Source organism: Leptidea sinapis, chromosome 41 (assembly GCF_905404315.1).
Source record: "Leptidea sinapis chromosome 41, ilLepSina1.1, whole genome shotgun sequence".
NCBI lineage: Eukaryota > Metazoa > Arthropoda > Insecta > Lepidoptera > Pieridae > Leptidea > Leptidea sinapis.
The window spans coordinates 5383764-5455852 of NC_066305.1; the positions used below are offsets into that span (position 1 = coordinate 5383764).

Consider the following 72089-nt stretch of genomic DNA (forward strand, 5'->3'; position numbering starts at 1 on the left):
TTAACCGTTTTTAATAAAGCAGAACAAAATTATTTGTCATTGTTTCTGTTTTACACAAATTCAAATGAAATTTTTACCGAACTTATAAACAATGCGGAAATATCACTCGTGTCTGGAGATTGATTACGCATCCATTGCTTTAATCCAGTGTTTCCCAACGTGGGACAATTTCATAGTTAAGGGGGCAAATTAAAAATGGACTAGACACGTCTTAATCTTTTCGCTTTGGGTTATTTAAATGCAATGCTAGATATCGGTGACAAAATTAACAAAAAAGGCAAATTCCAGCAATGTGCAATAAAACTTTTACTACTGTTTCCATCTTCATATTAAGCTGAATGTGGATTTATTGCTGTAAATGATTTACTGATAAAAAGAACAAATGGACTTGATATAAAACAACGCGGCGACTTAAGAAAGCTAAGTGAAAAGGAACCTAATATAAAATCTCTGTGCAGCAAGCATCAAGCATAAGGTGTGCACTAAATGAATATAGTTAGAAACATCAATATTAAAAATATTTTAAATTTTAGTTCTTCATAATATCTTTTGAAATTTTACTTACGATGTTAGGATAACAATTTTATAGTGATTTCTTCCTAAAATTTATCATTTATCTTTCTTATGGGACGAAAACAATTTATAATGGTTAAAATATATGTATTAGGGGGCATAGAAATGATAAGGTGGGGCATAGAAATGATAACATGGCCTAAAAAAGGCTGGGAAACACTGCAGTTTTATCGCTATGCTTAACGTCCGAATGAATATTGAACGTCTGAACTTTAGTTCCAATTAATAAATAATAAAAATGGATTGACGTAGAATTAACAATAAGACTCTAAATCAGACAATTTTTGAGTGTGATTGTGAGTCTAGTTCAGGAGTCGGCAAGTAGTTTAAGGTGGAGTCACACGACACTATGGGAAAATTTTAAGAGGACAAAAAGACAACTAATAATATTTAAGTGCCACCTATTTATTGTATCGTTTCAAATCTAATTCAGAATTATAAAACACAAGGCCTAAAATTAACGTTAGAAACTGCACCGACGGTCTTGAGCCAGTTTTTTATAGTTTGGTTCTCGAAAAGAATAGCAAATTCGAAGATATTTGGCGGTCCCTAGTAGGTAGCTTTAGGTTCGTCTACCTACCGTCCGCCTGTTGCCGACCCTTGGTCTATTTTTTCATTGTATGTTTCTTCATGTCAATGTTAAAAATGTAAATTTTCTGTCCCATTATCGTACGTACTTATGAGTCAGATTATTTTTTTTCATTTCTCATACTCGGAAAGTAATGTTGTTTTGATCTGATTATTGGGTGGAAAATGCTGCTTCCCTCCATAGAGAGGGAAAAACTCATACAAATTACTTCCCACCTAAGGACCGGAATGAACTTTAAAAATAGAACTGCTGTCAGCTATGAAGAGTTTTAAGTTACAGAAAAAACATAATAACTTTCTAAACAGCCAGTGTGAACTTAGCGCAAACTTCTTTGAGCGGAATAAGCCGTAACAATTACGCGGTGAGTTCCATATTTAAAATTTAAAAAGTCGACATTATTTGGCGGGATACTGATTTATGTTCAGTTATGTATCTGTGGCGGAATTAAATTAATTGTCGGAGTATTTGCCATGAATCTATCGTCTGATTATATTTACCAGAGTCTTACAGATATCCAGAACAGCCAAATTTGTCATAATATATCAAAGAGCATAAACATTCCGAACAAAAATGTAACTTTTAATTTCACGAATTGTCCTAATTTGACAATTAATTTTAAATAGGTACTACTAATATTATTATATATTATGACTAAATAGTTTAGATAAACAACTAGTTTTTATTTTCCTCATGTTTGAAATGAAAATTAGAGTGTTTAACACGGGTAAAATAATCAATTCCTACTCGGACTATAGCCACCCTCGCTGCGCTCGGTTAACAATCTACTCGTAGGTACTATTCTTAAACCGAGTGGAGTTAAAGAAGGGAATGAAAGTGACGGAATTGGTTGACCGGGGTATACCTAATTATCACGATCTGCTTGGCTCAGGATTAACTTCGGGTAGGTACTTACTCAGAATTAAAGAACTTGGATTTTCATCCAAGTAGTAGGTATGTCATGACCGTGGCATATAAAGGTCCTTAGCCCCTGTCCATCTCCCTAGAAGACAAATGAGTTAGTATACTGGTGAGTTTATTCTTTCATATTACCGATTTCATATTGTTCACAATTAGTAACATAGGTTCATACACATTTCACTTAAATATTTTACACCTATTGTTTAATTGGGACTAAGTTATTAACAATTATTTTGAATTTCGTAACACATTTTATTCAGTTTCTGGGATCATATTGTAAAAGCATATTCATCGATAGTTGGTGATCTTAACTTAAGTTCTTTCATTTTTCAGCTATGGGCACCAAGTCATTAAAATCCGATCATGGACAGAAATAAATTACTTAAGTATTTTTTATCCTGCTCATCTTCGCCACATCGTGGTTCCGTTACCGCTTGCTTTTTTCACTTTGTATTTACGGATTACCTATTTCAAAGCCGATTTTCTAATTTCCTAAAGTCTCGCGTCTTCCACATTTGCAAAGAAATTTAAGAAGAATGCTCATCTGCACTTAGTAAAGAACATTCTCCTGGCCGTATGCTATCCCCAGTTGATGTACGAATATTTCTTATCGTTAGGTTTGAGGATGGCACGGATATTGGCGTCAGCGTTTTGCAGTTCTTTGCGTTTCTCTCTTTCCATTTGTATGAGTTGGAGGCCGCGTTTCGCTGCACAATGGTATCTTTGGCTTAGCGAAGCTTCGGAGCCCTTAATCCGCGGGATGTGTCCCGTGTAGCCGGCTATTGGTGGAAATTCCGCTGATATTGCATTATCTGTAAGGGGTGAATGATAAATTAGATATTACGTTGCAGTTAGGTCGTAAATTTTCGTTTTGCCTGTCATTAAATGTTCCTAATATTCTCTTATTCAGTGATAATTCACTAGTGATAATATGTAACAAATAAGTATGTTGGTATGCATCAAAGAGGATGCAAAAACTACATAATAAGAGTCGGGACTGCCTAAGTAAAAATTGAAATTTAGTTTAGTATGAAACGTGCAGTGATGTCACTGCATGATTTGATATAAGTACCTAAGTTTGAATTATTAATTACAATATAATCCGGCTAAGTTTAAAAGCGAACAGTTGCTTAAAACGTAGTGGATTTCGGCTGTCTCCGTTTTTTACAAGATTATAGCCATCATCTGTCAATCTATCAATGACTGCACGTTTAATCGCGAATTAATTAAGAAAAAATCTTAGAGAGTTTCGCTAGGCTGGTATGCATAGTTAGGTAAGCCAGCATATTTTTGTTGTCTGAAAATACATGTTGCTTTAATTATTAGCTATATTATTATTGTTTTCATTTACACCTTTTTAAAACAATATAACTCGTGAACACTTTCTATATTCGTCATGTATATAACCGACACTGTCTAACTGTTCTATATTCAGAAAATATTTAAATATTTTCTAAATATATAACAGTTCAAACGTCGATAAAAGTATTCGGGAATAGAACGTCAACAACATTATGTTAATAGATATCAACTATTACCCTTATATTTGTTGATCTCCACGAATCTGCTTAAATCCCTTCTGATCTCGTCTCTTGAATGTACGGTCTCCATTTTGGGAGCACTTCTTGATCTCACGTAGCTTTTGTTGAAGTTTGCTTTTCGTTTTAGTTGACGTTGATTTTCTACGAAGTTAGTCATGCAGTCGTCGGCAGTTCTGCCATACGATTTTCCGTAGCTGTTTTGAAAATTATCACAAAAATATTTCAATAATCAAATTTCATATTATTTATATTTTTATTATTTTTAAAGTAATCCGTTATAATACTATGGAACCCCTTGAAACATCGTATCGAAATGGTCATTATCATATGTAATTATGATCATAATAATGCAGGTATTTTGTATTTAAGATATACGTAGGTGCTCGTATGAGACTTTCCATTTTTTTTTATGAAATTCATGAGACGAGCATGACGAACAAATGATGTTAATTATACGCCCTGTCCATAACAATGCAATGTCGAAAACTCCCAAAAATTCTGAGCGGCACTACAACTGCGCTCGTCACCTTGAGACATATTTGCCCAGTTATTTCAATAGCTACGGCGCCCTTCAGATCGTAACACAGTAATGCTTACACATTACTGCTTCAAGGCAGATTTAGGCGCCGTAGTGGTACCCAAAATCTAGCCGGCATCCTGTGCAAAGGAGCCCCCACTGCTATATAAAACAAAATTAAAAATAATTACGTGAAATTCATTCCGGGTACATATCCTGTGTATCCAGTCATGTAAGTAGATTCTCGGTTGTGCATTCCGTCGTACACGTCCTTGATAGGCCCCTTCCGCACCACGTTGTCTAGTTCATAGTTGTCTCCTGGCCTATATTGTAAGGGTTTGCTGAAACAATATTTTCATTGACATTGATATATCATTCATTATTGAAATAGGTTTGCTAAGAATTGAATGTATCGACAACAAGTTACTGGAAGGGTAACACTGAAAGTTTTTAGAACTGGGATAAAAAAATGAAAGCTGAATGAAAAAAAATATAAGAACTTTTGGTGACCTGCGGGCCTACCATGAACTTTTATTGCGATTCAATTGACAACCTAAAATGAACTGCTTTGCTATTTCATACCACGACATGATTAGAGCTATCTAATTTAGGTTGACGTTAAATCATCTGATTAAATCGCAATGATGTCTATTGAATGTCAAAAATAATATCAATTGAATAGCAAACTGATTGAGTTCATTCATTCGTACCATGAGGTAATATTTCAACCTAAACTGGATAGTTTATGTGTCAAAGTGAGCGATTCGAAAAAAGTTGCTACTTCCTTAGAGGAAAGTGAATCGTGTTGAAAAAAACTTTTAAAAAATAATGAAAACATACAGAAAAGGAAAATTTAATTGATGAAAGATGAGATGAGAATACTTTATTGTACTTTTTTGTAAAACAAAATACTGAAAATAAATACCAAAATGAAAATACTAATTGCCTGTTCGCAAGAACGAATTAAAAAAAATGTACTCTGTGGTCCTATCAAATCAAACATCAATGGAGGTGCGTTCATAACTTGTCATTTTTACGAAAACACATAAGCAAACATTTAATTTGTAATTCAAAGAACAATATTTATTTATATTACTATTATTTAATAAGTACAAAAAAGGGCTTAATGGTTTATAATTTGAAGCTATAAAGAGCAATTTTAATATTTTTAGTATTTTCTACGCAAAAAAACCGCCTAAATCATATCATTTTAGGTTTCGAAACGCAACGCATATGGTTCCGGTAAGAGAGACAAACTTATGCAGCTGTAGAGCATCATCTCTTTCTCTCACCGCGGACCACAGACAAATTTATTTCGTTCATTCTTCATAAGCGATCCAAGCGCCATTCAGTAAAAGGCAGTTCATGGTACGAATTTTAGTGATTTAGTTTAGGTACCCCAACTGAACTGCATCTTATTAAAAGTTGATGGTAGGCTCTCTGGTGATGTTTAATGAATTTATCAGACACATGTCAATGGCTCAGACAGTGAACGAAGATGAATACCTATAACGAGAGAAAAAAATCGGTCTACATCTTATGACGTTTTTTTATGGAAGCGAGGACAAACGAGCGTACGGGTCACCTGGTGTTAAGTGATCACCGCCGCACACATTCTCTTGCAACATCAGAGATCTCGCAATAGTGTTGGATGCCCTTTAAAAAAGTTAACAATTTGCTTTGTTATCTTACGGCCGTTTTCAATAACGTATCTCTAGTTACGGATATATTATTATCAACGTTTAATGACAAGATCTGATCTATCCTTGGTGATAGCTTAACTGCATTCGAAGTGCGCTCTAAAGAAGAATTGGCCCACTGCTTTTCTCAGCGGTTCAATTGAATGCGACGTTGCTTAGAAAGGAATGGAGAATATTTTAAAAATAAGCGAAGGCAAATTTCATGTATCATTCATTCATTTTTTAATTTCGAAGTACTTTCAGTGTGACCCACCTATATCTGATTCATAATTAGCTGTCCAAAACTTAAACAATCATGATTAATTGAACTTGAGTCATATTTTTTTTTATGGAATAAGAGGACAAACGAGCGTACGGGTCACCTGCTGTTAAGTGATCACCGCCGCCCACAATCTCTTGCAACACCAGAGGAATCACAGGAGCGTTGCTGGTCTTTAAGGAAGGTGTACGCGCTTTTACGTACATTACGATACATACATTGCTGATTTTAGTAGCAAAGTTGTAGCGCTTGTTTTATAAAACGCGCAATAAAAGTGATACATTCGCCCATCGCGAAGCCATCACTATTCTCATTATGGCTGTCGTAACATCATTGATGTAGTCATCAGTAGATAAACAGTAACAAACTTTTTTTGAAGGTACCCATATCGTATCGTCCCGGAAACACCGCACAAGGAAGTTCATTCAATAGCTTTGTAGTATGTGGAAGAAAGCTCCTTGGAAACCGCACTGTGGAGGACCGCCACACATCCAGATGATGGGGACGGGGGTGTTCACAGAGCACTGGGTATCCGACAATTCCAGCTGCTCTACGTTGCACGCGGTCAAATGTATCGAGCTGATACTGGGGTGCGCCAGACCAGAGATGACAGCAATACTCCATGTGTGGCCGGACCTGCGCTTTGTAGAGCGCTAGAATGTGGGCCGGCTTGAAGTATTGCCGTGCTCAAGGTTCAATTTAACCTATTCCACGACTATCTCAAGAGAGGACTCGAGACACAAGTATCTCCCGACACTGGTCGACGATTTTCCGAGAAAGACCTGCATGGCCCGTGTATACGGCATCACCAGTGCGGTCGTCTGCATAGCAATGTATGTTGGAGGTGTCCAACATATCATTGATATACAGAAGAAACAGCGTGGGAGATAGCACACAGCCTTGGGGCACTCCTTCCCCCTTGCTTTCAATAGCCGCCGCCCATCTATGTGTTAGGTATACCAGAAGATCACCTGCCGAGCGACCATGGCGAAGGACGTACTGTCGGTCCTTGATCAACTGGTGACCCTCTAGGTATACCAAGAGCTGGCGGTTGATTATGCTCTCCATGATTTTGGAGAGCAGGGAGGTAATAGCAATAGGCATGTAGTTTGCCGGATCCGAATTGTCTCCTTTTTTTTTGGAGCGGATGGACAAGGGCTGACTTTCATGAACCAGGGACTACGCCTTTTGAATAAGAGTGCCAGAATAAACGCGTTAGCACCGGCGTCAACTCGGACACACGTTCTAAGCACGATTGGAGAAATGCCATCCGGCCCACTCGACTTCCTGACGTCAGATAACGAAAACAGAGCTCGCCTAACAGTTTTCTGTCTGAACTGTACTTCAGGCATAGTGCTCGGACACCGCGGGATGGTCGGCGGTATTTTTCCGTTGTCGTCAAGAGTCGAGTTGGAGGCAAAAAGAGCACACAGGAGATCGGCTTTCACTTTTGTCGTATGGGCCAGGGTGTCATTCCTCATGTGCAACGGCGGCAGGGACGGCTGGTTGATGTTACCAAGAGCAGTTGTCGAAACAAGTACCAAAACTTGCGTGATCCATTCGGGTAACTGGAAAGCTGCTCGCCGATTTTGACGAAGTGCTTCGATTTCGCCCGGGCGATTTGCCGCTTAAAAAATCTGGAGGCACGGTTATATTTCCTCTTAAGAACTTTGCAGTTCGGATCCTTTGTGCCCAGCGCCGCAACCCAAGTTCGATACGCCTGTTTTTTGCAGTCAGAGGCTGCTTCAACTGACGCATTGAACCAGGGCTGTGATCTGCCACCGATCGGTATTAAGGAGCTTGGTATAAAAATATCCAAGCCCTGTAGTATCACATCGGCTACTGCAACGGCGCAGGCACTAGGGTCATCCGAAGGGAAACAAACCTTGCCCCAAGGGTAGGGTGCAAAAAAGGAACGCATCCTATCCCAATCTGCTGACTTGTAGTGCCAAACGCGGCGGTTTGCTGGTGGTCTGCGACATTGGCGTCGGATAGGTACTACACTCGACCAGGCAATGGTCGGACGTTCCGAGAGAGGTATCGACAAAGACCTCGTCACCATCGGGATGTGTAATCAGCAGAAGATCTAATAAGGACGGTATGTGGCTATCCACATCCGGGAGCCGCGTTGGCGACTCAACCAATTGGGACAGACCAGATCGGCATGCGTAGTCTGTGGTACGAGATCCAAGCCATTCGGCACTGTGCCCGTTGAAATCACCCAAGACTACGATTTCAGCGGAGGGGATCTGTGCAAGCACGCCGTCAATTGCCGCCTGAACGCAGCCCATGAGATGATCGGTTTAGACACACGCATAGATGCGGACGCGGTCCTATAAATCTACGCGGAGCCAGAGAGTAGACAGGTCCCTACCCTCAAAATTGCCGAGACAGCGACAACATATATCCTCCCTAACGTACACAGAAACCCCGGCATGAGGCAAAAATTGTGCTCAATTTTGTACCCGGGGTACGTTAAATATGACGCATCGCTAGATCGAGATATATGTGTCTCCGTAAGGAAACACAAGGCCGGCTGCGCCGTCTCAAGGTGGTGGTGGACGGTGTTTAAATTGGAGTGAATTCCCCTGATGTTACGAAAGTCCACATTAAGCGTGGAGCGGGGTGCCGTGATGTTGCTGCCCTGTTTGTCCTTTGACATGTGCGCGGTACTGTGCCCTCCCCAGAATACGAGGGGCAGCCCGAGCGAGAATGCTCGGGGAGGGATTCTCCGGCTCTTGTAGAGCCGGTACCCTCCTGGGGTACTATCTTTTTTAGGAACTCTTTCATAATCTTGTTGAGGGGAAGTGGGGGGGGGGGGGGGGAATGGCCTCCAGTCCTCGAAAGTAACCTATGCGAAACATAGCGGCACTAGGCCGCTACTTCACGCCGGTATTCTGTGGGAGCGTGGTTATCAACCCGGACGAGTCTGGCCCGATTGTGCTGATGTCATAAGACGGCAGCGTGACTCTTAAAAGCCCTTAGTCGCCTCTTACGACACCCATGGGCCTGGGACTCCCCTTTTCTTTTTACGCCCCGGGGAAAGTACAGGGCCAAAATTAACATAAGTTATTAAATATTCTTCAATAAGTTTTATTATTACACAATAATATACTTATTGACTTTTAGTTTCGTCATAAACAAATATAAATGTGTGTTTAAAAACCTTATTTTGAACGTTTTAGTTTTGATAATAATAATTATAGGTAATTTCAATAAAAAAGACGACGAAGTCTCTATATCTTTATCTAGGTACAAGGACTATTGTATGTAAAAATACAAAATTATCTAGATATCTAGAGAAGCTCATGTTGAGCGGCTAAAATTAACTGTTTTTCGGAGTCTACTCATAAAATAATATGATGGGATTATAAACATGTGAAATACTATTTTCTATTCTTACTCAAACAGCCCCTTCGTCCGTATTTCTCGCAGGATTTGCCTTGTGTTATCGCCGTAGCACTTGCCGTATCGAAACTTCAGCAACGGGCAGTGGCCAGTGTATCTACAAGTTACAGACAATTTAGTTCCATTAGACTGCTTATTTTTTAATTTTTCTTCGGATTGTGTCATGGTCTGCATGACATCAGTAGGCAGCTGTGAGAATGCAAACGATACTTTTATTTATTTATTTATTCATTTGGTAATCTTACAGCGATACAGTTGAATTAAAATTTAAAAACGTTGTTGAAAATATAGCCAAAAGTGGATTACACACTTTTTTTAAATAAAATAAGGGAAGAGACGTGCAGGACGTTCAGCTGATGGTAATTGATACGCCCTGCCCATTACAATGCAGTTCCACTCAAGATTTTTGAAAAATCCAAAAATTCTGAGCGGCACTACAAATTGCGTCAATTACTTGTCACCTTGACACATGAGATAAGTCTCATTTGCCCAGTAATTTCACTAGCTACTGCGCCCTTCAGACCGAAACACAGTAATGTTTACAGATTACAGCTTTACAGCAGAAATAGGCACCCTTATAGTACCCATAATCTAGCCGGCATTCTGAAAAAATCATAACAGAACACTTAAAATTACAATAGAAGGTCAAAGTGTTCCTATGATGTGTTGTGATGTGTGTGTGTTCATGTCGTGTGTGTGTTTATTTTGTTTTGGGCATTTTTTCTTATTTCAGATTTAGGTTTATAATTCGACAAATGAAATAGATCTAAGTTCGAATAATCATTGTTACATCCTTGTGCAATACGGCATAGAGATATAGATTGATTAGTGATTTTTAATGTGTGTTCATATTCTCTTTGCTCAGGAAATATACTCAGACATTTATAATGATAAAGTTAGGATATCATCCCCATCATCTGGATGTGTGGCGGTCCTCCACAGTGCGGTTTACAAGGAGCTTTCTTCCACGTACTACAAAGCTGTGGAATGAACTTCCTTGTGCGGTATTTCCGGGACGATACGACATGGGTACCTTCAAAAAAAGTGCGTACACCTTCCTTAAAGGCCGGCAACGCTCCTGTGATTCCTCTGGTGTTGCAAGAGAGTGTGGGCGGCGGTGATCACTTAACAACAGGTGACCCGTACGCTCGTTTGTCCTCCTATTCCATAAAAAAAATATTATAATGCAACCTAGAAATAAACAATATTCAAAAAGTAAACAAGACTTAAGAACAGTATATATTCAAAAGCTTAGTGCCTCTTTTTCTTCTTCGCGTGCCTCTCCCAATAGCGAAGGTTGGCGGTCAGCTATGTAAATTTAACATTTTGTTTGGCGTAATAGTTCTGCCGTACTCCTGTCCACTCTCGGATATTGCGCAGCCAAGACTTTTTTCTGCGACCTACGCCTCTTCTTCCGGCAACTTTTCCCATCATGGCGAGTTGTAGGAGTATATCGTACCTCTCGTGTCTAAGCACGTGCTCTACTTTCCTCATCTTGATGGTTTGCATGAGTTCGCGTATTTTATTGACGCGGCGCAAAACTTCCACATTCGTGAACTTGTGAGTCCAACTAATGGCCAACATACGTCTATATGCCCACATTTCGAAAGCTACTATACGTTTCCTGAGGTCTTCTTTAATAGTCCACGCCTCCGTATAGAAGTATGGGCCAGATGTAACAGCGCACTAATAAAATAAAATAAATTTATAAATAGGTGTATGGTCGGCTCGGTTCGCTTCAAAATATTGAACTCTGCTTCTATTACGGAGGTTTGGTTTTGCCAAAATGATGCCATGTGCTTTTAGCGTAATAATATCCTTTTCATACTGCTTCTCGAGTCCAATTCGCTATTAGCAAAGTAACCGACACCGCCGATAAGACCAAGCCGCCACCTGGTCAGTCGCGTTTCAAAGTGTTGAGTGCTGACTGAATAACTTCTGATTGCGAAGGATTAGTCGTCGCAGCGCTCCAACTAGATACCGTACTACCTAAAAGCAATAGCTTTTTTATTACATATTTATATTGTAGTGTGTAGTTAGTTAACATTCTTGGGTGGCATCTTGACACTCAATGGCATATTTCAAATTTTGTAATTTATACGCTTCGTGTTATTTTACATTGAAATTGATCATGCATCAGCATCGATCCATCACCCATATTTGTTAAATACGGCCCTGCATACTCATTGAGCATATCTTTGCCTAGTGAGGGTGCCATTTTCTATGGCTACTAGCTCTGTGCGACCTTCTGAAGATATGCCAGCCCATACATGTACACTGCCTCCACCGTATTGGACTCTTTCTGAGATGCAGGCTTAAAGGTATCGCTCAATAGGTCGCCTGTAAACACTTCGCCTTCCATCAGAAGTGTAAAGGGAGAATCGAGACTCATCTGTAAACAAAATTCTTGACCATTCTTCTTCATCCCACTGCATGTGTTCACGGGCGTATCGCAGTCTCGCTACTCGATGCTGTCTCTCGAGTTTTGGGCCACTTGCTGGTGTTCGGGGTTTCAAATTTGCTTCAGCAAGTCTTCTTCTCACTGTACTGTCACTAATGTAGTCCCTCCGGGTCTGAAGTAGCTGTTGCTGGACTTCAACTGCATTTTGGTGGCGATTTCTTAACACAGTGGAAATAATATAACGATCTTCTCGGGCATTGGTACACCTGGGTCTGCCATTACAAGGTCTCCTCAGATGGTGTCCAGTCTCTTCGTACCTTCGCTTTACCTTCTGGACCGTAAGTACCGTCACACCCACCATTCTTGCAGTGCGACGCATACTGACGCCTAGTTCCAGAAAAGCCATGATCCTAGCACATTCTTCAACTGAAAGAGGCATGATAAATAAATGTTATGTGCTTTTTAGCATAAATTTTTAAAACAAGACCCATCGATCTCGAAAAAAATTTAAAGCAGAAAGAATAATGTGAATGGTAAAATTGTAATTCGGAAACGTCCACTTTGAAAAGGAATGGTTTTGTTTTTGAAGTTTTTTTTCAGCCAATTCTTAAAAGAAGGTTACCGACTATAAAATTTTTATGTACAAAATTAATTTCTCTTTGGAGTCCTTTTTATTTTGAAAGTATATCTTGTGAATTTAAAACGTTATCCCAATTTTAAAAGTGTGATACTTACTTTTGAAGGCCAGTGTAGTTATAAGATTTGTTTTGATTAAATAAGAATTGCACTATTCAATGTACTTTATAATTTTATTTAGAGCCGTAATACATTCAGAATAAGGTTCCATTTGTAGTATATAATTAATTTCCAATCATCCCTTATATTTAGCATTTGTTAGTCTGTCAAAGTAGAGCTGTTGATTACCTACTTCTAAATTTTGTGATATTAAGTGCGCATTGGGAAGTTGGGAATTATATTTTGTACCCTTAATTTACTACAATCTGTCTTCTTTCTGGAACATTCAGCAGTATGTTGGTTGGTGCTATCGCTGGCGCGCTTGGTATGTGACCTGTGTCACATCCTCAATGTTAAAACAGTAGCTGTGTTGACTGTGTATGAGGTGATCGTATTAAATCTTGAGGTATTTTGCGTTTTAGGCGTCGCGCTTTGTTGTGGTTTTCCATAAGTGGCCGAGCCAGAGTGTTTGGGTGTATTTCGATGCGCTCTTTGTAAATTCTGGTATTTTTTTTTTTTATGGAATAGGAGGACAAACGAGCGTACGGGTCACCTGGTGTTAAGTGATCACCGCCGCCCACACTCTCCTGCAACACCAGAGGAATCACAAGAGCGTTGCCGGCCTTTAAGGAAGGTGTACGCGCTTTTCTTGAAGGTACCCATGTCGTATCGTCCCGGAAACACCGCACAAGGAAGCTCATTCCACAGCTTCGTGGTACGAGGAAGAAAGCTCCTTGAAAACCGCACTGTGGAGGACCGCCACACATCCAGATGGTGGGGATGATATCGTAACTTGTGGCGTGTCGTGCGAAGGTGAAATTCGGCGGCAGGAATCAGGTTGAACAGCTCTTCGGAACACTCCCCGTGATAAATGCGGTAGAAGACACACAATGAATGAATGGTATGGCGTATAATTTCTTCTCTTACGGTTAGCAGGCGTAGGTCGTGGTGTAATTATTCGTTGGGTACGAACCTGGAACATTGGTTATCATGCGGAGTACTTTATTTTGAAACCTTTGTATAATTTGAATATTTGAATGGGAAGCAGTACCCCATAGTTGGATTCCGTACGTCCAGACGGGCTTCAGTATTGCCTTGTAATATGAGTATTTTGTTTTGCAGAGACAATTGAGACTTTCGTCCAAATTTCGTAAAGTTTTCGCGTTTGGATACCAAGTTGCTTTCGCTTAGTGAAAATATGTTTTTGCCAGGTAAGTCTTTTATCTAAGTGCAATCCAAGGTATCTCACATGATCTGCCTGTGGGACTAAATGTTGTTAACTATAACTGCAGGACAAGAGTCTCTTCTTAAAGTGAATGTTACGTTACCAGATTTTGTTTCATTTGCTTTTATTCGCCACTTTTTGAGCCATAGGGATATGTCATTTAACCCTTGTTGAAGTATTTGTGAGGTTGTTTTTGGGTCGCTTTGTGTAGCTAGCATAGCGGTATCGTCAGCAAAGGTTCCCGTTATTAAGGATTCAGATGTAACGACACGAACTCAGACGTTTGTCCCGGGATGTAACTATGTGATTCTGCCCATCAACCATTGTCCTGGTGGAAGATTCTCGTCTATCGTATCATGCCTCGTATCGTATAGCGTTTTTTTACGCCCAAGGCCTTAAGCCTCAACTAGACTTGGTGAAGGAGTTCGCTCACGAACATCAATTAGACATATTCTTTATCGCTAATTATAACTTAGTCAGGAATGATCGCACCACCCGTATGCGTGGTACCCTCATTTATTTTAAAAGGTCTCTACACTGTATACCTATCGATCCTCCGGTCCTCACTAACATCGAGGCCTCTGCCATCCGAGTGAGTATGGCGAATCACCAGCCGATCACTGTTATATCAGCTTATCTTCCGCCTAAAAAACAAATATTAGACACAGATATCAATGCATTACTCGGCCACGGGGCCGCAGTCATAGTGGGCGGCGATCTTAACGCCAAACACTACAGCTGGAACAGTAGAGCCACAAATAGAAACAGAATTTTATTAGATTCCCTTACAGACACGCTGAACTTTTCAGTAATAGCACCTGACGAACCAACACGATATCCGGATATCGTCGCGCACCGACCCGACATACTATTATTCACGAATTAGAGTCAGACCACCGGCCTGTCGTCCTAAATCTAGGCCCACCGGTTAACTTTCAACCACCGACGAAAACAGTGATCGACTGGCAACGGCTGGAAAAGGATCTCGAGACTATCAAGTCCGACGACCTTGATCTTATACCGGACGTCATCGACTAGGTTGACACGGCTCACAGTGCTATTTCTCATGTGACGTCACACATCCAGAACAGGATCAAGGCCTGCTCCAGGTAGGTCCCGACGATGCAACCGCATCGCCTAAACCTGCCACCAGAGGTCAGGGACTTACTCACGCAGAAGCACAGAGCTACTAGATAGATAGGTATCCGTCGGTCGAGAATAGGCGCCACCTCCGCTACCTACAGCGGGTGGTACGGGAACGTATCGCGGAACTCCGCGGCGAACGTTGGGACCGCTTGCTCGGCAACCTTAAGCCATCACATGTGGCTTTCTGGAAGCTGCCTCGCGCGTTCAAACAGGAGCCGCCCACTGTCATGCCTCCTTTGGATAGACCGGGACTGTAGCCGGCGCTCGATGACGATGAGAAGGCTGAATGCCTCGCCGATAGTCTCGAGAGTCAGTGCTCTCCAAATGCAGCAGCCGACCCGACACACGTTGACGAAGTTGATCTTGAAGTTGAACGTCGCTCCGCTCTGAGCCCTTCAGGCGATGCAATAAAACCCTCCTCTTACGAAGAGGTGAAGCTAATTATTAAGGAGCTTCACTCCAAGAAGGCCTCGGGGCCCGACACTATAAACAATAGGGTTCTTAAAATCCTACCCTCGACTCTTATTACTTTATTGGTTACCATTTTCAATATTCTTTTGTCTAATAGCCCGTTCCACGAACAATGGAAGGATTACATTGTTATCGGTATCCCAAAACCCAATAAACCTAAAGCTAATCCGAGTAGCTTTAGGCCTATTAGCTTAATTAACTCGATCGGGAAACTTTACGAAAGATTAATTCTCGCGCGTCTTAATCATTACATCGCGGAGCTTAACCTGATACCCGACATACAGTTCGGATTCAGTCCGCTCACTCGTGTCCCCAGCAGGCTCACCGACTCGCCGAGTACATTCTCATACGCCGTCAATTTCACGCTACCACGGCAGCCGTGTTTTTCGATGTCGCGAAGGCCTTCGACAAGGTATAGCACAACGGCTTAGTATTCAACCTGTATCAACTGGGAGTGCCAGACAGGATCGTGCGCATCATACGAGCCTACCTTACGGATCGCTCCTTCCGATATCGAGTAGAGGGCTCCCTATCCTCACCCAGACCTATCAGGTCTGGCGTGCCACAGGGTTCAGTCCTCTCTCCCACTCTTTTCTCGCTCTTCACGAGCGACATTCCCAAGTTTCCGAGTGTCCAGCTCGCTCAGTACGCTGACGATACGGCACTCTACTTTGGTTCCGCTCTTTTGAAACGCTCAACCTTAAAGTGCTTCAAGCCGCCGTCGATGAAGTAATAGGCAACTGGTTCAGAAAATGGCGGATCGAAGTGAACCCCACCAAGAGTGCTGCGGTACTCTTCGGTAACGCGAATAACATCCGCGCTAAAAAACGACCGACCGACGTTATTAAATTGTATGAAACACCCATACCGTGGGTGAAGGATCACAAATACTTAGGAGTCACGTTCAACAGCAATATGAACTTCAAAAAACATATCGATACGGTATGCAATAGAGCCCGATTGGTCCTCAGTCGCCTTTATCCACTTGTGTGTGGGCGAAGCAAACTTCCGCTCAAACACAAAGTGACGCTGTACAAAACCACCGTACGGCCCATACTGTCATACGCAAGCGTCGTGTTCGCGCACACCCGACCGAGCTACTTACGTCGTTTGCAAGTAGTTCAAAATAAATTCACGCGCATGGCAACCGGAGCTCCGTGGTTCATCCGAAACGTAGATCTTCACCGCGACCTAGAGCTTCCGACGATAGCTCAACACTTTAAAGAGATCTCGCGACGCTTCTTTGACAAGGCGCCTAACCATCCCAACATCTTGGTTAGGAAGGCATGTGGGTACACCCCTCTTCACCATAGTCTCAACCCAATAAGACATCCCAGGCACGTCAGGGTAGACCCTGATGACGACATCACCATCGCGAACGCGGCACCTACACAAACACCGACACAGACACGCATACACCGCCTTCGCAGGCGTAGGCGCGGTCAACCACCGCAAACCACTGGCACTCGTCGCTCTGACGATGGCCAGCGGCCCGCACCCTAGATACACCACACATTGTTTTGATACCCGACGAGACGTTATTCCTCGTCCTGTAAGCGTTTCACTCCACTCACACTCACTCACGGACTGACTAACTGACTGACATTCACCACTTACAATATCACAAACACACTCCACAAACAGACCCAAACACGAACATACATGCACACAAACATGTACTCTACTTACATACATATAAACATACATACATATACTCATAAACACAAACATACACACTTACATACATTACACAAAACATCACCACACTCGCCGGCGAGTGTATTCTTTTCATCCTTCATCTTCATTTTCATTCTCTCTCCTTCCCACAAGCACACAGCCGGTCCGAGGTTCGAGTCTCCTTAGGAGACGCCCCGCGACTGTTGTTGCGTAGTCTTTGCGGCCTCCACGGCCCACGTCCTACTTCGCTGTAGAAGCCAGGGCTAACAGCATAGAGGAGGTTTTAATCGGTATGGGGTGTCCGCTTGCGCGGACACTCGAGTCCAACATATAACGCCCCGTTCCGGGGCGAATGTAAATGTAAAATGTATATGTATATGTATTTCCTCCTCTCTCAAAAAAAATAAATAAATCATAACTACATTGCCATGTTGAATGTTGTTTTTTTTTATTGTAACCACTTGCTTCTTACCGTTATTTATAGCAAATACTCATTTCTCCATCGTTTCCAGAGGTCTTGTGTCAGCTCCAAACGTGTCCTCAGATCTGTTTTTGTATCACATTAGTTGATGTTTGAATTGCCCGTGAGGTCATGAGCTGGTGTTAAGTATTCCAAATCGTCGGGATCTTCTGTTATTGGGCTTAACGGTCTCGCATCGAGACAGGCTTCTATTTGAGTATTGACGATGTAGAGCTCTTCGTACGTTAAAATTTGCTCTTCAATTACTCTCTTAAAATAGTACTTAAAACTTTTTACGGCTGCCTCCCAGAGACCACCTGCAGAAGGCCATGACGGAGCATTGAAATTCCATGTTATTTCCATGACTAGTACTTCTGATAATAGTTATTTGCTTTGAATAACAGGAAGTAGATCTTGATATTCTTCGTGCAAAACCTTGTTAACGCCCACAAAGTTCCGTCCATTGTCACTGTAAATTCGACTAGGCGTTCTTCTGCGAGCCCCCATCGTCTTCAATGCAGCGAAGAAGGCGGCCGTCACTAATGAGTTCAAGATGTTTGTGACCATGCACAGAGACAGAGACATATCCTTTTGTAGTTTTATACCTCGTTCTTTACTAGCTTTGACATAGATGTGATCAGCAAAATCTACGCCTGTATGCGTAAAATGTTGGTTCTTGCTTCGGGAAGATCCCCCATGACGTATTTTCTATAGTTTATTCTGTCAAGCGATCAATATGTGGTAGAATAATGGTATGTCAATACTAATGTTTACTTTTCTTAATCGCCCCCGACTCTCAAAGCATTTTGTTCACAAAGAAATGGATTTAGGCTTATAACTTGCTCCTACAAATAAATTTATTATTTAGATTCAAATCGCTCACTTCGCTTCCCAGATGGCATGTGTGTGACCACGTTGGGCGCCATCTGTGATGAGGGATGCTTGAGAATCCAGAACAAACTTTTAATAGTGCAGTTGATAACAGTATGTCAGAGATTTCATATTTTCTGGGCCACGTGAGTAATACCTTTTTGCTGATGATATAATTCGTGCAATAAAGTGTTGTGAAATTCATTGTATTCACGACAGCGCTTTTTCGACAAACATGTTTTTCTATTGTCATTCTAAATAAACAATTCTGACAGAAATTTCAGTTAGCAACACACTGCTTTTTCATAATTGGTGTCATTTCAGAAAATTGCTTACAAGAATATAATGCATGTGCGTTATTGTACACTGGGCAATAATGTGTATTCAATTGCAATTTCTGCTTTTAATAAAATTTGCTGTCATTTCTTGATTTCGAAATGACTATAAAGTCATTTAAATAATAATAATTGAATATGTTTGTTTGAAGTTACAATATAATTTTTGTTGATTTTAACTATCAGTTGCAGTCGATTTGTTAATAAAATAAAACGTTTCTGATTTTCAATTCTCCTGCTTCTCCTACTGACCTCCATGCTTGTAAATTTATTCTGTTAAAACGACAGAAATTCATGTATAGTTAACCTAAAAATGAAGAGTTTTGTGATTGTGTACAATGTCTAAATGTGTAAATGATTTCTTAAATTTAAATACCTATTGACATTTTTAATAATTATGATGTATTTATAAAAGACGTATTTTAGATAGCAATAAATCTCAAAACATATAGGATTATACTTACTATACTATATAATAAATAGGTAGTATATAGGCACTTACTTATAATACTGTTACAATTAAAAATAAACAAAATATTACATTTGAATTTGGAATCTGTCATTTTTATATGATTGTTCATTGAGTTTTCTCATTTTGGCGCCCATACATTGTACAATATTTTGCGATATTAAAATGTAGGGGGGTGATAAAGAGAACCGAATCGCTGTGATTGCATTACACAAAGATGGTATGGAGCCAAATGCAATTTTTAAAATTAGTATGGAGATACGCTTGGTATTAGTAAAATGTTTGTGTAAATAGCCCGGCTAAAATACGTGACTGATAATTTAAAAAAGAAGGATGGTAAAATCGAAACAACTATTGAAGCAGTACGCAAACGGAAGAATTTTGTTTACGGATGAGAATTTTTTACAATTGAGCAATATTTTACAAACAAAATGACAGTAGTTATGCTCAAAACTCTAAGGAAGCTTCCCAATTAGTCGGCAGTGTGGGCACTATCCGACTTCAGTGATGGTTGAAATTATGCATGAAAGATTTATACTTCTAAATTATAGTTCGGCTAGTTCAACTTCGCGCCCATACCATACCATTGGGCCAGTGGTTGAATCATTGTGATTGCGAAGCCGACACCGCGAGGTCGAAGGATCGAATCTCAGCCATGAAATATTTGTACAGTTTATTATGGAAGAAATTTGATTTTTCTCAAATATAAACATTTTGATGTAAAATAATTTGAATAGTTCTGAAGTGCTAAATTTTTTATCTAATATTAATAAATTTCTATATAAAACAATTCGTGCGTAATCATTCCCTTACTATTCAAAAATGTACAACGATATTGCTCAACTTTTCACTTCTGCCGGCACTCCCGGAGTGCAACCCGTTTTTATTAATGGGTACGACATAAAATAATGAACTTGAGGTAACAGTGATTGAGTGCTATCAATCAGAGCCTTTACTTTGGCAGGCCAAACAAAAAGACCATAAGATAAGATAATATTTTTTAAATAAACAATATAGTACGCTATAGCACAAAGCGTTTGAGTTTAGAGGGCGGTATGAATATACAGCAAGAATGGTGTGCCATAGAGCGCGCAGAACATTAGGAACTACAGAGAAAACATAATATTTTTAAAAAGTCTATCAAACATTCCTGAATATTAGGTAAGACTAGGATAAAAATGTGTTAACGTATTTGTCTAACTCGCTTTGGTGTACTGAAACAAATAATTTTAACATTTTCACATAAAAGTGTTTGAACCGCCATTCGCACAAATGTTTTCACTTTAAGCGTCACTCCCGGAGCTGAATGGAAGAAAACAATAACACAAGTATGATGATGATAGCCGCCAGCCCGCCACCGACACATTGTAAGTCAGGAAATACGAGAACAATGTCGACGAAAATTGTTCTGATTATACTTTCTATTCTGTATCCGGCAATGAGTGATAAACGGTGTTTACTTCATCGTGGAGCGTGTAAGTACCTACACCTAGCATATTATTTTCATCCAATTTAAAACAACGGGGACTAACGGCTCGAACACGTAAATTATTTATTTCAAACTTTTCAGCTGTAAGCAGAACGTCGCAAATAAAGAACCCTCAGCTTTTCGTCCCAGTTGAGAATACCTCTCATATAAGGAACAAAGTGTAAAAATTTCAATCGCAATTGTAATTTTACAATCACAAAAAAGTGTAGGTGTAACTGCATTAGCAAAAATACTTCTTTTGCCGCGTTAGGGAAAATGTATCACAGTGAACTTTTACGATGCGCGCGCACACCGTCACACAAATAAGACACCCTGACGTTAGTGGGTCGACCAGAACATTTGTATCATACTACCATAAGCCTCTTTGAACCACAACCAATGGACGAGAATTAAAGAAATTTCAATATGTTTTAAATTAGGTAATAAGTTTGTATGTAATTTAATATATCATTTTCTATACAAATATAGGAATATTTTTTTAAGGATTGTTCTTTTGTTACGTTAAAGAAAAATAAATTCTTGCGTGCGTATATAAAGTACACAGTACACACACCCTTTTTTATCCCCATTAATATAAAACAAGTGTGTTAAAGATTCATAAATACTTGAATTACCACTTTGATGGTAGTTACTATGGAGACTATATACAGTCCATAATAATGTATTGTTGAGAATGGTTACCATGATGTAGGAACCAACTTCACTATGTTATTTTTAGATGTCAGTGCACGCGCAACGTATAAATTCACACTTCTTACTGTCTTTCCCCAAACACGCCAAAAAAAAGTATAACTGACTTTGTAAAAATTTAGGTTGATAGCTAACCTCTATGTTGAACAACGCACGGAGACTAACACAAAGTCACATACAAATCGCGAGTGTAAGACGTATCTTTTCACGCACACTAAAGTAATAATCCTGGCCTTCTTTCATCGGTTGTCTAGCGGCCAGAGGCTCTATCTAGATTCTAGACATATAAATTTTCTAATCTGTCCTCTATCGCTATCCTGTAATTGCAGAAGCAGGATTTGTTTTTAATTTTAGAATTAACATGGTGTACCTATGTATCCTGGGTTAGTTGACCTTAAATCAATCAATTTACTGGCTAAAAGACCTACAAAAGCATGCAACAAGAACGTGATAGATTCACAAAACTCCTCAAATCTTGTGTTGATTTTTAAATATTGGTCTTGATTTTGTTAAAATCATAATTTTCTTACAGGTGTTACACATTGTCCGAGAGGAATGCATCCATACGAAACACGATGCAACGGCGAAACGTATTCGCAACAAACATGTGAATCACCGATACCATATCTAATAGGTATTTTTGTTATAACATTATTCATCCTCATCATTTCAGCCGGAAGATTTCCACTGCTGGACAAAGGCCTCCCCAAAAGATCGCAATGACGGTCGGTCCTGCGCTGCCCTAATCTAACCTATTAAGGCAGTCTTGACCAGATCTTCGGTCCATCTTGTGGGAGGCCTACCAACACTACGTCTTCCGGTACGTGGTCGCCATTTGAGGATTTTTCTGCCCCAACGGCCATCTGTCCGTCGACCTATGTGCCCTGCCTACTGCCACATCAGTTTCGCAACCATCTGGGCTATGTCGGTAACTTTGGTTCTCCTACAGATCTCCTCATTTCTGAAACGATCTCGAAGGGAAACTCCGAGCATAGCTCTCTCCATTCTGAGCACGCCCTATGAAATTATTATGTTCTATATATTTAAACCAGTTACGGTCTTTATATACATGTAAGGACATATCATTCGCAGTCTGATAGCTGAACGGCAAAAGTGTGCTTAAATACAACGTCAGCACCCTATTTTCCTTTCACTTGTCTTTCACGTGTCAACTGTCACTGTCAGAATAAAATCTTAACTAAATAAATGTTTTTCTGTGGCAATGTATTTAGATATAGCAATCGAAGCTAATTATGGTGTTATTTGTGGCATGTTTTGCTTTGTTTTTATACCACGTGAATTGTCTGTATGTACCTATAGCACGTCTTTGATTTAAACAATACTGAATTCAAAAAAGTACTTATATATTTAACAATATTTAAGTACCTTTACATAAATATTTTACTAGAAGGCGGGGCCAACATATAGGCTACATAATATTAGCACGCTAGATGCAGAATTCACCAACGCATTATAATAATTATAATTGGCGGTACGTAAGTCTAGCGCTGACCGTTATACCGCAAGTCAAAAGTGAGGTATCTGCGGGGGCTAGAGAGATGAAGAGCGAGTTTGCGTGGTGCCGATTGGCTCGCCAGCCGTATTCTGTCCCTCGTACCGTTACGGCACCCCGGGCACTTCCAGTGTACGTGGGTAACAATGAAAATGCTTAGAACTGGCCAGTTAGAAACATTGCTAATGATTTTTTTTTTAAATTTCAATTTTAGAACTATTGGCAACCTAATGTAGTAGGTATATTGCATTCATTTGTCATTCGTTTTTGTGAATTGGCGGCGTATCTAAAACTCTTGTTACACGTGAAAATGAACCTAACGCGAGAAAATTTTAGGTCAATGATTTATTATGACTTTCGTTGTGGGCTTACTCAACAACAAAGCTATGATAGGCTGCGATTAGCATTTCTTAATGAAGCCCCATCTCGTGCCACTATTTACAATTGGTTTAACAGGTTTAAGCGTGGACGTAGCAATCTCAATGATGATCCGCGTGAGGGACGTTCTTTAACGTGAGGAAGATAAGAGAGTGACCTATCAGCAGATATGGGCAAGCCTAGGCATTGGTATGATTCAAGTTCAAAAAATATTACACGAACATACGTCAGAAAGCTTTGTACCAGATGGATTCCCCATACTTTAACCGACGACCAGAAACACCTTCGCATGGACTGGTGTCGCCAAATGCTAGATAACTTCTACGGCGGAGACTCAAATGCTGTATTTGACATCGTCACAGGTGATGGAAGCTGGATATATTGCTACGAACCCGAAACCAAACGACAATCAGCTCAGTGAGTCTTTCCTTTCGAGGATCGGCCAACTAAGGTAAAGAAAGGAAGAAATCAAGGAAAAACAATGTTTGCCTCATTCTTTGGTCGGAACGGTCTGTTTGCCTGTTGTCTTGGAAATTTCGACGAATAAATTTAAAATTCAACAGCAGCGCCCTCGTAGCAGGATCATCCTTCACCAAGACATTGTTTCAGCGCACTCCGCAAAACGGACTGTTGAATATTTGAGTATGGCAGGTGTCGAGATAATGAGTCATCCGCCATATAGTCATGATCTGGCGCCCTGCGATTTTTATTGATTCCCAAGAACTAAAGATAAAATTACAACATTAGCAACTTTCTACATTCAGCCGTTTCTCATTTTCTAAGCATTTTCAGTGTTACCTAGGTACAGTCACGACCCGAACTATATTGTTATTTGCTGTTTTTTTTGTTGTTGTTTATTGTTAAGTGTCAGTTGGTCTGTTAAATACACACACACTCAAGCATACACTCACACACACACACACACATATTCTATTGTTGAGATTTTTTTGACGACTCTGGCACGTAATTAACTTTGTATAGAAGTACTTAACACTTGAACATTAAATATTTTTCAAAGTTACACACATCAAAAAAGTCTAAGTAGTACCTACATACGCAGCTATCCTCCACATTTCGCTCTGTGCTAGAGTAGGTAGGTAACTATTTATTATTATATTAAAATAATTTCATTTTACTATTAATTAATTAAAGTTATATTTGTAAAGCGTACGCGACAGTACCCATGTACCACGCAGCTATCTCCTACACTATATACCTATCGTTCAGCGCTAGACTTACGTTCCGCCACTTATACCTATAGTTAGCCTTGGAATATTTTGTGGAACAAAAATTATCTCTTTAGATACCAGTGGGGGCACTGTACATATGTTCAAACTTAGCGCTTTCGCCAGTATGTATATACAAACATAGAAGCAAAAGTAATTTATATTAATAGGTACTGCTTCTATCAGACCACTGTACCATAATTACAAAATAAAGATTTACACCACATTACATATCGTTTCCACCATTTATTTTAGGCTATACCTGCGGCTGGTCTCGTTGTGACTGTAACGGTGACAAGCTTTTAGATGAGATTTCTGGTAACTGTGTTGAAATACAAAAATGCCCGAAGATATCACTGAGAGCATCGAAACGAAATAAAGAAGGAGATAAGAAGAGGAAGCAGAGGAAAAACAAAGTTTCGAAGAGAGTCAAAATAGTTGAAGAAGATTTGCGAAAAATAATTTAGAATTTTTTATTAGTATTTATTATATTATGTCTCTTTCTTATATTATTCTGTTTCTGTACAACAATAAATGAGTGTTGTAGGTTGTTGTATTGTATAATAGTTTAATATGAATATTATTCAAACAGTCCTTATTATTGTATGTAAAATTCACCAACAAAGCTTGTAACGGGTTTTTTATTATTGTATTAATATGCTTGCAGAAATCCCTAAAGAAACTACTATGCAATAAAGTAATAAAGCAGTAAGCATATGCGTTCACTGGTAATAAATCATTTATTTTTTCAAAATTGATTCCATGAGAATTATTTTCGATGTCAATTGAATCAATACCAGGGAATAAATGACGCTCCGAATCCCAGTACTTCTGCGCTCTTTAATTTTATTAATCAGCTTTACATTACATTAGTTGTGACTAAAGACAAGACTCTGTCGCAATTCTCTTTTGCAACGCCAGAAGTATCACATATTTTGACAAGCGTCAAGAAAGTCTCGAAGGACCAAAATTACACACCCGTCACACTCAAACTCTTTTGCGCGTCTGTTAGGTTATCATTCCTCAAAAAATATCCACACCTGCTTTTTTGTTGTTTAAGTGTAACATGTAAAGTAACAGAAACAGGAAATTGTATTGAAAACAACCGCAAGTGGCTACAATCACAACAAGGGAGAGACAACTGTGAAATGGACGTTCTTAGCCTTCTACTTACATTAAATCTTATTGTGGCAAATGAAGCTATTTATTATGCGAAAATTGGGAAGCCTGGCTGTCTCTTGTTCAACGGTTCCTGTGAGTAATATTTTATTTATACAAACACCGCGATTCTATTTAATATTATAGATTGGGATATATCCCGGGGGTGAAGGATTTGATGAAATCCGATTGAAATTCATGTCCCCCTTATGCTGAGTTCTTTTGGTGTACAGTGCATTGCCAAATACGAATAGAATAAATTTCCTAGATAGAAAAACAACACAGTAGATCTATGCGCAATATTTTATAAATAGTTAACAGTGATTACTATAAAACAAACGCAATATATTGATATGACAAAAAATTTAAAAAGAATACTTATGTAGATTCCTTTAAGATGATTTTGAGCATTTTCTATCGTTTTAAATTTGGTGCCTATTGGATTAAAAGGTATTACCACGCAGAAAATTCAGGCAGTATAATATGTCATTTATAAATTAAAATTTCAGGTGTTGAGGAATGCCCAGAAAACATGCACAGACTAAATAGCGAATGTCGGCCGACACCATCGCAGAGAACTTGTGATGAGCCCGTCGCAACGTCAATGGGCATCATCTGCGACTGGTCGCGATGTGACTGCGACTTTCCCTTCGTACTGCACCCAGCCTCCGGTTACTGCTTCGCGTACGAAGATTGCCCGTGATTCAACAAATTGGATCGAAATAACCGTGAAATCGAAATATCGCACGATCAAGTTACATCAGGCGCGATATGAAATTTGTATTATAATAAACCATTTGATACCGCTACATTTTATTTTATTTATTTGATTCTAATTAGGAACTTTACATCAAACCATTTTTAAATGGTCCTTACCTTGCACCTTGCAACTTAAATTAACACTTTCACAGTCAAACACACAGAATTTGCGACTATTTCCTTAATTCAAAGATGAAGGTGGAGCTTGCTTAATCGTAGGTAGCGAACTCGTGCTAGTGAAAGTGTTGGTAAGTGTAATGTGAACGTGTAAACAAAACAAATGCTGCGTGCACAGAATTACCCTTACATTTATGGTTCAGACGGGTAATCGGTAACGAATGTCCATCACACCATCTGTCAGCAAGATACAGATTAAGATCTGTATCTTGCTGACAGATGGTGTGTGTACTGCAACATTTAGACAGCTAAGATTTTATTATATAATATCAATGACGTTCTATACACCTGGTCATATCATTCGCAGTCTGATAATGGAGTGGCAAATGTGCGCTTAAAGACAATTTAAGCACACTTTTTTCCTTAGTAGTGTGTCAACAGCTGTCGCTGTCCGAATCGAAGCTAAGTAAACTGAATATATAGTATTTACATTGCTGCTTATCGACTAAAAATAATTTAAACAACTGAAGTAAATGCGGCAATGTATAGATATAGTAATTGAAGCTTATTATGTTGTGTGTATTTGTGGCATATTCCATATTTCGCCTTTGTTTTTATTTGACGTTATGATTATCTATATGTATACATAGAATGTTACTGTGTATTATAGCCAGTCCACGTGTATATATATCCACGTCCAGTTTCTGCTAGACATTGATCGAGTAGGTATCATCAGTGCACTTCCCAATGTAATTATATTTTATTTATTAAACTTATCAAGAGTTTCAGTGAAGAAATGGGCATTCCATAGAGCCAATATAAAGTTAAAGGTATGAAAAAGAACGTGCAACCTATGCAGGCGAGCATGTTTTGCGCTATTATGTCAGAATTAGCTTAGGTTTTAAAAATGTAAAGAGGTAATTGACATATTTAGCAGTAGTTATAATACGCAAGTTACCACACCTACTCTGTGGCATTACTAAGTACCTAAAGTACTGTTTTATATTTAACAACCCATACAGCCCAGTGGTTAGTGACCCTGCCCACTGCGGTAGAAGTCCCGGGGTGATGAATATGGATGATTGTTTCCATGAGGATGTTTATGTATGTATGTATGTTTAAGTATATACATAATATATATTTTGGAGAAAGATAATTTGTGTAAAAGAGTGTTAACATATTATAATATTATTATGCGTAGTTCCTACTAGCAATTGGACGTATTTCCTGAAAAACGGTGCAAGCCACAAACATCACATTTTAAGGAATTCGTGTTTAATAAATATTAGTGTATTCCATACAAGTGGGTTGGGTTACTAAGTCATGATGTCATTTAAAGTGACAGTGGAGCTGCCATTTTTTGTCAGTCAGTTTATATGAATCACGTGACAAGTTTTGCGTTCTTAACTCAATTTCGACATGATTGTGGTTTGGAACGTTTTTCTGGAATAACGTCAAATTATTCTTCTAAAAATTAATTTAATTTAAGTTTAATGATACTTTCATTTATTTACAATATGTGAAGATGCATCTACTGATACCTTGATCTTTAGAGGTTTTTTTTACATTTACACAATATGTACTTAAGTAGACATTTAAGTTTTGATTGACGGAAACTACCTAAAAGTAGAGCTTGGCTGTCCTACAAATATCGTTACTTTCTTCTCATAATAGTGAAAGCATTATTAATTTGTGAGTCTTGGTACTAATTAATCCAAAGATACTTTGGTGAAATAAAGTCTATGAAGGTGGCTAAAATGCTTGTATGTATTTATTTCTCCAGTGTTCGATATAAAATTTACGTTGAGTTTTTCTTTAGTCCTAAAATAATCCTTCAAGTGATAAAGTACTTACAAATCCGAGTCAACATTAATTTCCTGATCATCGGAAAAAACGTTAGGTCTCGAACTGCAGAAGCTTTAAAATTGCAGAAACATTAACTGTCCTTAAATTCAACTATTCTCTAGTTGAATTTAAGGATAATATATCAATAACTTAACTTAACAGTTCTATAATAATCGCGATCAAAACTCAACCTGTCTTAAAATCATCAATCGATATATTTTCATGTGAGCAACTCTTATGCAATACGATTTATCAAGGTCTAAGGCAATGTAAGCTGATGCCAAACAAACATAATGCGAATTACAATCACACATTGCTCAGGTACTCGAATTACAAACCAATTCTGCTGCGTAATTATTTTACTGTACAATTATAATTATAAATTTAAATTGATTATCTTACTGCAGTCAAATTTCTCTCTGTTCAAAAACATCGCTCACCCGGCAGGCTTTGTGTTGCCATACAAATTAAATAGGTACCCCGCGTATGAATTGTCATATGTGATGAAATCTTACTAAATGGAATTATTTATTTAGCGAATGTATAGGTATTTCTAAGTAAAACCTTTCCCGAAACACGCTGCATCTAATGGTATAAGTATTATTCCGATAGATTTCGCAGTAAACCGAAGGAAAAAACAGCTCTCCATGATTAGATTCTCTATTCTAGTAGTCATTCATTTCATAATTTAAAGGAGAGTAATGTAACCGTGTGATTCCTCTGGTGTTACAATGAAGCTGCGGTGATCAAATACCACCAGGTGACTCCCATGTTGTCCTCCACCTCCAAAAAATCGGGAAAAGTTTACCATTTATGGCTGTGTGTCTATGTTTGTATAACTTATTCCCTATTACTCAATAGGCAGAGCAGACTAAGTATTGTTGCAACATTAAAAGCCTTCTTAAAAATATCGAAATTTTTTATTTATTGTCGTACCCGTACGTTTGCTTTCTTGTCGTCTTCCATAAAAATAATATTACTCACTAACTTAATGGTATATAACTAGTGATTTAGCAGCTCTATAGTAGGTACTATTAGGAAATAAAAGAAAAAATTAAAACTAATACTTACTAGGTGTCTCGATCTAACATTTAACAGATTAAGATTTAGATCACCATCAGATACAGATGCTTTCATTTGTATATTTTCTTGTTTAATTAACGATGAATAAAAGTTTGTTTTCTAAATGTATAATTTAAATTATTTACTTTAATTTTTAGAAATATTTTATGATTACGGCTAAGTAGCTCTACCCGTGTGTTCAATAATTAATGTCGTCATTGTAGCGCCTTATTTAATATATTAATAATAAAACAATTTAAGGATTTAGATACCTACTACATTGTTTCAAATTATTTAAATACAACACTTTTTAAAGGATTAAAACGCGTGTAATTGTAACTTTGTTTTTATACGCTATTATTTTAGTTATTCGCAAAGCAGACTCTTCAATAAGTCACACTATTTACAGTAAGGCAACCCACACTGATGGTACCTAAACGGTGAATTCCATCACCAGCCATCACAACTTCTTTCTGTTGGTAAATGTTTGTTTCAGAGAGCCCACCGCCTATGTGATGCTGACAATCTCAATGAGGAGTTACAAGAAGATAAGAATAAACTGCAGCCTCCTCGTAAGCACCGAAACAGAGTTAAGGCGCCAACAGTGCCACGTCAACCAACATACCTGCCATATGTAAAGGGTATGACAGACAGAATTAGCAGGATCCTAAAACGTGCATCAATTAATACCATTTTCAAGCCACACAAGAAGATCCAGCAATTTTGAGACCAGTAAGGTGTAATATTCCACTGCAAGATGCGGGTGTCTATAAACTGGACTGTGAGTGAAGCCTGTCTTACACTGGGCACACCAAACGCAATATCTCAAACCGATTTAAAGAACACATTACGGATCAAACACAGACGTCACTCTGAATCAGCTGTATGTGAACACAAAGGAAAGGAAAGGTCTTGAAACGACGGGTTAACTAAAATAACAATAAAAATATAACATTTACGCAAAAATCTTATGTAAAAACACGCCTTTAATACTTTAAAAAGTATTTTATTTAAATGTGAAACAATCGCGTAAATCAAAGAAAATACTACGTATAAAAAAAAACAATTTGTAGAAGGCTTCTCCCTATTTTTGATAAATTTAGGAATATGATAAGTACTTACATATTTTATGCCATAATATTTAACACTCTTTGATACTAGTAGTATAGACAGCTAGAAAATTACCTCTCGTTAAAGATAAAATCATAGTTTGTGCGAAGTTGTATTAGCAAATGAAAGCGAGATAGCAAGGTGCCAGGAACGAAACTGCCGGCCTTGCTGGATCGATTACCATCATAACCATTCTGCGGTGGGCAATCTTTCACAGGAGTGACTATAAATAAACAAGCCATTAGGTTCGTAATAGTAGAATATAATATGGTACAACCTTCCTTAGATAATTTATTCGTCTAGATAGAGTCTCTTGCTGTTAGACAGTGTGTAGTAGTGTCTTACACTTGCGATTTGTATGTTACTTTGTGTTGGTGTGCGTGCATTGCTCAAAATGTAGGTTAACTCTAAACTAAATGTTTTCGATGTTTTCACTGCTGTTGTATTCTACCTGGATGCATAAATGATCTAAGATTAGAACATCAGTTTGTCGTTGTCCAACAGCCTAGAGATGTTACATAGAGCATGTGGATTAAATTTAAATGAAACACACATCTATGGCTATCTATAGGGCGTACTTATACTTCACTCAGACTTTACTTACGTAACTTAGCTGAGTGTTAACATAGCATAATCAAAATTATGCTGAACTCTTAAGCTTAGAGAGCCCATTGCAAAAATCAAGTTCGCGTTTTATCATACTCAGCAAAGCCTAGCTTTCCAACGCAGAAATCCTGCCAGTATTCTTGGGTCACACGTCTTCCCCGTGATGATATGCAATCAAAGTATTGTAAATATAGTTAAAAGCCTAAATTCATAAAATTTGTTTTGTAGAATATAAAACACTCTGCCAAAGTATTTTTAAAATATTAATTTTCTGAACTTCAGTACCTACACTTAATATACTATTTCAATATATTAGCTAAACGAACATCCTTCTCTTCATCACTTCGATTTAAACGAACTCTTTCATCAGATCCTAACTAATTATCATCGAAGCATGATTTAATAAAAAAGTGTACTTCGAAAAGTAATTTTACTTATAGGTTAAGGTTGATGCATCCAATATACAATAATTTATATTTATAGAGTTTCTTGCGCCACTTCTTCTCTCTTAGAACGCCATTTGTTTCCGAAGCGGTAATAGTGTCTAGTAAATATATCTAATAAGATATGACATCAAAAAGAATTCTAAAGGAATCAATTTTAAGAAAATAAATGCCTGTTATTACTTTTTATGAAATAATTAATATACGCAATGTATAAATTCACATATTGTTGCAGCACCTTACAACTAATTTGTCATATATATATTACAGCCATTGTAAAATACTCTATTTGTTTTATAAGAGTGACCGTTGAGTTTCTTATATGTTTTTCTCACGAGCTCTACTAGATTCAGTAATTTAAAAAAAAAATATACAAATAATTCTTCTGGTCTCTTAGGGTCTGAAGCATAACTATCGGTCAAATCAGTATGACTCTTGAGGTGGTAAAATTTCGAAAGTCGTCATCGAGATACGTCGAGTTTTCATATGGTTCATACGAATCAAAATAATACGTTTCAAATTCAAATCATTTTAATCCCGGAATTCTTACCCTTTTTTACTACAATGTTATAATACCTCTGCGTTTATAAAAATAAAGAATTGCTTTATTTCCTTTCAAAATGCTTTGACATTTCCTGACTGTATATCTATAATTGGACATTGGTGTAGGTACGCAAAAACAAGGAATTTCACTTGACGGACATGCGACGCGGACGCCCAGTTTACAGGCATGTCGCCGAACTTAATATAATGTAGGCATGGACTAGTAAAAAAAGTAGGACTCCGCGCCGTGATATTAGCAAGTGAAACACCTTTATGCTAGTGTGTGTACGGTTACGGAGTATACCAGTTACACAATTTTTTCTCCCTTAAATAATCATATTATATCCACAAATAGTTTTACATTATTGTTTTTACACTTTTACACAACGCACGACGGCATTTTTAAAATATTTTATTGCGACGCAAACTGATCTGTCACAGACGATGGCAAATCTCATAATGGCGGCCGATCGGTTTGTATTAGTGTAAGTGTATGCGTGGGGCTATGTATTTACATGTTTACCGGCTTGTTTTTGTGCCTAACTGTTATGTGTTTGGTGCCTCACTGACACGGAGTCCTTAATTTTTTACTCGTCCGTTAATGTAGGTTGCTGTTGTTGTTGTATACTTACTGGCCTACCAGTAATCCTAATCACATTCCCCAAGCTAATATAAAACGTTTAAAAAAATCTCGAATTTTTAATAGCACTGCGATACCATGCTACTAGTTTTAGATATTCTATATAGATAATAGATAATCAGTGGGCTGAATTTCCTTAGTCGCAATAGTAATTGTTACTAGTATTGTTGACACAACAAATAATGTAAACCCAAAATGGCCGCCATGCAAATTTAATAAAATGTGTCTTTACAAAAGTACGAACAACGCAACACACTTAACCTGCTTTTAAATTCTCGGGACTCAGACGTCCAAAAAGTCGCGTACACCTACCTAAACGGTTACGAACGCTTCTGTGACTTTTTTAATTAGAGGGGGAAAGCAGAAAAGAGCCTCGCGTGATAGTTCGTGGTAAGGCCCATGGACATCCGCACACCAAGGTGGGGTCAAGAGATACCACCGTGACCAGCCTTTAAGTTGTATGTTCTATGATTGAAGGTCCCTGTGTAGTATCGGTTCGGGAAAACAGCAGCCGGTAATTGATTCCACAAAGTGGCTGTGCGTGGCAAGGAACTCGAAAAACGCGCGGTTATAGAATGCTTGTATTTCCTCTGGTTTTGGCAAGAGAGTAGTCACTCATCAGGTGACGCGTACGGTACGTACGTTATGTTGCAAAATCAGAGACACCACAGGAGCGTTGCCGGCCTTTTAGAAAGGTATGCGCGCTTTTTTGTAGGTACCTATGTCGTATCGTCCTGCAATACTGCACCAGGAAGCTCTTTCCAAAATTTGGTTGTACGTGGAAGAAAGTTTCTTGAAAACCGCACTGTAGAGGAATGCCAAACTTCCAGATAGTGGGGATGATTTCTAAATTTGCGTGTGAGAATGGAATTCGGCGGCAGAAATCAGGTCATCTCTTTGTCCTGTTAAATAAGCAATTCTTGACACACGGACAACAAATAAATCCTCTAAGGCTAAGCCCACATATTATAATGAACGCTAACGATAGAAAGCTAACGTAGGAAAGAGAAACAGTCATTGTACCTCGTATGTTGACGTGACTTAATTTTTCTTAAAAATGTCGGGAACTCAAAAACAAGAATAATGGGAAAATGGCGTTATATTTTTGCGTGTATCATTTGCGTGCGACAGATTCTAAAACTTCAAGAGATCGATCGACGCGGACGGCTGCTCCTTCAAGGTTCAAATTAAAGTATGCATTTAGGGCACTCTACAGCTGATATAGGTAGTGCACCTTGATTTAATTGTCCTACTATGAGCTTTGTTGTATATTAGAACATTAGAACACTTTTATGCACACTTACAAAGACAGTAGAAACAATACATTTGTTCGAAGATTTGGTATTGGAAGAAGAAACAAAAGGAAAGAAAAATCATTTGTTCAATAAGGTCAAGATTTTTATCACCACTTCGGAAATCTGGAGTATTAATGAGAAAAAATCTAAATTAACTTCCTCGAAGATGGGACCGACCAGACAGCACACTTTGCGAGCAAGACGCACGGACTAGCTATCGCTCTACCTCCTCCTACCCCACGCCATTGCGACTAGCAGTACCATTTAATGGAGCATGAATAGCCATGCCCCGGAAACTCAACCAAAAAACTTAACAGATATGTAATATATTTGCTCACGATTACCTCCAGTCACAAAAAAAGTTGAACATTTTCGCTCTGTGACAAAACATTTAAACTTAATTAATTGATATTTTATGGTATTTACAAAGTGTGTATACATAATATAAATAGTGTATCATCATTAACGTATATTAATATGTGAGATACAATAATTTACATGTACAATAATATACATATGTATATATAAATTATACATTTATTGAAATAGAATATGTAAAAATATAGTTAAATTCCTAATAACCTTTTTAAAATCAATGACAGTAACTATGTTACGTATCTATAAATTATGAACTCAATGATTCTTTAAATGTACGTACTCGTAAGTATCTACCTATTTATTGGTTTCAAATATCGATAAGGATAAAGTTAAGAGACTATAATATAACACTCGTTAACTCTATTTGTATGTTAACGCTATTTTGTTTCACATGTCAATAAGAGATTAAGGGGATTGAACTTATTAGTACCTATAATCTGGTTATATAAGGTTAAACCGACTTAGGTTGAACTACGCCAGAAAGGTACAAAAGTTGTATCATGCATATAAATACTAGCGATGCGCTGAGTACTAGTTTTGCCATGTAACCGAACACCGAGTATTACTCGGTTTGATGTTTGGTAAGCCGAGTACTCGGCCGGAGATAACTCGGTCCAATCTTATTCTTTGTTTGGGGTGCGTTAAATGTTCCTCAGATCGTTCGAAGAAATCACCAAATGTACTAGCTCAACATTCTCATTAATTTCACACGTAATATTCCACACCAATTCTCTTTTAAAATATTTATAAAAACCCGAAGTCAGTGAAACATGCCCAAACATCTGCAACGAAAGCTTGAAGATGAACTTCAGGACTGCTTTCAAGATATACAAGTGATAAATATTTCTGTCTTTGAATTAAATTGTTTGTAAAATTTTTGAATCAAGGGAAATGCGAAGTGATCCGGAAAATCCTATTTTTAGAATTCATTTAGAGAAGCTACTTTGTAGAGTAGCAGTGAAGAAAATGAATCTAATTGCAACCTTAACTAATCAACACAATCACAAGATGCTCCTGCATCATTTGGAATTTCTTTGAAGAATTTTTTTTTATCAGTGGGAGGCTCCTTGGCACAGGATGCACGCTAGTTTATGGGTACCACAACGGCACCTATTTCTCCGTGAAGCAGTGACTGGGTTTCGGTCTGAAGGGCGCCGTAGTTATTGAAATTACTGGGAAAATAAGACTTAACATCTTAGTCTCCAGGTGACGAGCGCAATTGTAGTGCTGCTCAGATTTTTTGGGTTTTTTAAGAACCAGTAAAGAGCAATGCGTATCAATTACCATCAGCTGAACGTCCTGCTCGTCTCCTCCCTCATTTTCATTAAAAAAGAGAACTAGTTTCTACCCAGTCTCTGGAATATCAACATCCGCAAATCAACAACATCAAAACTCGCGTTTGCTAAATTACTAAATATTTATTATTTGAATTTAATTTTAATAAACGCAACTTTTTTAATATATACCCGTGTTGAAAAATATCTCCATACTCGGGATTTGAAGTCAGTTGTTCGGCTGAGTTTGAGTAATATAAAAAACATCGAATATACCGAGAACGGAGTATTAAACGAGTACTCGGTCCATCTCCAATAAATACAATTCAATTTATTTTGTCGAGTTTCCGAGGCAGTCAACTTCATACTCGATTATGAGATTATTTGCGGCGGCGTCATGGGTCGTTTCCTCCAAAATAATGCGAGAGTAGCGCTAAGCCCGCTTTGTCCGTCCGTCCGTACTCCGCCAATCCGTCCGTCTGTCTGTCAAGACCCTTTATCTCGCGAACTCGTAGAAGTATCGAGTTGAAATTGAAATGTATATACTTACCCAAGTCTACAGTCTCTGGAAGATGTGATAAAATCAAACTTTTAAGTTGACGACTCGCACTTGTTCTGGTTTTTTTACATAAAGAACAAATGCTTACAAAGTGTGAATAGGTTGACATTCCCGTGCCACTAAATAAAAAAAATTGAATTAAAAATAATTTGACATTACATTGAAAGTTTTAGGGCATTAATTTTAACTTTTCTTTTTATTTGTTACTGGCAAAATCATACTCACCTTAACTGTCATATTATATTTCTTATATATGATACATTAACGTTTATCCATCTTTTTAATGGACTCCTTATTATAAGATTTATCATAATAGTTCCGAAATCTTTTTAAATATAAATAATTAATCGGATATCTTGCCCAATAAAGGGAAATAAAATGCCTTTATGGACTATAATCGAAACTTTTTTTAAACTATCCAGGATGATTATTTCACGTTACTTAGTTACTCACTTTAAGTCATAATTTATTTTTATATACATAATATGTCGATAGCAAAAAGATTTGGGAGCATTTCAAAATATAGTTTATATTATTGTTATTAGTTATTTAAAAATTTAAAATCATTTAGTATGACTATTATTTCATAGTGATTTGGCAAACTTATATACACCGTAATTGTTGTACACATAGAATAAATTATTGTAAGGTTGTACATATCAGACACGATACCCTGTAATATATAAGACTAGTTTGTATGGATAATATGTGTAATGTGGTTGTACTTATTAAATAAATAAAAAAAAATGTAATTACCATGACAAAAGTTTCGAATCCCGGTAGGTGCAAACATATTTTGTATAATATATATAGAAGTAAAATATGTTTTTATAATATATCTACTTATATATGATTAAATATGTCTATCATAATAAATATTATATCATTTTCTTGCACCCGTAGTAGGTAATTAGGTAACAGGCTCTGCCTTGTTTTGGGGGTTAGATAATCTCTATGAAAAAGCGTTAATTATTGTTATTTGAAACATTTTTTTGTAGTTAAAGAGAACTGTAGCAGAAATCTTAAAATTTCAGATTTTCTACCCGAGAGTTGCGAAAATTTGTAGGAAATTATTATTCTATTATTATTAACAAGATCAAAATCCTTTTAATAGCACCGTGTGATAGAAAGTCCGAAGTCGTTTCCGTTTTCAAATAACAACTATTTATTTATTTTAGATACAGTCGTAAACCTTATTCAATATTATTTACCTAAATATTTTAAAAAGTTTATTTAAAGAAACAATATTATTACTCTAAGCCAAATCATTTACTTGTTTAAAGGTGTGCATGAAAAACTAGAACAATTAAATTGGCTGTAAACAGTAACAAACTGTTTCATTGTAGATATAGAACCTTATTTTAAGACTTGTTTACCTCATTCTATAACAACAGCACGCGAAGGTTTTTAATTATTTTACTTCATTATTATTATCTAAGTACTAGTTTTACTCACCCCGGTATGTAGGATCCATTGTATTGCGATGTATAATTATGTCTTTCAGGGCCGCTTACGTCAATCCACATTTTGAAAGTTTTTATTTACGAATGTAAAAACATGACAAAGGAAGCAACGTTACGCGAACGTTAGCTCACGATAGAGCCTTATTGCGTACTAAAACGTAAAGGTTTCGTATACTCGTAGTAGCAGCACCTATGTTTGAAATCGTAGCGCATGCGATATTTGATAGTATAATAGGCCCGTTGAATTAGAGACTACAGCGTCAGATTCGTCGTCCTTTTCGGAAAAAAAGCAGACAAGTACGAGTCGGAATAGCCAACGAGGGTGCCGTACAATATTTTTATAATTTAATTACAAATGTATTATAAAATAGTCTTCAGAGTTTTTCCTATACTTGTAGTAGGTATGAGTATAAGACGGTATTTAGATTCTTGAATTTTTTTTCACAGCGTTAAATGACTGTAGATCTGAGTATATCTTTTTAAATTTCAACTCGATACCTTCTTTGATTTTCAAAATTCTTGCGTGGAAAACAGTTTATATGCTTACAATCTTCGTTATTCACTACTAATCTGAATAAATGAACCTACACAAAAAAGTACAAGCTACAAGAATAACTTTTCTGAGAGAAGTACATAAAAAATGCATCACGCCATGCCAAAAAACTTGTTTAACTTCAAAGAAAAGTGGTAGTTCAAAAAGGCTCGGCAGTGTTAACTATAACCAACAGCAAGCATTAGCAACCTACAAATAAGACTTAAGGATATGTGTAACAGGATTAAATAGTGTTCATAGCTTGAAATGCTATAGTTTCACCACAAAACTTGTCTAAAAACACCATGTTTGCGTGTTTTCTGCTTAATCTTCGCCTTAAATTGTTTCAAAATTACTTACTATTATAAAAAAAACTACTCGTAAGTATTGAAATTTTGGTTGTTAATAAGCAAAAATTATTCCAAATATTTTTCGCACAAATTCATCACGCACCAAAGTTTAAGTTTTTCGAAGTTCCAAATTCCAGTTTACACCTACACCTACCGTACCCTAACTGGTTTATAGAACATTCTTAAGAACCACATCAAATTTGGCTTTAATTTTATGTCGATTTCTAATAGGTTATAATACAAATTGCTTGAATCAAAATTTTTGCGCTTCATTAAGGATTTAAAAATCTAGTTAACATAGGGCCTAAAATTTAATAAGTCGTAGCGTGGGTTTTCGCCACTAGCTGTCTTATAAATAAACGCAGTGTAAGCTTGGAGTAACTTTACATTGCGTATATTAATGAGGCAGTAGGTGCATTTATTGACATTGAAGGCGCCTTTGACAAAACTCTAGCCGAACATGATACAGATATTATAATTGATGGGATAGACACCATGTTGACACAGAGCAATACGAATCACTGTGACCACCAGCACATGGTGTGTGGTGGCAAATGGCTGTCCACAATGAAGGGATACTTTCAGCAATTCTTTTGAACCTCGTGGTGAATGTACTCATCACCGAGCTAAACAGAAACTGTACATGGTGGCTATGCGGACGGTTTTGAGAGTGTTTTAAGCAGCCTTTATGATTACTGAAGAATGGTGCGCGCAACGTCGACTAACCGATAATCCATCCAAGACGGAGCTAATACTTTTCACGAAAATACGTAGCCATAGTAATCTTACATTACCAAAGCTGTTCAATATCGAGTTAAACCTTACTAAGTTAAATACGTGGGTAAATAGCTGCTTTGCAATAAGCACATTGGACACAAGCTGGAAAAAGCGTTATCATCTTTTGGCGGTGCAGAAGAATCATATCCTGAGGTCCTACTCAAAAATAAGTAGATAGCTTTATGGTTTAGGCTTATGCTTTTGGCAGTCATAAGACAATCTCCTACGGAGCGATAGCTTTGTGGCCCAGAACAGAAATTGCGACCGAATAAACCAAGCTGCCGCGATTCTAGCGTATGGCTAGCCTAGCTATAACAGGATCTGCACTACGTCAACGTCTGCTCTAGAAACCATCCGGCGGCATACATAAACCGACATTTGTGGTTCAGCGTCTGAATTTATCGCATGTATAAGAATCAAGACTTCCTTACAGCAACGCAGTGGAACATAGTAAAAAGGAATATCTACTCTGTGAGGCATCTTGCGATATGATACCTAAAACATATCTTTCAAAAGAATTACCACACACAACTGTTCGAAGAAGAAGCAGAGCAATCAAGTGTAAATGAATTAAAAATTTACAGAGATGGCTTCAAAATGGCAGCTGGCACTGAAGCCGGCATCTAAGACCTTCTCACTGGAACTGAACATATTATACTCATAAATACCCTTGGGTACACACAGCTCGATATTACAATGTGAGTGTGTAGCCATGAAAAGCCATCAGAATTCTCTCCGATAGCATGGCGGTAACTGCGCTGAAGTATAACACCTATAACTCATCGCTATAATACGAGTGTCATCAAATCATGGAACAAGTTGCATCTAATAACTGGATAACTCTACAAATCTTCAATGGTTCGTTGGGAAATGAAAGAGTTTCTTGCGCCGCGTCTTCTCTCTCAGAGCGCCATACTAGTATCTAGTATATTAGAAATGACATAAAAAAGAATTGAAAAGGAATCAATTTTGAGAAAATTAATGCCTTTTAATGGCGCAGTGGATGAACTTGCAATGCGGAGCTCAGTGATTCAAGTGGCTGGTCCTTTGCTATTCCTGCTGCTGTCCTTCACCCAAATGCGTTCATGGATTCGCTCTCTCAAATGTCTCAAGCTGCAGAAGTCGAAAGATGTGATACCAGCCTAAACAGGCACAATATCCGAATCATGGTGGGCACCTAAACGGTTCACACATCACTAAATAAGCACATTTTTACAAGCGGCGTAACGGACAGCTCTTAGTGCAGAGGATGTCTGGTTAAACACGAAACTGTCACTTACGTAATCCTGGAATGTGCAGGAGTGGTTAACTAACGACCAAAAACCTTAAATACGAGGACGCTCGAGAAGATTACGAACACACCAGGAGTGAATGCACGCAAAAAGGACCAAACTAAGTGATTTAATTGCGGAAACAGGTGCCCATTATTAAGCCATCTTCTAGCTTAGGCTCTATTCTATATTTTAATTGGCTTATTGATACGGACGAACCTAATAATCTCTTTTTTACAATTGTCCTGCTGCATCGACAAAAGCCCGCAGAAGTGCGCGCTAAACAATTAAACAATAGCTTGCGCTTGCCGCCCCTTTTTATATGCCGCCATGGCCCCCCCAAAGCTTCCTGAACTTCATTTTAACCTCGAAGTGAGTTTTAACTGCTTTTACTACAGAAATAGAATAGAACTAATAGAAAATTTCATTAAATTTATTAAGGTACCAAAGACTCTGTGTGTGTTATGCGGTTGCAAGCTCTGAGTCAGCCGCAACGTTCAGGGCAACAATCATGCCTCAACTTGCGGCCATTTTTTAACTGGCAGCTATGGATTATCGTAAATAGTAATTAAAAAACTTCAATTTTGTATTAAAATTATAAAAAAACAGCGCAACCTTTATGTTGCGGCTGACTAAATGCTGGCAACCATATTTTTTTCATTTATTTACATCATTCCTTTAAAAATGACGTACATTTAAAAAAAAAAACATATGGATGCAATTTACTTCAGAATACATTGCTTAGTCAATAATGGTTCATTTAAAATTAGTTTAATCAAAAAAACACGTACCTGCAGAATCGAGCGGTGGGATCTTACTATCTTAGGCTATTCCATAAAATAATCTAAACTGCACGTTATGGATAGCATTACTCTTCATCTTGCATGTGGCAAGAAGGGATTTACAAAAAAAAATCACAATTAATGGTAAACCTTTGATGTTAAACGCCATTTTCTTCAAAATCGACGAGTAAGTGAAGTAATCATCGTTTCAGAAAAAGCTACGAAAATTTTTACTATTCAAAAATATGCGTAACAATAGCATATTAATATGACCTTTTTGAATTTGTGTTGATTACATTTTTCCACTCCCATACAAAAAATTATGGAAAAAAATATGAAACTAAGTAATAACTTATGAATTATTAACTTATGAATTATTTTCCTGCTGCTATGCAAAATAAAAATATGAAAAAAAAACTTTCTGTTCTCATCATCTGTAATCATGAATGAAGACAGACTAATTATTTGTCTAAAAAATTGTACTATTCCAAAACCAGAAAAAAAATATTTTTCTTGAATTTCAACATCCCTTAACTTTCCTTAGTCGCCTTTAACAATAAACTACGGAAGTAGATGGGTAGTTCAAGTAGAATTTTTTGGTAAGTAATGGGTTCAGTTTTATTTTACAAAAATAATTATTACAATACGAAGACTTTGAAAACGCTACACTACATAGTCGGTTTGTGCGTTGTCAATGCCTCCTTCCTCGTGACATTTTATTAAATAACGCCAAAAAATGAATGTGACAGTGACACTTCATTGACAAGTGACAGTTCGAATACAGCACTAGACTGACCAATGACCATTTAAAGGTCTGACTCAGAAATTTTAAAGAAATTATTAAATTACCGACATATATGGATATAATTTTAATGTTCCAGGCGTAAAATAATAAATATCTGTACATACTAAATAATGTAAAATGGCTATTAATGTAGACAAGCACAAGCCGACGCTTGTTTCTGCGTGGAAAGATGTCCTGGATGAAAATTCGGAAACCAATTGGTAAGCCTGATTTACCTAATTACTATTTAGTGTTTCTTGCTACACAAACGGTAAATTATATTAAGTACCGAAACAATAGGAAATTATGAGAAAGTGATGAAAGCTACCTACATTATAGTTATAGGATAACATTGTCTAGTTTCTCACTTGTAAATTTTAAATCTGCATTAAACGAAGTAGTGATATAGCTACTCCTTTTAATAATTAATGAGACTTTCATATATTTATCAACAATGACGCCCATTGTTACGTGTATAATAAGTGAGAGTCGATATTACGCTTCAATGAAGATATTTGAAGAAGTACAATACATGTTCAATCTTCTACTGTTTGTGGAATTATTTTCTACGAAATTCGGAGAGTACAGATTAGATAGTAACACAGATTATTGTGGATTAATTTTCTTTGTAATAAAAGGAATTGAATTCTTTATTAGTTTAAAACTAGTATGTTATCGCCTACCATCCAGTGATACACAGTCTTGTTATCTATTTGCAAATACTTACCAACAACTAGCCAATTTCAAGTTACCTCCTACCTACATTGGACTTACTCGAATATTTGAGTTTGGCTTTTATGATTAGGTTTAATAATTATAATAATATAGTAATTTATAATGAACACTGTCTGAAAGAGATTAAACTCTGCTGGTTACCAACATCATAAATTCGCAATTTATCATAAATGTCTTTGTATTTTGTTTTGTTTAACACTACTGAAATTTTTTATAACTGTAAGCATTACAGAATACATTGAAAGCAAATAAAATACTAAAGGAAAGTATAAATTCAAAGCATTTTACACACACCCCATACACTCACAGCCACATTTACACAAATATCATAATAATATGTAATTATAAAATAATTGCTATTGTAAATCTGTTATTAAAAAGAATGATTGAAGTAAGTTCTATAATAGTATTATTATAATATAATAATACTAAATAAATAATAATAAACTAATACAAAATCATGATAATATCATAACTTAAGTTTTGTAGATTTTGTCATGAAATAAATAAGTAACCCCATTTTACTATTGCTAATACTACCTACTCATTCTTAATGTTTATGTCATGTTTAACATTCTATTTCAGGGCTTTGTTTGGTTATGATGGAATGTCTAATGATCTCAAGTTTATAAGTAAAGGAGATGGAGGTCTGACAGAGCTTGTGGATGAGTTTAATAGTGGGAAAATACAATATGCCTTCTTAAAAGTAGACATTCCAAACAGTAGTATATCAAAATATGTGCTTATCAACTGGCAGGTAAGCTGAAAATATGATGAGATTAAGTAAACCCGATTCACCACTATTGATAATTGAATAGAAATTATTACTAATTTATATATATGTAATATATAAATATACACTACCATGTTTTACAATTCATAAACTGACTTGATAAACTTTGTTAAATAACTAACAATAGCATCAAAGACACAACTCTACCTGAATGATGTTGAGTGAATAACATATGTTATTGTCACAGACTATTCAATATCATCAATTAAAACCAAAGCAATTTCACTAATGCAACACTGACTCTGACAGTTTTACTAATAGTAATAAGCCTTTTTATTTAATACATACATATAATATACACATAGAACAATTCTTAAACAAAATCTCCCTAATTTCAGTGTGCTTCTTGGCATTGTTGTCCTCTAAAGTTTTCAATTGTTTTCTGTTTCACATGACTCCTCCAGTACAGACTCACTGTTAACTTTATTTCATCCTTCCATCTGGTAAACTGCCTACCTCAGTTTCGCTTGCCATCCCTTGGATACCATACTGACAATGCCTGGATCCATTTTCCTTTTGTGTCTCGCATCTAGTGCCCTACCCACCTCCATTTCTGTTGGTTTATTCTTTCCAGTAAGTATGTCAGTGAGTTTCATTTTTGTACTTAGAAGTACTAGAGAGTTTTACTAAATGATTAGTCAAATTAATTTACAAATTTGATTCACTTTTATATCACATATAAAATTTGATTGCCAATTTCATCATATCAATTTAATTTGATTTTACCCTTTTTAAGCCCCACAAAAACTTTCTGTATTGCAAATGCTAATAAAACTTGTATGTGTGAATTATGAAATAAATCCAAGAATGATATTTCAACTTTACCATATTGTGAAATAAAATTATGCCAAAAAACAAGTTAAACAAAAATAAAGAAACCATTAAATCCTGAAAACAAATGCAGAACTCTGCATTATCTGCTCATTGATGTACATAGTAATGTAATGGTAAATATTTGCATATGTGATAGAAATATTTTTATTTAAGGGTGAAGGTGCACCAATTGTTCGTAAAGGTACATGTGCTAATCATGTCAAACAAGTTGCCCAACTATTCAATGGCTTCCACACAACAATGCATGCTAGAACTGAAGATGACCTTGATGAGAAGATCATATTGGATAATCTGGCTAAAGCAGGTTCTGCTTTTAACTTTAAATCAAGTAGACAAGAAGAACTACCACCCAGTGGGCCTGTTGGTACTGCCTATCAGAAAGTCAATCCAGGTAAGTCTCGTTAATATACCTATAAGTTGTTCTTTAGTCATGTCCTCCTGAGTGATATGCAGGCTTTAGTTTTTTTTATATTATCTACGATTTATGCGAGCATCTAGAGCTTAATTGTCATCATTATTGAGTTTTATACTCTTGTATAAAATGTCTTCATTTTAACAAATCTTTGGTTGGTAAGGCTATATCTAGGTAGATAGCTTTAATATCGCAGAGAACAAATACAAAAATAAAATACAACAACATTATTGATAAACTGATGTTTCATCCATATAATAATTAATACTTTATAATACTATATTGTTATTCTGTTATTGATTATTGTTTGCCATTTGTGCAACAACAATGCAATGATGCATTGTGTGTTAATAAACATACTACTCTGCGTTCATTATTTGCGTGGTAGACTCTCATTGTATACTCTGTGCTTGACATGGGCAGTGTGGTAAATTCGCGGCGACACGATATAGTGGGACCGAGAAAGGTTGTCGATGAGATCAGGAAAAGGAAGAGAAGTTTGATACGGGGTAAAGGATAATGATGCTGTTTCTTTACTTAGGCGCGTGACTTAGGCCTGTTTCACACTGTAGTTTAATCAATATGTGACAGATGTGATTGCAGATATTGAAACTTTACATTTACTCGACAGTAACGAATGTCGATCCTAGAACTTACTTCAGTACAATTTTGCGTTGAGTGATGGATCGAAATAAGATAATACGGGCGTTTAAAGAAGAAAAATAGGATTCACATAGAAATTACAAAAAATAGAATAGTGAACGTCTTGATGTGTACAGATATCGCACGAGTTGAATGCAGTCGGGGCCTGAGGTAAAGAGCTGGGCCATCTCCCCCCGCTGTGCGCAGGTCTCGCCTCGCGCGCCTACAGTGTACTGCTGTGCCGTCCTTGTCAATTATCGTACGCTTACCGTGTTATCGGGTTAATACTGATGTTGTGATCCTGTATTATTTTTTCGATTTTAATAATATCTGATCCTAGTCCACCAGGTTCCGTTCCAAAAGAAACGAGTTTTATTCATCGGCAAGCACGAGAAATGTCGAAAAATGTTTTATACATGTTTTGAAGAAAGGCAGAACAATAATTTGAGATTTAATTATTAGGTTAAAATGATAAGAAAAATTATGTTATTAATTTTTTCATCATTTAAACCTACTGTGCAGTGAAGTAGTTTTTAAAATTTATCGACGCTCTCATGATTATACATCAATAATTATAAGTAGGTCACAGCACTATCGCATTCCTGAATTCTGCATTTAACTCGCGCGTGATCTTTAGATTCGAACTTTTATACCTTAATGTGCGTGAAAGAAATAAGTTAACTTTTTCACAGTGCAAGAAATTAATTCAAAAGAAAGAGATCAGTTTTGGATGAAAGAGGAGCAAGAGGAAAAAAAACGCATCGAAGCTGAACGGAGAAGAAGAGAAGAGGTTCGTATTTTCAAACTGTTTACTGATTGTGGCTTAGTTATAACAAAAAGGCATTATGACGTTACGGTTTTTTTAAAGTTAATACTAATAATGACTTTACACCAATTATCTTGCCCCAAACTAGGCATAAAAACTACTAAAAATGGCAAATTCAAGTGATAAATATGTAAAATAATAATCTGTTCGCAGTTTTATTTTATAAGACAGAGTTTTCTTTATTTTTGTTAAAAGATAACTTGCATTGATTATTTATTTATCAAATTAAGATTTAGATAGAACAAGAAGGTGTTCAATTTGGTTTATTTATAGTTTGTCTGTTTTTAAAATTGTGAGATGATGAAGTTGTATAAATATTGAATTAGTTTCAAAAAGTTTCTTGACACTTATTCTAATTAAAGTTCAACCTATTGAAGTTGTGGTAAATGGTACCTACATGTGTAAATTTTGACATTCAAAACAATATTTTTTTGTACTTGAATAAATCTTATTTTTATTTGACTTATTTTTTCAGATACATTTTTATTTAATTATTTATTATTTATATGATCATATTCTTCCACGAATGAGCATCGAATAAACGTTTACATGCAATTGAAAATACGTTCGGACAACTTCAGTTACACGCTCGTTTTGATTAAATATAATCTGTGGCGTCTCCGTCGCTGCACCTATCGCTTGCGCCTACCGGTAATCTTTATCAATGACACTTAAGGTGTGTTGCTATTTGAGATAGGAAGGATGTATAATATTTTTCAAATCACAACTCATAAGCTAATAAAATATAACTAATTAATAAAAAACGATAATATATATATATAATATTTTAAAATAGACAATGTGTAGCGCATCGTTACAATATACGTGGCGGGGATCTAAATATAATGCTAAAAGTCCGTCTTATCATTGAACCTTGTAGACCGCATAATCGAATTCTGAAAGGGCCTCATACATAAGAAGTTAATTGCTTGCTCTTGTACAAAGGGCTCCGTATACTTCGGGCGCGCGTTCCACTCGCGTTTGACCGTTTTTTTTACTTACGACCATGTATATATATATATATGTTTTTTGTTTACAGCAATTACATTATCTATGTTTTATTTATCACATAGTCTAATTTATTACATTTATATTTTGTACCAGGAGAAAAGGAATGCCGAAGAAAATGTTCGAAGAAGAGATGAACGCGAAGCTGCAAAGAGAGCTCAGTCAGAACAGCTGTTAGTATACATATGATATAATATTTCCATCCAAGTATTTACAATAGATAAGTAATTGATTGCAACACTGCACCGATTGCGCGAAACCAATGAGGTTTATATGTTGAAACAGTATATGTATGACTGTTTGATCCAGTCATATTAAGGGCACCCCTCGAAATGAGAAAAAAAAGCTATATTTAAACTCGTATAAATCTTTATTTGGGCCTTGACCACTGTAAAACGTTAGAAAAATAAATCGCTCCTACCTTTATACTAAATACAAAATATAGCTTTAAACCCATACAAAACGAGTTAATGCATACTTTATAGTTAAACCCGATGCACAACTACATAAATCGCAGTTTAAAAAAAAACAGTGTAAAGAAATTATTAAGCCTATTATTCTTGCAAGCCGTACTGTACCTGTTACAGTGACGTCAAAGAGCGAGGTGCAGGTTAACTCCTACGGGCTGTATATTTCAGATCAAGAGCGGAGAGTTCAGACGAGCGAGTGAAGTGTAGCGTGAGCGAGAGATCTATGGAGGCACGTGAGTTGATCGGCGCTTCCACCGCCACGGCCCGACGGATGTTCCAGCAGAACTTGGCGCAAGGACAGCTCACCAGGTAACTACCCTGTATAGTATGTTAGCTCAACGCAAATGGGCGGGATAGGTATTGTATTCATACTTATCTCTGGTGAGTGCTTTCAATAATAGCAAAGGTAGCCATGCAGCCAACAGGGGAAACTACAAAATAACACCAAATTATATAAAAAGTTTTTTTCTTAAGTTGACATTATAATGTTAAGTCTAATGATTTAAACATGAAAATATTAGGTGTGTAATATAGTATGTAATAGGTATTACATAATAGGGTAAAAGTGGGATAGATGCCCCACTTTTTGTAAGCTGACTATAACTTTTTTTTTAAAGCACTATTCGAGTGAGTTAACTATTTGTAACAACTATAGTCCTTATACTTACTATCTACTCATATCATTATTCAATGCATACCGTAGATTGGTAGATATTCGGCTGTTAAAAAAAGTTATTGTTTGAGGATAGACGCCTACTGTATGGGGTAGTTGCCCCTGGCAAAATTTCGACATGAGTATAGATGCCCTACTATGGGATAGATGCCTCCGTAATAAAAAAAAAATTCGTAGAAAATTAAATAAAATGTTTATTTGCTTTCTTAGTTGCAATAATATATTATAAGGTTTTCTTATCCAAATATACCGTAAAACTGAAGTAAATAGCACTTTTATAGGAACAAATCTTTCAATCATTCTAGGTAAGAATTCACCCCAACTCTGGTATTACCTAATATTTTTGTGAACCTTCAATACCTAACCTAGATTAAGTTGTCTGTGGCACCAAAATAACTGAGCTTTTTTGGCGACATTATAGTACGATAATCAATTCTTTTTAAGGCCATAGATTATAGACATTTTCAATTACTCCATAAAGTATGTACTTATATAACTGATCGTGGTTGTGTAAATGTAAATGACAGATAAAAGTAGAGGAGTAGATTTTTTTTTAAAAGCATCATCATCATCAACCGGAAGACTTTGGCCAACAGTGGACAAAGGCCTCCCCTAAAGATTTCCATGACGATCGGTCCTGCGCTACCCTCATCCAACGTATACCAACATTAAAAAGCATGCTAACACTGAGATAGTTTAAAATCACCTGAATTAGTTTAGCGCTTAGTGATTTTTAGCCTTCGCAGAGAGATTCAATAAACCTAAACGATTATTAACGAAAAACATTTTTGTAAAACGTTTTCAAACTTCTTTGTGCTCGAAGTTAAAATACGACTGACTGGCGAAATCTACAAATTAAAATAACGAAGGTAATATAATTGAAACTGTGTATATAAAACTGGCTGACCCAGCAAATGTTGTATTGCCGATATTAAAATCGCGATACAAAAGATCGTAGATGGGTGAAAATTTTAAGTTGTATGTATTTTTTAATTCTGACTCATAATCAAACAAATAAAAAAAAATCGTGTGGACCACCCTTAACATTTAGGGGGATGAAAAAATAGTTGTCCGATTCTCAGACCTACCCAATATGCACTCAAAATTTCATGAGAATCGGTCAAGCCGTTTCGGAGGAGTTCGGTCCCGCACACCGTGACACGAGAATTTTATATATTAGATAAATCACAAACCGACAACGAAATGCATAACCCTTTCGTAAAATAAAATATTTATAACGTTATTTGCAATATTCATTTATATATTCATTTCCAGGTCAATGTCAAGCACACCAGAGAAGCCAGTAAGAAGTTCTGTCATAGCGCAGCGGATAAACGCTTTTTCACAGAATAATTCACAGCCAAACTCACCAACGCACATACCTAAATCTCCCCCCATTGATAACGCAAAAACATCACCGACCATTGAAAACAATAAACTTTCATCGACTGTAAATAACACTAACTCAATACAAACCATAAACAAGAACACCTCCACCGGAGGTGAGTTACCGCCGATAAAACAAGAAAGCAAGGACAAATTAAATGCAAAAGAGACCATAGATGAACCAAAGACAAGTCCTCTAAAGAACATAGATAAAATCAAAATGAGCTTAGAGAGTCCGTCGCAGATTCAGTATGAGCCAATCATAGATCCGACAGATCTGAGCCCCAGTAGTGAAACCGAGCCAAGCTCGTTCACAGCGATCGGCTATTCAGATCTAAAACAATGTGAACCAATGATAAAACAGAATATTTTGGATAACGACATATTCGATGCGTCGTATTCGAGTTCGAACGAGAATGATGACGACGATTCCGATAACAAGTTTAGCACGATAAAGCGTTCTCCATACAGCAAGTCGAGTGAGAATGAGTTGAGCAGGCAGAACACCGTGATTGAGAATGTACATTATAAGAAAGAAAATGGCGCTACTCATGAAGGTGAGTTCAATAAGACCCCCAGGCTAGCACTTCTGGTGATACGCGAGGCGATTTCCCTTATGTGATTAGTTAGGTGGGGGAGTTTTTTTAAGACTACATCCACCATTTTCTATCTTCGTTTTGATTTTAATTATAATACTTTCGTTCTTGAGACCTTTAATAGGGGTTGTGAATAGAGTCTAACTTGCTTCTTGAAGATACCAGAGCACATAACCATAGCAATCATAGTGGGTCAACTCCACTGAGTGCCGGTTAATGTACACATCTCAGTCTCGACGTTTAGTTGCAAAAAATATGGAAGGGTTGTCACTAAAACTTGCTATGGTGGTAAGTATATTTAAAGAGTTAACGTACTAATTTGATAATGATTTTCACTAAGCACGAGAACCCCATATGCATAACAAATTTTGTGTAGGTGACACGCCAAAACACGAGTACCAACTAGCAATGGAACGAATCGGTACGACCGTAGATAGTGTAGGCAGGGGTACGTCGTCTCTGACTTTGAAACTATAGGTAACATAATCTTTCAGACATATCACCAGAGAGTATTGATGAGAGCTCCATATATGAGGACTTGGAGGATGATCATGGACTGACCGCACGAGCGCTTTACGACTACCAAGCAGGTAAGGTTTATTTACAAATTAAAATATTCCTAACTGTCGAGATCATATCTCTTGAATTCACTCCAGGTCTTTGCCTCAGCTTTCGCTTTATCATTGACTGTCCACCAACAGGTTTTCCTTGCACGGCCTAGAAATGCCGTTTTGTTTTCAGTCTGTGGATTACTAAGGAAAGACTGGACTCTCCAGCTCCTTTTTTTTCACGATACGGGACGAAACGATCAGGACGTCCAGCTGATGGTAATTGATACGCCCTGCCCATTACAATGCAGTGCCGCTCAAGATTCTTGAAGAAACAAAAACTCTGAGCTTTACTACAATTATTGCACTTGTCACCATGAGACATAAGATGTTAAGTCTCATTTGCCCAGTAATTTTACTAGGCGCCCTTCAGACTGAATCATAATAATGCTTACACATTACTGCTCACGGCAGAAAAAGGCGCCCTTGTGGTACCCATAATGTTGCCGGCATCTTGTGCAAAGGAGCCTCCCACTAATATAACTTACGGCGTTTGATCTGCTGATGAATCGAAATCATGGATGTGTTGCCAATAATGATCAGTTTACGAAGTCCTGGAGTTGATGTGGGATGTACTTTGTAAAATTCTATGCTTCTATCAATACATGTTGGAATGGAATATTTTGATCTTTGCTCTCCGTAGACTGCCATATGGGTAGAAACCGTGAAAGGTTGTTTGTGATTTTGAAAAAAACTTAGATCAAAAAGCAAAGGAGAGTAATTGTAATTTTAAATATATGTCTAATAGAATTTTTTCTTTTCAGCGGATGAATCAGAAATAACATTTGACCCTGGTGACATTATAACCAACATTGAGCAAATAGACGCTGGTTGGTGGCAAGGGATAGGTCCCCAGGGACATTTTGGCTTGTTTCCAGCTAACTATGTAGCGCTTTTACCTTGCAACCCCCGTTGATACTATCCTGTGTCTTGTCTGACCCCTGCTAATATAAATTACCCACTACCCTTCCATATGACTTTACTCAATGCTTATCTAAATGAACTTGCTTTATGTTCTCCTACTCTATCTAACCCAGACAATAGCTTATAATATATTATATATTTTCTTAACACCGCCTCTGTAAGTATTATATATTCTATTAATATCATAATAAAATACTTAATTTACCCCCTCTTAACCTTGTGAATTGGTATATCACCAGTCATGTTTTTTTAAGTTGAAAGTATTTTACCTTTATGTGTCTGCATAGTCCCCAATTTAATTATTATTATTAAATTACTATATTTTAAGATATCCAGTTTGTATAAGTTTACTTTGTTTTCTTGCATTTTCATGTTACATATGACATTTATATTTTTTAAAATTTGTACATTTAAGACACAGCCTACATTAGAAGTGTTTGGGTGTAGTTTAAAAAAAATATTTGCTAACTCTTAAATGTATAGATTCGTCTAAACCTAGCTGTAATAATCTTAAGTTGTTTGTATAAATCGTATTATTATAGTATATTAAAATATGGTATTTTCTGGTATGAATAGGCGCGATCTCAAGCCATTTTGATCTCACCAGACCGTTAAGACTCAGAAGGTTTCAGGTATTATTTCAGATATAATAAATCTATGTACTGCTGTTTTGTACTAAGAACAAACCACTCAAAATATTATAAATATTGCGAGTTATATTTGTTCGTCCAAGGGCTTTTCTATAGGCGCATTTCAATCAATCAACATTCAAGTTTACTTCACGAACTGACTCAAAATAATCTGGGGTGCCAGATTAGAAAATATTTAGATATATACAGAAATCATCATGTAACTGCACATATACATCCTTCAAACCAGCACATAGTTTCTAAGCTAAGATGAGCTAATAACATCTGAGTAACCTCGTTAATCCCGCCCATTTACGGTTGTCAGTAATTGAATTGTAAACCACGTTTAAAATTTCGCGCCAAAACTACATTTCGTCTAACATGACAGCTGTCCTTCATTTATTTACAAATAAATCGCTTCGTATGTATTGTGGTATCAATAGACATAATATAATGTAAGCGAATGGTTTCTGATACCACTGATCGCAAATTTTGTAATATATCGCCTGTAGCGACCGGTACCGATTGCTAATGATATCATCTTATTACCGACGTTTCGTGACCTTTGCAGAGCACGATTTCAGGGATTTCATAATAAAAAAATTAACTTTTTCGCAACAACTAATTGTAAAGATGCCGTTACAGTTACACTCGTTTAACCGCCAGTTGCAGAAAGCATATTTAAAGTTAATGTTTCGTTATATCACATGCTATCTTTGACTGTCAAAATGAAAAAGAAAGTGACTGTATTATATTTAATTAAACATTAACTTTATGGATGCTTTGTGCGACTGGCGGTAAATCCTTTAAAAGTATTTTATTTAAATGTGTAAGACATTAAAATCTTCGTGAGACAACACATAAAAACTTATACTGTGAATCGTGTTTATCATGTTGTCTTCAAGAAATTCGACGCAATGATAAAAATGTTCACTCATTTTGATTTTTAGCTTTGCTTTGACGCTTCAATTAGTTTCCGAGATATGGGATTGTAAACATATGCGCTTGGCGCGAGTTTCGACCGGCCGGTGCTTGCTACATGTGACGTCATAAGTCAACACTCGCGCAATACTTTGCGCGCTCCGGTACGGGTCACTAGGAGATTAAACAAATATTGTTTGGAATGTTAAATTTTGATAAAAGAAAGTCATGTGATGTGCCGGAATGTAAAAACCCCACCCCTTTATAAGGAAATAAAGGAGTGAGTGTTGACCTATGACGTCACACAGCGGCTGCGCGCCTGCGCGGTAAATAAATGGGGACTTTACATGTGTGTAAAATCTAAACTAGTAGGTATTTTGAAATGAAACAAAGACCAGTGTATTTATATACATATAGACTTTATTGTGACAGTTTTAAGTGATTTTGCATACCCATTAACATTCTTCTTTGGCAACGTCATGATACCGTCGAGACTAACGTCATGAGCGAAATGGTTAGTCGTTCGCAGATAAAGTCCAAGCTAAAGAATGTAAATACAAAATGACTTATTGAAAACATTTTTAATTACATTTATATCATTACCACCGATTTTTAGAGCTGCTTATCTTGAGATTGAGAAGAATCTTGAAGTTCTTTTTTTAATTTATTTTTCTGCCTGTATATGTATACAAAATCAATGGTACAATACTTTCTGCCTAGTTTTCAAGGTCGCGTCTATTCTTATTCAAACACCATATTTGAAATGATTCCAGAACACAGTGCTATATTGTATGCAATAAATTTTTTGTTAATTATAGATGTGCAGTTTAATCCGTAAATATATTTTGTTTTGTTCAACAAACTTCTGTAAGGTAGTGAGGGTATAACCGAAAAGGCAGCAAAGACAAAATTGCTGGTTTGCCCTATTATATACGAACTTCTCTTTGTGAAGGCAAAACCTGCTTTTAACCTGAACCATTCAAATATAGATTAAACAATATAATATTAGATATGGTTTTGTCGAGTAACAACATTTTTAAATTGCATTTTTTTATTATACTGCTATTTGGACTGATCCTTAAATGCTTTCCAAGACTGACTTATGTCATAAAAATGAGTCAAACCTATGTAATTACTTAGAATATACTTAAGTATTATAAATTTATTAGTTTAATTAAATTATTTGATTTGTGTGATTCGGATTCGTGTAATATAATTATTGTAGTTGATAATGACTATTTGTAACCCCCAAAATTGTGTCTTAGTAGGTAGTGCCAATGCGATTTGTACCCAATTTTATACCCATTTTGTACCAGTTTTATCTAAAATCAAAAAAAAATATTCACTGCTATTTTAAATTGAATTATTATCCTCTTAGTAAATAGGGCCTCTTAAATCGCATTTAGTTTAAAACAAAATTGATGAGAACAACATTATTTTATTTATAATCAAGGTTTTAGTTAATTATAAATTCCGAACGAATGATGAGCTAATGACCCGTATAGGAATTTCAAATGTCAGTGTGTGTCAGTTGCAGTCCCTCAGATAAAGAACCAGCTCAAGATACCTTTACCTAGTTCTATTGAATCCTTTTCCGTATTCTAATCAGTACGGGCGAACAACAAACAAACTCAGTAATCATAACTCCGGCTAATCGGCGTTGAACACAGATCTACCCAGAAAGATTTGGAAGTGCTGAAGGGACTAAAAACCTACATTGATATAATAATTTTGTTTTGAGCAAGAAATTAATTTTTATAAGTGCAATAATTTATGGGAAATTTAATATACGAAAAGCGGCGCCAATTGGTCAATGGCGACATATGTAAATTTTCAACCAATCATCATCCATTATGAATTATGACGTCATTATTCGTGCTAACCAAGCGCGTCATATTGCAGTAGTTTAAATTAGTGTCTGCATCGATTTCTTAAATACTTTAGTGTTTCTTTACGACGTTTCATATTTTTTATAATTATATAGCAATGTTAACTATCTAAATACGTACATTTAATGTCATTTGATTTTATCTGATTTAGCCAATTAGTATGATTTAATATCCCTCGCAATTGCAATTGAGATTGCTGACACATGACCCTAATAATTTCCGAAAGATTTAAGTGAGTATGAATATTAGAAAATGTTTGTCCACATTAAACTTTACAGCCTAGGACATAATGAATAGTTGTTTTTTTTTTTACAATTTTAACTCCACTTTAAAAGTTTTAATTGTAGAAACGCCATAAACATGTCTTCATTTTATTCGGCAGAGCTGTTTTATACTTCGTTTTGGTGGGCTCCATAACGAAATATTTTTTGATTAGATTAATATATTTAAATATGAAGCATATCGTTATGATTGTTAGTAAATGTATGTTTTGTAAATATCTAATTTATCAGTCTGTAACTACAATTTTTCGGGTCGCTCATTTAATAATGCGTTTATAAATTATTTCATGTTAACAGGTATTCTGAATTTGTATTTTAGTTTTATTTTTAATCATCATTTTTCAATTATTTTGAAGCAACTGTGACATACAATGTGTATGGTGCTCTGATTTTAGTATAGTGTACATTTGTATCCTAAAATATTTTCGAAGTAAACAATATTCATTTTAATGTCTTTTTTTTCTCCATTACCAAGGATATCTTATTCGCATATGGAATCGCATTGTTGGCCATAAAGTAGAAGTATATTATTTAAACATGACAGGATAAGAAACAATCGATGAAGAGACATCGTGAGTGGAGAAGAGAATTAGAGGTACCTACACAATAGAGGTACCTATAATATGTATTACCTTTTGAATAAAATATCGAAGATTAAAGAAAGTTAACTAAGTTAGTTAAGTTGTTTGAGTTAGCTATTTACGATATTTATTCTGCGATCCCTCGAGTGATAGAAGTCTCATATGATACAAAAAAAAATTTCAAAAATACAACCGACTTCATAGAAACCCGTAAACTTCAATAATATCTAAGTCATATTTTCTCGTAATATTCTTTTTAAAAAATGTTACGAGATTGTTAGGCGCCAAATGATTAATATTCTTCTTCTTTTCAAATTCGTATCTTGATTTTATAATTTTTGCTTTATATAATTGTTTTCTTGGTGTCACGCTAGCAACGACTGTGTTTGTTGTACATTCAACTCATTATTAATTTAATATTTGATATATTTTAAGCGTATTAGAATGTAACAACTACTGGTTGTCCTATAAGTAAATAAATATTTTATTTATTGGTAATCAACAGCATTACAGTAAACTTTAATATAAAACATAATTCTTAAGGCCATTATAGATTACTCATATTGACAATATTATTTTACAACAACATATATTACAGAACAACTGCCTCTTGTGTTTCTTATTTACTATGTGTATGTTTGTGTGTGGGTGTGAAAGCGTATGTGTGTAGTTAGCAGATAATTATATGAACACTAGCTGACCCAGCTGACGTTGTATTGCCGATATTAAAATCGCGAGTTGTATGTATTTTTTAATGCTGACTCATAATCAAACAAATATAAAAAAAATATCAAAAAAATTAAAAAAAAAAAATTCGTGTGAACTCTTAACATTTATGGGGATGAAAAATATTAGGTCCTTACATATGAAATTGGCGTATTTCGTACTGGCCACTTTAATCACGATGTTCTCCTCTTTGGTAAGGAATTCCAAATTCAAATTTGTACAGCTATTTACTCATGTATTTGTGCTTCGATTTTTTTCTTCTGTTTTTTTCTGTTTGCGTCATTCATTTTACGAAATGGAAAACTTAAAGTATCGCATTATTTACGAGTACGAGTTCCGCCGTGGCACTAGTGCTGCGGAAACGACTCGAAAGGTAAATGATATGTACGGCGGTCATGTTGCAAAAGAAAACACAGTTCGTTTTTGGTTCCAACGTTTTCGTTCTGGAAATTTCGACCTGCAGAACGAGCCCCGTGGACGGCCTGAGACCCAAGTTGATAATGAAGTATTGAAGGCTATTGTGGAAGCGGACCCATCGCAAACCACGTCCGAGTTAGCTGCAGGCTGCGGTGTTAGTGATAAAACTGTTTGAATTCACTTGAAGCAAATTGGGAAGATTAAAAAGCTTGAAAGGTCAGGTACCGCACGAATTGACTGAAGCAAACCGGCAAACGCGCGTCGACTGCTGCGTTACATTACTGAACCGGCACAATAATGAAGGTATTTTAAACCGAATCATTACCTGTGATGAAAAATGGATTCTTTACGATAATCGGAAGCGCTCAGCGCAATGGTTGGATCCTGGCCAGCCAGCCAAATCCTGCCCCAAGCGAAAATTAACCCCAAAAAAGTTACTTGTAAGCGTTTGGTGGACTAGTGCCGGTATTGTTCATTGCAGTTTTCTCAAATCTGGCCAGACTATTACGGCTGATGTCTATTGTCAGCAATTGCAAACCATGATGGAAAAGCTAGCGGCTAAACAACCTAGGCTGGTCAATCGCTCCACGCCACTGCTACTTCACGACAACGCTAGACCACACACTGCACAACAGACGGCTACCAAATTAGAAGAGCTTCAATTGGAATGTCTAAGACATCCTCCGTACTCCCCGGACCTTGCTCCAACAGATTACCATGTTTTTCGAAATTTGGACAACTTCTTGCAAGGGAAAAATTTTTACTCTGATGGGGCAGTCCAAATCGCCTTCACAGATTTTATTGATTCCCGTCCGACTGGTTTTTTTAGTAAAGGGATCAATGAACTACCTATGAGATGGCAAAAGTGCATAGAAAACAATGGTTCATACTTTGATTAATTAAATATATTATATTTAAAAATATTCGACATTTTGTTTCTCCCATACAAAACGCCAATTTCACATGTAAGGACTTAATAGATGTTTTCTGATTCTCAGACCTACCCAAGTACATAACTCAAAATTTCATGAGAATCGGTCAAGCCGTTTCGGAGGAGTTCAAAGTTTAACACCATGACACGAAAATTTTATATATTAGATATTTTAAACAAATGAGTAAGGCACTGCTTAAGACTGGTGTAATTTAATAATTTCACGCTTCAATTTATCCTTTTCTAACATGAAGATATTTAAAATATCATAGTAATTATTTTGAACCCTGCAAATAATCGAGTTTTTATAATAGTTCGTTTTGGTACGTGGTGCATCCTGGAGTTTCCTATGACGTTCTATATTGTGGTAAATTAAACAATAGGGCACTTAATAATTCAGAACAGTTTGTATTGCCTGACAATAAAGTTTCGGCGGAGTTCCAGTGGGTCTATATTAAAAAATCTACATGCTTCATCGTATGACGTGTAGGGATGATATGCTTTGTAACATAAATATTTTAGGTGTTTTTTTTTGTACGGTTTCAATTTTTTGTATGTAGTTGTTGTGTGGAGACCAGATATTGCATGCATATTCTAGTAGACTTCTAGCAAGTGCGAAATATAAAATTTTTATGCATTTGGTATTATAAAAAGTTTTACAGGTACGTTTAACAAAGCCCAATTGCTTAGTGGCCTTATCTTTGATTATGTCCATATGATGAGTTAAAGCCATTTAATAATCTAAGTATATTCCCAAATCTCTTACTGTTGTAGCTGATTTTATTAAGTGATTATGTTTTTCATACTCATATTTATGTATTTGTTTTTTACGTGTCGATATTCTATTTAGTTTATAATACTCTGACAATTTATTTAAGCCTCCCTGTAATCGAACGCAGTCCTTAAGGCAACCAACTTTTATGAATTTTTGTTTGTTATCGGCAAATAGTAAATATTTAGAATTTTTTATCCAAAAATCAATATCGAATAGGTAAGCATTATATAAGAGAGGCCCTAAAATAGATCCTTGTGGTACACCCGACAGAATTTCTGTATCACTACTCTTGAAACTACCTGTAACTACTGCTTGCCTTCGTTTGGTAATGTACGATTTTATCCATCTATAGAGATCTCCCCGAATTCCTAGAGCATGTAGTTTGTGAAGTAGTACTATATGATCCACGTGGTCAAATGCTTTTTTCGATTGATTTTAAAATATCTATATTTTAATAGCATTACATTGAACATAATAATGATAACATCATGTCACTTTTCCATTTTGTTGTAAAGTAAGTTTTAGAGACTGAGCGTTTGGAGATTAAATAAAACAACTGCTTGAGTAGTATGAAGACTGTAAGGAATATGTGGAAGATATATTTTACTTCATTTACACGATATATATACAAAATCCTTAAAACAAGTTAACCAATTACAATTGTTACTTAAAATATATTTACAAGTTGAGAAATTACACACCAATACTAAAGTTTACTTTTCGACCAATAGTTAAACGTTTCATTCAATAAGAATTGAGAATAATATTATGTGTTCTATCTCGCTCTAAAACTAATGCTATCGCAGTAAGCCGGCCAGCGAGCGCTTGTGTAAACTCGCGTCGATGCTTGATCATCCGATGTGAATGGGCACCCACTCTGTCGCTCATTGATTAAAATTGAATGAATAGTGATCCATGCCGCGGCCAAATGCCCGTCCATACAGCAGAGGGGTCCGCTTCCATACAGCACACCCGTATACGGGCGAGCTCACCTGAGATGCCACCACAGAATGCATCCCCAACTGCGAGCTTCGCCGCAGTTGTACCGTCTCCCGGCCACCAAATGAAGACGCAGACTGTCCCGACGGCCGCCGCCACCACCCGCAAGGGAAGAATGCCGTCGCTGGTAGTTGAAGAAATGCCCAACTGGATCCAACACTTCAAGATCCTGCGCGAGAAGTTGGATCGGGCCCCAAATGCCCGCCCTTTCGGCAAAGGGGTCCGCTTCCTGCCAGCGGACGAAGCAGAGTACAGAGTGGTACAGCAGTACCTCTCAAGCCAAGAGGAAACCGCAAAGCTCCCCTGGTTCAGTTACTCGTTGCCGGCAGATCAGACTTAAGTTTGCGATTCCGGGCCTGCCGGTCGACACTGAACCAGCAGAAATTGAAGACGCTTTGCGCTCACGGGGGTACAGTCCCGAGTACTGCCGGCGAGTGCAAGCAGAAATAGGCCGGCCAGGATGTATATATTTTATAATCCTGAAGAGATCTGCAATTACCCCCGCCATATATGAGATAACTGAGTTACTCAACATGGCGGACATCAAGCTAGAAACGTGGCGCTCGAAGAAAGGGCCAGCACAGTGCCACCGCTGCCAGGGCTTCCGACCCTCGTCACACGGCTGCCATCGGCAGCAAGCTTGCGTACTGTTAGGATGGACGCGCTGGTGGCCTTTTTAAAAAAACACTTTTTGACTCCCGAATTACTTTAATTTCCACACACAATTTTATACAGAACTTACTCACAAGACCGAGTGTAGCCAACTCTCCGCACCGCGTGGCGGCTATCGCTTTTATATAAAACTAATATGTCAACTCGGCAATTTACCTCGTATAACAATTGTTCATAACATCTCCCCCCTAAAAGACGGAGATATATCTAAAAGATAATCGAAGTCTCCATGAAACAAAATAAAATTCATTAAACAAAATCAATGTTGAATAATTACTGTATCTGAAAACTTAATTTTTGATCAAAGCTCATGGAGTCTTAAGTTTGAGTAAATTAACTCATTTAAAAATCAAAAGTAAAATTACAAATAATTAGAATCTATATCAAAGTAATCAAATTATTAAAATCTACCCAAATCTCAAAAATAAATTTATAAACTATGTTACTTCTAATACAAACTTATAGTTGTATGTTTGGTTAAGCCTAGAAATAGAAATAAAATGTAATCATTAATTAAAGATATAATTAAAGTAAAAATCAATTAAATTAGAAACTATCTAAGTTTCTATGTGATCTATCTAAAATGAACTTTATGCTTTTTCATTTCTATTTCAGGAAGGCTTTTAATCGAATCCTTGTCACATTCACCTGAAATGTCTGTCAATTCAATCGCAGTGGAACTTGACGTTATTGTCCTTTGGACTTTCATATTATTGCATTGATTATATATTTGAATGCAACAAGTAGATGAGTTATGTGTGCTTGCGATTTATTAAAAGGGTAACATTATTTTTTCCGTTAACATTTATTATTTTATAAGGCCCTTTCCACACTGGGGAGAGCGCTTTTCTTAATCTATGGTGCTGTTTTAAATAAACCATGTCACCTACTTTATACGACTTTGAGGAAGAAGAGTCATAATAACGTTTTGAAGTTTCTTTGCTTTTATTTATATTTTCAAGTGCTCTTTCTCTACTAAATCGCATACGATGTTGAAGAGCTCGTATATACTCATCATAAGTATTATTGTCGTTTGTTTCGTAAACACTACTAGGTATAGTCGGCTTATAACCGTATAAAAGTTCAAATGGTGTATAAAGAGTTGTAGAGTGCGGCGTTGTATTATAAGATAATATTGCCGTCGCTAGATAGCAATGCCAATCATTTTGATTTTCGTTAACAAACGATTTTAAGTATTCCTTTAATGTTGCATGAGAACGTTCAAGGGCACCGTTAGTTTGGGGATGATAAGGAGAAGAATACAAATTTTTAATTTTAAAAATATTGGTTAATTGCTTAAATAGCTCTGATGTAAAACAGGTGCCTTGATCCGTAAGGGTCATTTTAGGAAACCCGAACAAAGATATAAAATGTATAAGGCTTCTAGCAACCTCATCAGTAGTGCTCGTCACCATAGGGTATGCACATGAAAACTTTGTAAGGTCATCTTGAAGTCAAAATATATTTAAATTTCTGAAAACCTGCTTCAGGTAAAATTCCAACAATATCTAAAGCCAATCTTTCAAAGGGCTTTGTACCTACTTGATGAGGTGATAACCATGGGAGCTTTATTTGATGCTCGTAAGGGCTTATTAATTTGACACATTTTACATTCTTTAACAAATCGTTCTATGTCTGAACGCATACTCTTCCAATAAAAGGATTGTTTTATCCTACTGTACATCCGTTTAATACCTGGGTGTCCGGCTATTGTAGTTCCATGATTTTCTTTAAGTATATTTGGGACTTCCGCAGGTGTCGGATAATATATTTTATTTTTATAAATATGTACATTTATATTAGTACCGTGAAAAATATAAGAAATAATATTGTAAATTTTGGTATAGTTTAATTTCGTAAAAGAGTCTGAAAAATCAGAAATAGCTATATCACTCTCGTTAGCATTTTTGTTAATAATTAAATCTCTTAATTTTAATAATAAATTGTATATAGTTCTATAATTCGTTTCCTCATAATGATGAACCTTAGTGTATAAAAAGTAAATGGTTCTATCACTTGTATCGACTGATTGTGCAGTCTCGGATTCACGTTCTAATTCTAAGAAATCAGCGGGACTACTCAACATAGATAACAATTGCTCACAATGTGGCATAGAGTAATCAAAATCTAAAGATATCGGACAAATTATTATTTTATGTTTAGTTAAATGAAGACTTTCATTTAGGTCTTCAATTTTAGTATCAGTATGAAAAAGATTTAGTAAATTGATCTTTAAAGTATTGTTCATAAGTAGAATGCTTTAAATTCGAATGAACAACAGCGTTAACCGGGTTACGAGACAGAGCGTCAGCGTTTCAATTTATTCGACCGGGTTTATAAATAATCTCGTAGTCGTATTCTTCTAACTTTAACCGCCATCTTAATAATCGACTACCGGAACTTTAGCATGAAACAACCAAACTAAAGGACGATGGTCAGTGACAATTTTAAATTTGTAACCATAAATATATGGACGGAATGTATTCACACCAAATAGAATTGCAAGAAGTCCTTTTTCTGTGGTTGAATAATTACCTTCTGCTTTATTTAAAGTGCGAGACGCATAAGCGATTGGTTTGTCCATACCAATTTCACCTTGTGATAAAACTGCGCCAACAGCGTAGTTTGATGCGTCAGTGGTTACTATAAAAGTTTTAGAGAAATCAGGGTATTGAAGTAATGGTGCACTTATAAGTTTTTGTTTCAGTATATTAAACGCTTGTTCTTGTTCAAAAGACCAACTGAAAATAACATCCTTTTTTAATAGAGTTGTAAGAGGTTTTGTAATATGTGAATAATTTTCAATAAAACGGCGATAATAACTAGTTAAACCAAGCAACGATTTAATATCTCGTGGATTTTTGGGCACTGGAAAATTGGAAATTGCTTTAACTTTTTCAGGATTTGGCGAAACACCGTTGTCAGTAATGACATGACCAAGATAAGCGACTTCACGTCGAAGGAATTCACACTTATCCGGCTGTAGTTTTAAATTGGTTTCTCTAAGCTTAGAAAATACAAGTTCTAACTTATTTATGTGTGATTCAAGGTCGGGGGAATAGATAATACAATCATCAAGGCATATATAGCAATGAAAACCTTGAAGACCAGTGAGGACAATATTCATCAAACGTTGAAACATTGATGGAGCATTTTTTTAAACCAAATGGCATTCTGGTAAATTCAAAGTGTCTATATATACCATTTGTTGATACACTGAAGCCAGTTTTGGCAATGTCACTGGGATTTAATTTTAATTGATGGAAGCCAGACGCCAAATCAAGAGTTGAAAAATACTTGGAATGACCTAATTGGTCTAATATGTCGGTTATTAGGGGTAGAGGATATATCTCGGAAACAGTCACATCGTTTAACCGACGGTAATCAATAACAATACGCCATTTTTGCTTACCAGAGGCATCTATTTTTTTGGGAACTACCCAGACAGGGGCATTCCACGGGGAAGTAGATGGTTGGATGATTTTTCGTTCAAGCATTTTCTTTACTTGTTTTTCAACCTCATCTTTGTGAACTTCGGGAAAGCGATAGGATTTTACATGGATCGGTGCCGAATCACCGGTATTGATAGAGTGCTGAATTACATCTGTACACAAGGTTCCCCTTCAAGATGAAATATATCAGTATAATTTGATATGCAAATTAATAACTTTTTCTTCTCTTGAGGATTTAAATGTGAACAGCGTATTTGTTCAAGAACCTGATTGATCCTATCCTTTTTTAAACTATTAATATGATTTATTAATTCAACAGGCTCTGCAATTAAAGAGGAGGGTGTCTCTTTTTTCAAATTCAAAAATTCAAAAGGTGTAACAGTCACCATAAAATCGTTAATCTCAATTTCAGAATCAGTACTATTCAAAATAGTAACATTCACTCTTTTATTATCCTTTATTCGGACTATGCAGTTTGCAAGATAAACTCCTTCTCTATAAGTTTGGTCTAAAACCAAAGCTTCTTTTAAATGATGCACTTCATCTAAATTTGCAACTTTACACTCGATCACGCTTTCTGAACGTGCCGGTATCACATAAGAACTTTTTGTAAAACTTATTGGTATAGAATAACCTTGCACTAAAAGAGAGTTCGTAGAATATTGAACATCAATATTGAAGTGTTTAATAAAGTCACTTCCTATAATTTCATCGAATTCTAAATTTGTTATGTCGTTGATGGAGTGAAAAGTATAATTAATACGCATCTTACATTTTGTTGAAAACTTATATTCAAGGTTTAATAAAATAGACCCAAGTGATTCACAGTATGAATTACTATCATTGAGACCTTGAATTTTCACAGTATGTGAATTAATAAGCACTGGTTTATTTGATAAACTCGAATATTTAATAATCGAAATTGAAGCACCAGTGTCGATTAAAAAGCTGAGAGGTTTCTCGCTATTGTTAACTTTAAAATAAACATGTGGCAATGATATTTTATCGATTCTATTAACCACAAACTGATCCGTATTTATTAATTGTTTGGAATTATTATTTTTATTATAATTTTTCTTTCCATTAGGTTTACCCTTTTTATTAACCTGTGCTAATAAGAACGGCTCAGAGACACAGGGAGAAGGTTTAATCTTATTTAATTTGTTTTGGTTATATTTATTTCTCTGTGGTACACTACTCTGTGCAACCGTGGATTGACCACAGGGCAGATGTCCTTGAGAATCAGAAGATTCGGTTTGTTTAAACCTATTAGAAGACTGAGTTTTATAAAATAGCTTCCGATTATTATTTACTCTATGAGGAACATTACTCTGTGCAACTATGGATTGACCACAGGGCAAATGTCCTTCAAAATCAGAACGCTCGGTACTACAATTAAACCCTTTATTATGACTTTTGCCATTATTTAATGTTGACCGTGATTTATAAAATTTAGGAACACGGGGAAAAGTAGAACCACTAGAAACATATTTTTTTTTCGTGTCATTTCTAATATGACAAGGCTTCGATAGACACGGAACCGAAGCCCTTTTTAGTTTAAATGGTCTTGATTGTCATTACATCCATCTACATCAATAATATTCACATGGGAATTATTACCTTTCGGTGCAAATGCGGTCCGATTCGGTGCATGGGAAAGTTTCGAATTTCGCTGGGCATTCTTATGCTTGAGCGTGTGACACTCTCCGATCAAGTGACCGCGCTTCTTACAATAAACGCATACTTTGTTACTGTTGTAAGAATTATTGTTTGAAAAGTTTATATAACTTTGATTATAATTAGAAGGATGCGAATTATAATTATTAACTTTATGAGACTTTGTATGTCTATTCTTATTTTTATAGCATTCAGATATAGAATGACCATTTTTATTACATAAAGTACAATATTTAGAAGATTTCTGTGATAATTTATTTAAGTTAAATAACTTCTCCTCTTCTATCGCGTGAGTTATCGCGTCGGAGAGAGTTTTGGGTATTCTACAGCGCACAATGTGTGAAAAGTTTGAATTCATGCCTAATAAAAATGTGTTGAGAGCTAAGTCTTCCATTGCAGCAATTCTACCGATGAGTTCTTTATCACTCTCACAACTATAATGTATATCATATTGAAGACGTGTGAGACAGTATTCAATCCTCAATGAATATTGCGTCACATCTTCATTGGGAAGTTGTTTGCAGTTCTGCAGATCAAGTAATAAATGAGTTAAGTGTTTCTTTTCTCCGAAAGTTGATTATAAAAACTGTTTAATTTCGGGCCAACTTCCAAATTTCTTTAGACAACAAGCTAATTGAGCTTTCCCCTCAAGTTGTGACACGATATATTTAAAAAGAACGTTCTCTTGTTCTGTACTTGCTAAAGAAATTGCATTTTCACAATTCGTTAAAAATGCAGGAAGTGATTCACGATCCCCATTGTATGGTTTGATGAACTTCGTCAAAAATGAGAGTGTGAGTTTTTCACTCATTTTAATTTTAGGCTTTTGGGGTGTCGTTTCTGAAAGAGAACTTTCTGAGTCGCTATTTGAATCGACTTCTACAGACTGTTCCGGTTTAATTGTTTTAGGCATTAATTATTAATAAAATAACAAAAGCGTACAGAGCATCAGAACACACAGACAAAATTATAAACACACAATAAAATTTAAAATATAAGCTGTATAAAATAGTAACAATTGTAAAAAGTAAGATCTTTTTACTTTCAAAATAACATTTAAAATTATAAAATCAAATCGGAAATAAAGTTCTAAATCTTGAAAATAAATCTTGAGAAATAAAATAGAAATTCACCATTCACTTTGAAATTCACTGAGTGATTTATTCACTTTATGACTATTATTATTGATTATTAGTAAAGATTGGAAATAACTCACAGAATTAATAAAATCTTCATACTCGTCCAATAACCTGATGTTCTCCATGGGACGGTCACGGGGAGGATGGCTGCAGGTGACCCTCTGGTCACTGGTCGGAGGTCTGATGTGGTGAAACTAAGCAGGTGATGCGGGCTCACGCTTGATAGCGGAGGCTTATCGTCGATCAACTGTTAGGAGGTGTTTAAGAGATGCTGGCTTGCAACTACAAGGCTAAGACTTAATAGCTATCTCTTACAGGATCCAGGCGTAGCTCTTTATCCTTGATTCCGGGTCTTCCCTAACTATAGGCCTTCCGAAAATCCCACTTCTGACACCAATTTTGTTAGGATGGACGCGCTGGTGGCCTTTTTAAAAAAACACTTTTTGACTCCCGAATTACTTTAATTTCCACACACAATTTTATACAGAACTTACTCACAAGACCGAGTGTAGCCAACTCTCCGCACCGCGTGGCGGCTATCGGTTTTATATAAAACTAATATGTTAACTCGGCAATTTACCTCGTATGACAATTGTTCATAACAGTACGATGTGGCGGACCGCACCCAGCCAGAGACTGCAGCCGTCCACTGACGGAACCCGCGACCTGCGTAACCTGTGGTGGACCCCACCCGGCAAGCAAAACAAGCTGCCGGGACTGCAAAGAAGAGGCTCGCAACAGACGGGCAAGCACGGAACGAGCACCGGCTCTAGAAAACCTGTTGCCTCCCCCAAGCCACACCTCCCACAAGTCGAGGAAAAAGTTGAGGAATATGAAACTGACCGCAGTGAGTTTTTTGAAGATACCCTACGCCCAGGAAGCAGCGATCCAGAGCCACCCACACGATCAGAAGACGTGGCGGCAGACGACTCCATACCCATGGCCTCGGCAAATCAGCCCTGCCTCGAGAGGCCAAAGGAAAAAAGAAATCCAAGAAACAAACAGAGAGTACCCACGTAATGGAAAAACCACCATTACCGCGACTTGTGGACCTAAGTGATGAGGCAATTGGAATGATGAATATCCTCGCCAACCAGCTGATCGCCCCGTGTATCCTTCCTACGGGGCTTGATCGCTCGGGACAAGCGGGGGCGCCAACCAAGAAGCCTAATGAAGATAATAATGTAGAAAAATGGAAGGAGAAACGTCATGGAGGACGCAAGAACCTCACCCCGACTACCTGGACATAGTAATGCCCAGCGCTTGATACCTGATGCAGGAGGCTATTGCCTCGATTATCATGACATCACACGACGACGACACCGCGACGCCTTAGTAGACGCTCGGCTTTGCTGTGAGGTTCTGTAACGCGGAGCATATGACTGATCACGTGAGTATATCTGCGGTCTTCGAGAGAACCTGACGATGCTTGTCCTTCGATGAGATGACTACTGGTGATCTGCATGATTCTATGACTTGATTTACAGCATTATGAAATGGTTCTTATAAGAGCTACTATTCTTATAAGAGCGCAAGAAACTCAGCGAGCCTTTCTTTTATATAAAATATAGATTACAATGTAATATCGTACAATAAACATTAATAATTAAAGAGCCTGAGGGTGTTCGCTTTAATCCCAGTCCGTGGTGTCATTAAGAAAATCGTTTATGCTATAATAACCTTTCCCACACAAACGTTTTTTAACAATTCTTTTAAATTTCGTAACACATTTGTTTTGTACATTTTCTGGGATCATATTGTAGAAGCATATACATCGCCCAACAAAAGACTTACTTAGTCGACCCAACCGAGTAGTAGGCATAACAAGTTTATGTTTGTTCCTCGTGTTAACATTATGAATGTCACAGTTTCTAGAAAATTCCTCAATGTGCTTATGAACATACAAAACATTATCAAAAATGTATTGAGAAGCAACAGTCAAAATGTTTATTTCTTTAAATTTTTCTCTTAATGATTCTTTAGGACCTAGGTTATAAATCGCGCGAATAGCTCTCTTCTGCAGCACAAAGATAGTATTAATATCGGCCGCACTGCCCCGTAACAATATACCATAGGACATAATACTATGAAAATAACTAAAGTATACTAATCTCGCCGTATCTATGTCAGTTAACCGTCTTTCTTAACCGCATATGCTGCAGAACTAAGCCTATTCGCCAATCCTTCAATATGGGGGCCCCACTGCAATTTGGAATCAAGAGTAATGCCAAGAAATATAGCAGATTCCACTGGTTTTACCACCTCTCCATTTAATAAAATATTCTTCAAGTTTGTGTATCAAGATTTCGTGAGCCATTTTATCACATGCTTTCTAATAGTCGGCCTCAGAATACAGAACAAACCAGAAGCCGTCAACGCACTCAAATTTGAGGCAGTGCAAACGGCGTGGTTCGATAATATGTCAATTAGTCAATGGCCGACGCACATACTGTTTACATTTAGTTGCTGTTGTCAGATTTTGTATAATTATGCCGTAGTGTGTCGTTCCAACTTGCAAGAATACTACTAGAAATACGAAAAAGTCGGATGCGATCACGTTTCATCTGTTAATAGCACATTTCCAAACCATCATATTAAAACATTGAATTGAATTTATGTTCAATATTTTTCTATTTCGTAAGTGTTGCCACCGAATACCCGATGAGTTTACCCAATTTTTTTAAATAACTTTTTATTGAATTATTATTGCTTATAATAAATCACACATCCCTGTTGTAAGTGTTGCTGCGAAATAATGAAGATATTTAGCCTACCTTATTCGAAAAATTCAAAATAATAAATATTGCTGTGTAAAAATAATTTTTAGATACAGAGATGCGTTTGCAAAATTTTAAGCATTGAATCAATTTAATCAAATAAATAATGAAATAGTCAAGTGTGCTCTCCTCCGCAAGCTAAACGTTATATAGTTTCCCATCTGACGAAGAAAGAAAGTCTCAGTGGACAAATATAATTATTCAAAAAGCCCGGCTAGATGAGTTTTGGAAACCATCAAAGCGAAGCCAAATTTGTTCAAGCCACTTTGAAGAGCCATATTTTTATCATACGAAGGATAATTTTGTGATGACATGAAGAAAGTAATAATAGTTCTTTTTATTATTCTTCCCACTACTATAGTGCAGTTTAAAGATCTTCTATTTTATATAATTTTATAAAAACAACTGCACTGTACTTAGTTCATTTATTGCAAACAATGGAACGAATTGCTATTAATTTTGTTAATAAATTAGGAAGACTGGGAAGTAATGTAGGATATTCAGTTGTTATTTCTAAAATGATCTCCAATTCAGTATTTACTACTTCAAAAATCTTTGAAACGATATTCATATTGTTCAAAAAAGATCCTTAATTCGGTCTAGGCAACCCTGAGAACATTGAAAATGACATCCGTATTGCTTAAATCATAATTTTTGCGGCAGCCATCATGGATTTAAAAAATGATTCAATAATTTAATATCAACTACCCTGAAAACCTTGGAAACGACATCTTTATTGTTGAATCCTATTGCGTGGCGGCCATCTTGGATTCCACAAATTATCTCATTCGAAATTCACTCTCTGAAACATAGCGCCTTTTCTTTCTCCAGCACCAAATTAAAAGTAAACCCTAGTTAGTATATTTTTTTCATATTTAGGTATCGTATAAATATTGCTCCTAAACATCGTTAATATCTCAAATTATTTCTGTCACACTATAAACATCCAATTTATTTATTATTAATAAACTGCGCCTTATCAAGCAATGATAATTTTTTTACTAAAGTAATTATACTTGGAATTTATATTAAATTTGACCTATTTAACGTTTTTACCAAATTAGTTAGTCGTTCCTTCATGACATTTTAATTTTACCCCAAAAGCGGTAGTGATATGGTGCCTGGCCACGCTACTCGGGCGGGTGAGGCGCGGGCGGGCATTTTGGACACAACACAGCGTGCGTACAAATGTGATAGAACACTCCTTCTGGTTTGTTCTCTATTCTGAGTAGTCGGCATACACGACATCGACCTGAAAATCACCATCCATCGCTTCCAAGGTGTCTTAGTTTCTGTGGATCGTTTATTTATAAACCCATTCTGAAAGGGTTTTAATAAAGGACGAATGGCAGGGAACAAGGTGTCTTATACAATATTTTCATTTTTTTTATGGAATAGGAGGACAAACGAGGTCACCTGTTGTTAAGTGATCACCACCGCCCACAATCTATTGCAACACCAGAGGAATCACAGGAGCGTTGCTGGCCTTTAAGGAAGGTGTACGCGCTTTTTTTGAAGGTACCCATGTCGTATGGTCCCTTAAACACCGCACAAGGAAGTTCATTCCACAGCTTTGTAGTACGTGGAAGAAAGATCCTTGTAAACCGCACTGTGGAGGACCGCCACACATCCAGATGGTGAGGATGATATCCTAACTTGTGGCGTAGCGTGCGAAGGTGGGATTCGGCGGCAGGAATTAGGTTAAACAGCTCTTCAGAACAGTCTCCGTGATAAATGCGGTAGAAGACACACAATGAAGCGACGTCTCTACGCAACGCCAAATGATCCAGCCGTTCACAGAGCACTGGGTCCCCGACAATTCGAGCTGCTCTGCATTGCACGCGGTCAAATGGATCGAGCTGATACTGGGGTGCGCCAGACCAGAGATGACAGCAATACTCAATGTGTGGCCGGACCTGCGCTTTGTAAAGCGCTAGAATGTGGGCCGGCTTGAAGTATTGCGTGCTCTATTAATGAC

At 36.7% G+C, this 72089-nt stretch overlaps 2 protein-coding genes across 3 annotated transcripts; one reads left to right on the forward strand and one right to left on the reverse strand.

The window, feature by feature from the left end:
• Nucleotides 1–2139: 2139 nt before the first annotated feature.
• On the reverse strand, nt 2140–37949 carry LOC126976636 (protein FAM166B-like). The gene is made up of 5 exons (XM_050825120.1): nt 37835–37949; nt 9501–9602; nt 4330–4479; nt 3619–3815; nt 2140–2892 (listed from the first exon to the last, which is right to left on the reverse strand). Exons 1-5 carry the CDS (start codon nt 37903–37905, stop codon nt 2660–2662), a joined length of 753 nt encoding a protein of 250 aa, XP_050681077.1. The 5' UTR covers nt 37906–37949; the 3' UTR covers nt 2140–2659.
• Nucleotides 37950–42328: 4379 nt separating this feature from the next.
• Nucleotides 42329–56415, forward strand: LOC126976592 (drebrin-like protein). 2 transcript variants are annotated; one of them, XM_050824991.1, is made up of 10 exons: nt 42329–42366; nt 42436–42559; nt 43659–43830; nt 44854–45091; nt 46447–46544; nt 47685–47761; nt 48227–48367; nt 50007–50674; nt 51208–51303; nt 52086–56415. In XM_050824991.1, exons 2-10 carry the CDS (start codon nt 42477–42479, stop codon nt 52235–52237), a joined length of 1725 nt encoding a protein of 574 aa, XP_050680948.1. In that variant the 5' UTR covers nt 42329–42366; nt 42436–42476; the 3' UTR covers nt 52238–56415. The 2 variants fall into 2 exon arrangements, with proteins under 2 accessions (XP_050680948.1, XP_050680947.1); XM_050824990.1 differs by having other exon boundaries at nt 42337–42559.
• Nucleotides 56416–72089: the final 15674 nt, after the last annotated feature.

What these genes read in the sequence shown, in the direction of transcription:
- LOC126976592 (XM_050824991.1), top strand. Translation starts at nt 42,477, where the DNA reads ATGGCTATTAATGTAGACAAGCACAAGCCGACGCTTGTTTCTGCGTGG. An exon ending in AACGGAGAAGAAGAGAAGAG is followed by an intron (nt 46,545 to 47,684) that starts GTTCGTATTTTC and finishes ATTTTGTACCAG; the next exon opens with GAGAAAAGGAATGCCGAAGA. An exon ending in GCGCAAGGACAGCTCACCAG is followed by an intron (nt 48,368 to 50,006) that starts GTAACTACCCTG and finishes ATTCATTTCCAG; the next exon opens with GTCAATGTCAAGCACACCAG.
- LOC126976636 (XM_050825120.1), bottom strand. Translation starts at nt 37,905, where the DNA reads ATGTGGATTGACGTAAGCGGCCCTGAAAGACATAATTATACATCGCAA. An exon ending in GTACCCGGAATGAATTTCAC is followed by an intron (nt 3,816 to 4,329) that starts GTAATTATTTTT and finishes TTTTCAAAACAG; the next exon opens with CTACGGAAAATCGTATGGCA. An exon ending in GGAGATCAACAAATATAAGG is followed by an intron (nt 2,893 to 3,618) that starts GTAATAGTTGAT and finishes CACCCCTTACAG; the next exon opens with ATAATGCAATATCAGCGGAA.